Source organism: Schistocerca nitens, unplaced genomic scaffold (genome assembly GCF_023898315.1).
Source record: "Schistocerca nitens isolate TAMUIC-IGC-003100 unplaced genomic scaffold, iqSchNite1.1 HiC_scaffold_468, whole genome shotgun sequence".
NCBI classification, from domain to species: Eukaryota; Metazoa; Arthropoda; class Insecta; order Orthoptera; family Acrididae; genus Schistocerca; species Schistocerca nitens.
The window spans coordinates 8,476,043-8,539,547 of record NW_026046001.1 but is presented as its reverse complement, the minus strand read 5'-3'; the positions used below and the strand labels follow the sequence as shown (position 1 = coordinate 8,539,547).

Here is a 63,505-nt window from a genome sequence, read left to right as displayed (position 1 = left end):
GCAGCTGTTCCTGCGCAGCTGTTTCTGCGCCGCTGTTTCTGCGCCGCTGTTTCTGCGCAGCTGTTTCTGCGCAGCTGTTTCTGCGCAGCTGTTTCTTCGCATCTGTTCCTGCGCAGCTGTTTCTGCGCAGCTGTTTCTGCGCAGCTGTTTCTGCGCAGCTGTTTCTGCGCAGCTGTTTCTGCGCAGCTGTTTCTGCGCAGCTGTTTCTGCGCAGCTGTTTCTGCGCAGCTGTAACTGCGCAGATGTCTCTGCGCAGCTGTCTCTGCGCAGCTGTCTCTGCGCAGCTGTTTCTGCGGAGCTGTTTCTGCGCAGCTGTTTCTGCGCAGCTGTTTCTGCGCAGCTGTTTCTGCGCAGCTGTTTCTGCGCAGCTGTTTCTGCGCAGCTGTTTCTGCGCAGCTGTTTCTGCGTAGCTGTTTCTGCGCAGCTGTTCCTGCGCACCTGTTCCTGCGCACCTGTTCCTGCGCACCTGTTCCTGCGCAGCTGTTCCTGCGCAGCTGTTCCTGCGCAGCTGTTCCTGCGCACCTGCTCCTGCGCACCTGTTCCTGCGCAGCTGTTCCTGCGCACCTGTTCCTCCGCACCTGTTCCTGCGCACCTGTTCCTGCGCAGCTGTTCCTGCGCAGCTGTTCCTGCGCAGCTGTTCCTGCGCAGCTGTTCCTGCGCAGCTGTTCCTGCGCAGCTGTTCCTGCGCAGCTGCTCCTGCGCAGCTGTTTCTGCGCAGCTGTTCCTGCGCAGCTGTTTCTGCGCAGCTGTTTCTGCGCAGCTGTTTCTGCGCAGCTGTTTCTGCGCAGCTGTTTCTGCGCAGCTGTTTCTGCGCAGCTGTTTCTGCGCAGCTGTTCCTGCGCAGCTGTTTCTGCGCAGCTGTTTCTGCGCAGCTGTTCCTGCGCAGCTGTTTCTGCGCAGCTGTTTCTGCGCAGCTGTTCCTGCGCAGCTGTTCCTGCGCAGCTGTTTCTGCGCCGCTGTTTCTGCGCAGCTGTTTCTGCGAAGCTGTTTCTGCGCAGCTGTTTCTGCGCAGCTGTTTCTGCGCAGTTGTTTCTGCGCAGTTGTTTCTGCGCAGCTGTTCCTGCGCAGCTGTTTCTGCGCAGCTGTTCCTGCGCAGCTGTTTCTGCGCAGCTGTTCCTGCGCAGCTGTTCCTGCGCAGCTGTTCCTGCGCAGCTGTTCCTGCGCAGCTGTTCCTGCGCAGCTGTTCCTGCGCAGCTGTTTCTGCGCAGCTGTTTCTGCGCAGCAGTTTCTGCGCAGCAGTTTCTGCGCAGCAGTTTCTGCGCAGCTGTTCCTGCGCAGCTGTTCCTGCGCAGCTGTTCCTGCGCAGCTGTTCCTGCGCAGCTGTTTCTGCGCAGCTGTTCCTGCGCAGCTGTTCCTGCGCAGCTGTTCCTGCGCAGCTGTTCCTGCGCAGCTGTTCCTGCGCAGCTGTTTCTGCGCAGCTGTTTCTGCGCAGCTGTTTCAGCGCAGCTGTTCCTGCGCAGCTGTTTCTGCGCAGCTGTTTCTGCGCAGCTGTTTCTGCGCAGCTGTTTCTGCGCAGCTGTTTCTGCGCAGCTGTTTCTGCGCAGCTGTTCCTTCGCAGCTGTTTCTGCGCAGCTGTTTCTGCGCAGCAGTTTCTGCGCAGCAGTTTCTGCGCAGCTGTTCCTGCGCAGCTGTTCCTGCGCAGCTGTTCCTGCGCAGCTGTTCCTGCGCAGCTGTTTCTGCGCAGCTGTTTCTGCGCAGCTGTTTCTGCGCAGCTGTTCCTGCGCAGCTGTTTCTGCGCAGCTGTTTCTGCGCAGCTGTTCCTGCGCAGCTGTTCCTGCGCAGCTGTTCCTGCGCAGCTGTTCCTGCGCAGCTGTTCCTGCGCAGCTGTTCCTGCGCAGCTGTTCCTGCGCAGCTGTTTCTGCGCAGCTGTTTCTGCGCAGCTGTTCCTGCGCAGCTGTTTCTGCGCAGCTGTTCCTGCGCAGCTGTTCCTGCGCAACTGTTCCTGCGCAGCTGTACCTGCGCAGCTGTTCCTGCGCAGCTGTTCCTGCGCAGCTGTTCCTGCGCAGCTGTTCCTGCGCAGCTGTTCCTGCGCAGCTGTACCTGCGCAGCTGTTCCTGCGCAGCTGTTCCTGCGCAGCTGTTCCTGCGCAGCTGTTCCTGCGCAGCTGTTCCTGCGCAGCTGTTCCTGCGCAGCTGTTCCTGCGCAGCTGTTTCTGCGCAGCTGTTTCTGCGCAGCTGTTTCTGCGCAGCTGTTCCTGCGCAGCTGTTCCTGCGCAGCTGTTCCTGCGCAGCTGTTCCTGCGCAGCTGTTCCTGCGCAGCTGTTCCTGCGCAGCTGTTCCTGCGCAGCTGTATCTGCGCAGCTGTTTCTGCGCAGCTGTTTCAGCGCAGCTGTATCTGCGCAGCTGTATCTGCGCAGCTGTTTCTGCGCAGCTGTTTCTGCGCAGCTGCTTCTGCGCAGCTGCTTCTGCGCAGCTGCTTCTGCGCAGCTGCTTCTGCGCAGCTGTTTCTGCGCAGCTGTTCCTGCGCAGCTGTTTCTGCGCAGCTGTTTCTGCGCAGCTGTTCCTGCGCAGCTGTTTCTGCGCAGCTGTTTCTGCGCAGCTTTTTCTGCGCAGCTGTTCCTGCGCAGCTGTTTCTGCGCAGCTGTTTCTGCGCAGCTGTTCCTGCGCAGCTGTTTCTGCGAAGCTGTTTCTGCGCAGCTGTTTCTGCGCAGCTGTTTCTGCGCAGCTGTTCCTGCGCAGCTGTTCCTGCGCAGCTGTTCCTGCGCACCTGTTTTTGCGCAGCTGTTCCTGCGCAGCTGTTCCTGCGCAGCTGTTCCTGCGCAGCTGTTCCCGCGCACCTATTCTCGCGCAGCTGTTCTCGCGCAGCCGTTTCCGCGCAGCCGTTTCCGCGCAGCCGTTTCCGCGCAGCCGTTTCCGCATAGCCGCTTCCGCGCAGCCGCTTCTGCGCAGCCGTCTCCGCGCAGCTGTTTCTGATTTTCTGATGAGACTTCACTGCAACAGCATGGGTGACGAACTCCGTACGCGCGCGTGGTCTAGAGATCCTACCACGCGCGTACGGGATTCAACTTTACATGTTCAACTGCCCAAAAAACATTGAACATGGAGGTACGCTCCTGTAACCGGAGGCTATAGAGTGTTTCTGCGCCGCTGTTTCTGCGCCGCTGTTTCTGCGCAGCTGTTTCTGCGCAGCTGTTTCTGCGCAGCTGTTTCTGCGCAGCTGTTTCTGCGCAGCTGTTTCTGCGCAGCTGTTTCTGCGCAGCTTTTTCTGCGCAGCTGTTTCTGCGCAGCTGTTTCTGCGAACCTGTTTCTTCGCAGCTGTTTCTGCGCAGCTGTCTCTGCGCAGCTGTTTCTGCGCAGCTGTTTCTGCGCAGCTGTTTCTGCGCAGCTGTTTCTGCGCAGCTGTTTCTGCGCAGCTGTTTCTGCGCAGCTGTTTCTGCGCAGCTGTTTCTGCGCAGCTGTTTCTGCGTAGCTGTTCCTGCGCAGCTGTTTCTGCGCAGCTGTTTCTGCGCAGCTGTTTCTGCGCAGCTGTTTCTGCGCAGCTGTTTCTGCGCAGCTGTTCCTGCGCAGCTGTTCCTGCGCAGCTGTTTCTGCGCAGCTGTTTCTGCGCAGCTGTTTCTGCGCAGCTGTTCCTGCGCAGCTGTTTCTGCGCAGCTGTTTCTATGCAGCTGTTTCTGCGCAGCTGTTTCTGCGCAGCTGTAACTGCGCAGATGTCTCTGCGCAGCTGTCTCTGCGCAGCTGTCTCTGCGCAGCTGTTTCTGCGGAGCTGTTTCTGCGCAGCTGTTTCTGCGCAGCTGTTTCTGCGCAGCTGTTTCTGCGCAGCTGTTTCTGCGCAGCTGTTTCTGCGCAGCTGTTTCTGCGCAGCTGTTTCTGCGCAGCTGTTTCTGCGCAGCTGTTTCTGCGCACCTGTTCCTGCGCACCTGTTCCTGCGCACCTGTTCCTGCGCACCTGTTCCTGCGCAGCTGTTCCTGCGCAGCTGTTCCTGCGCAGCTGTTCCTGCGCACCTGCTCCTGCGCACCTGTTCCTGCGCAGCTGTTCCTGCGCACCTGTTCCTCCGCACCTGTTCCTGCGCACCTGTTCCTGCGCACCTGTTCCTGCGCAGCTGTTCCTGCGCAGCTGTTCCTGCGCAGCTGTTCCTGCGCAGCTGTTCATGCGCAGCTGCTCCTGCGCAGCTGTTTCTGCGCAGCTGTTCCTGCGCAGCTGTTTCTGCGCAGCTGTTTCTGCGCAGCTGTTTCTGCGCAGCTGTTTCTGCGCAGCTGTTTCTGCGCAGCTGTTTCTGCGCAGCTGTTTCTGCGCAGCTGTTCCTGCGCAGCTGTTTCTGCGCAGCTGTTTCTGCGCAGCTGTTTCTGCGAAGCTGTTTCTGCGCAGCTGTTTCTGCGCAGCTGTTTCTGCGCAGCTGTTTCTGCGCAGTTGTTTCTGCGCAGTTGTTTCTGCGCAGCTGTTCCTGCGCAGCTGTTTCTGCGCAGCTGTTCCTGCGCAGCTGTTTCTGCGCAGCTGTTCCAGCGCAGCTGTTCCTGCGCAGCTGTTCCTGCGCAGCTGTTCCTGCGCAGCTGTTCCTGCGCAGCTGTTCCTGCGCAGCTGTTCCTGCGCAGCTGTTCCTGCGCAGCTGTTTCTGCGCAGCTGTTTCTGCGCAGCAGTTTCTGCGCAGCAGTTTCTGCGCAGCTGTTCCTGCGCAGCTGTTCCTGCGCAGCTGTTCCTGCGCAGCTGTTCCTGCGCAGCTGTTCCCGCGCAGCTGTTTCTGCGCAGCTGTTTCTGCGCAGCTGTTTCTGCGCAGCTGTTTCTGCGCAGCTGTTCCTGCGCAGCTGTTCCTGCACAGCTGCTCCTGCGCAGCTGTTCCTGCGCAGCTGTTCCTGCGCAGCTGTTTCTGCGCAGCTGTTTCTGCGCAGCTGTTCCTGCGCAGCTGTTTCTGCGCAGCTGTTCCTGCGCAGCTGTTCCTGCGCAGCTGCTCCTGCGCAACTGTTCCTGCGCAGCTGTACCTGCGCAGCTGTTCCTGCGCAGCTGTTCCTGCGCAGCTGTTCCTGCGCAGCTGTTCCTGCGCAGCTGTTCCTGCGCAGCTGTTCCTGCGCAGCTGTTTCTGCGCAGCTGTTTCTGCGCAGCTGTTTCTGCGCAGCTGTTCCTGCGCAGCTGTTCCTGCGCAGCTGTTCCTGCGCAGCTGTTCCTGCGCAGCTGTTCCTGCGCAGCTGTTCCTGCGCAGCTGTTTCTGCGCAGCTGTTTCTGCGCAGCTGTTTCTGCGCAGCTGTTCCTGCGCAGCTGTTCCTGCGCAGCTGTTCCTGCGCAGCTGTTCCTGCGCAGCTGTTTCTGCGCAGCTGTTTCTGCGCAGCTGTTCCTGCGCAGCTGTTTCTGCGCAGCTGTTCCTGCGCAGCTGTTCCTGCGCAGCTGCTCCTGCGCAACTGTTCCTGCGCAGCTGTTCCTGCGCAGCTGTTCCTGCGCAGCTGTTCCTGCGCAGCTGTTCCTGCGCAGCTGTACCTGCGCAGCTGTTGCTGCGCAGCTGTTCCTGCGCAGCTGTTCCTGCGCAGCTGTTCCTGCGCAGCTGTTCCTGCGCAGCTGTTTCTGCGCAGCTGTTTCTGCGCAGCTGTTTCTGCGCAGCTGTTTCTGCGCAGCTGTTTCTGCGCAGCTGTTCCAGCGCAGCTGTTCCTGCGCAGCTGTTCCTGCGCAGCTGTTCCTGCGCAGCTGTTCCTGCGCAGCTGTTCCTGCGCAGCTGTTCCTGCGCAGCTGTTTCTGCGCAGCTGTTTCTGCGCAGCAGTTTCTGCGCAGCAGTTTCTGCGCAGCTGTTCCTGCGCAGCTGTTCCTGCGCAGCTGTTCCTGCGCAGCTGTTCCTGCGCAGCTGTTCCCGCGCAGCTGTTTCTGCGCAGCTGTTTCTGCGCAGCTGTTTCTGCGCAGCTGTTTCTGCGCAGCTGTTCCTGCGCAGCTGTTCCTGCACAGCTGCTCCTGCGCAGCTGTTCCTGCGCAGCTGTTCCTGCGCAGCTGTTTCTGCGCAGCTGTTTCTGCGCAGCTGTTCCTGCGCAGCTGTTTCTGCGCAGCTGTTCCTGCGCAGCTGTTCCTGCGCAGCTGCTCCTGCGCAACTGTTCCTGCGCAGCTGTACCTGCGCAGCTGTTCCTGCGCAGCTGTTCCTGCGCAGCTGTTCCTGCGCAGCTGTTCCTGCGCAGCTGTACCTGCGCAGCTGTTCCTGCGCAGCTGTTCCTGCGCAGCTGTTCCTGCGCAGCTGTTCCTGCGCAGCTGTTCCTGCGCAGCTGTTCCTGCGCAGCTGTTCCTGCGCAGCTGTTTCTGCGCAGCTGTTTCTGCGCAGCTGTTTCTGCGCAGCTGTTTCTGCGCAGCTGTTCCTGCGCAGCTGTTCCTGCGCAGCTGTTCCTGCGCAGCTGTTCCTGCGCAGCTGTTCCTGCGCAGCTGTTCCTGCGCAGCTGTTTCTGCGCAGCTGTTCCTGCGCAGCTGTTTCTGCGCAGCTGTTCCTGCGCAGCTGTTCCTGCGCAGCTGTTTCTGCGCAGCTGTTTCTGCGCAGCTGTTCCTGCGCAGCTGTTTCTGCGCAGCTGTTTCTGCGCAGCTGTTTCTGCGAAGCTGTTTCTGCGCAGCTGTTTCTGCGCAGCTGTTTCTGCGCAGCTGTTCCTGCGCAGCTGTTTCTGCGCAGCTGTTTCTGCGCAGCAGTTTCTGCGCAGCAGTTTCTGCGCAGCTGTTCCTGCGCAGCTGTTCCTGCGCAGCTGTTCCTGCGCAGCTGTTCCTGCGCAGCTGTTTCTGCGCAGCTGTTTCTGCGCAGCTGTTTCTGCGCAGCTGTTCCTGCGCAGCTGTTCCTGCGCAGCTGTTCCTGCGCAGCTGTTCCTGCGCAGCTGTTTCTGCGCAGCTGTTTCTGCGCAGCTGTTCCTGCACAGCTGTTTCTGCGCAGCTGTTCCTGCGCAGCTGTTCCTGCGCAGCTGCTCCTGCGCAACTGTTCCTGCGCAGCTGTTCCTGCGCAGCTGTTCCTGCGCAGCTGTTCCTGCGCAGCTGTTCCTGCGCAGCTGTACCTGCGCAGCTGTTCCTGCGCAGCTGTTCCTGCGCAGCTGTTCCTGCGCAGCTGTTCCTGCGCAGCTGTTCCTGCGCAGCTGTTTCTGCGCAGCTGTTTCTGCGCAGCTGTTTCTGCGCAGCTGTTTCTGCGCAGCTGTTTCTGCGCAGCTGTTCCTGCGCAGCTGTTCCTGCGCAGCTGTTCCTGCGCAGCTGTTCCTGCGCAGCTGTTCCTGTGCAGCTGTTCCTGCGCAGCTGTTTCTGCGCAGCTGTTCCTGCGCAGCTGTTCCTGCGCAGCTGTTCCTGCGCAGCTGTTCCTGCGCAGCTGTTCCTGCGCAGCTGTTCCTGCGCAGCTGTTCCTGCGCAGCTGTTTCTGCGCAGCTGTTCCTGCGCAGCTGTTTCTGCGCAGCTGTTTCAGCGCAGCTGTATCTGCGCAGCTGTATCTGCGCAGCTGTTTCTGCGCAGCTGTTTCTGCGCAGCTGCTTCTGCGCAGCTGCTTCTGCGCAGCTGCTTCTGCGCAGCTGTTTCTGCGCAGCTGTTCCTGCGCAGCTGTTCCTGCGCAGCTGTTCCTGCGCAGCTGTTCCTGCGCACCTGTTTTTGCGCACCTGTTCCTGCGCAGCTGTTCCTGCGCAGCTGTTCCTGCGCAGCTGTTCCCGCGCAGCTGTTCCCGCGCACCTGTTCTCGCGCAGCTGTTCTCGCGCAGCCGTTTCCGCGCAGCCGTTTCCGCGCAGCCGTTTCCGCGCAGCCGCTTCCGCGCAGCCGCTTCTGCGCAGCCGTCTCCGCGCAGCTGTTTCTGATTTTCTGATGAGACTTCACTGCAACAGCATGGGTGACGAACTCCGTACGCGCGCGTGGTCTAGAGATCCTACCACGCGCGTACGGGATTCAACTTTACATGTTCAACTGCCCAAAAAACATTGAACATGGAGGTACGCTCCTGTAACCGGAGGCTATAGAGTGTTTCTGCGCCGCTGTTTCTGCGCCGCTGTTTCTGCGCAGCTGTTTCTGCGCAGCTGTTTCTGCGCAGCTGTTTCTGCGCAGCTGTTTCTGCGCAGCTGTTTCTGCGCAGCTGTTTCTGCGCAGCTGTTTCTGCGCAGCTGTTTCTTCGCAGCTGTTTCTGCGCAGCTGTCTCTGCGCAGCTGTCTCTGCGCAGCTGTTTCTTCGCAGCTGTTTCTGCGCAGCTGTTTCTGCGCAGCTGTTTCTGCGCAGCTGTTTCTGCGCAGCTGTTTCTGCGCAGCTGTTTCTGCGTAGCTGTTCCTGCGCAGCTGTTTCTGCGAAGCTGTTTCTGCGCAGCTGTTTCTGCGCAGCTGTTTCTGCGCAGCTGTTTCTGCGCAGCTGTTCCTGCGCAGCTGTTCCTGCGCAGCTGTTTCTGCGCAGCTGTTTCTGCGCAGCTGTTTCTGCGCAGCTGTTCCTGCGCAGCTGTTTCTGCGCAGCTGTTTCTGCGCAGCTGTTCCTGCGCAGCTGTTCCTGCGCAGCTGTTTCTGCGCCGCTGTTTCTGCACCGCTGTTTCTGCGCAGCTGTTTCTGCGCAGCTGTTTCTTCGCATCTGTTTCTGCGCAGCTGTTTCTGCGCAGCTGTTTCTGCGCAGCTGTTTCTGCGCAGCTGTTTCTGCGCAGCTGTTTCTGCGCAGCTGTTTCTGCGCAGCTGTTTCTGCGCAGCTGTTTCTGCGCAGCTGTTTCTGCGCAGCTGTTTCTGCGCAGCTGTAACTGCGCAGATGTCTCTGCGCAGCTGTCTCTGCGCAGCTGTCTCTGCGCAGCTGTCTCTGCGGAGCTGTTTCTGCGCAGCTGTTTCTGCGCAGCTGTTTCTGCGCAGCTGTTTCTGGGCAGCTGTTTCTGCGCAGCTGTTTCTGCGCAGCTGTTTCTGCGCAGCTGTTTCTGCGCAGCTGTTTCTGCGCAGCTGTTCCTGCGCACCTGTTCCTGCGCACCTGTTCCTGCGCACCTGTTCCTGCGCAGCTGTTCCTGCGCAGCTGTTCCTGCGCAGCTGTTCCTGCGCACCTGCTCCTGCGCACCTGTTCCTGCGCAGCTGTTCCTGCGCACCTGTTCCTCCGCACCTGTTCCTGCGCACCTGTTCCTGCGCACCTGTTCCTGCGCAGCTGTTCCTGCGCAGCTGTTCCTGCGCAGCTGTTCCTGCGCAGCCGTTCCTGCGCAGCTGCTCCTGCGCAGCTGTTTCTGCGCAGCTGTTCCTGCGCAGCTGTTCCTGCGCAGCTGTTTCTGCGCAGCTGTTTCTGCGCAGCTGTTTCTGCGCAGCTGTTTCTGCGCAGCTGTTTCTGCGCAGCTGTTTCTGCGCAGCTGTTCCTGCGCAGCTGTTTCTGCGCAGCTGTTTCTGCGCAGCTGTTCCTGCGCAGCTGTTTCTGCGCAGCTGTTTCTGCGCAGCTGTTCCTGCGCAGCTGTTCCTGCGCAGCTGTTTCTGCGCAGCTGTTTCTGCGCAGCTGTTTCTGCGAAGCTGTTTCTGCGCAGCTGTTTCTGCGCAGCTGTTTCTGCGCAGCTGTTCCTGCGCAGCTGTTTCTGCGCAGTTGTTTCTGTGCAGTTGTTTCTGTGCAGCTGTTCCTGCGCAGCTGTTTCTGCGCAGCTGTTCCTGCGCAGCTGTTTCTGCGCAGCTGTTCCTGCGCAGCTGTTCCTGCGCAGCTGTTCCTGCGCAGCTGTTCCTGCGCAGCTGTTCCTGCGCAGCTGTTCCTGCGCAGCTGTTCCTGCGCAGCTGTTCCTGCGCAGCTGTTATTGCGCAGCTGTTTCTGCGCAGCAGTTTCTGCGCAGCAGTTTCTGCGCAGCTGTTCCTGCGCAGCTGTTCCTGCGCAGCTGTTCCTGCGCAGCTGTTCCTGCGCAGCTGTTTCTGCGCAGCTGTTTCTGCGCAGCTGTTCCTGCGCAGCTGTTCCTGCGCAGCTGTTCCTGCACAGCTGTTCCTGCGCAGCTGTTCCTGCGCAGCTGTTTCTGCGCAGCTGTTTCTGCGCAGCTGTTCCTGCGCAGCTGTTTCTGCGCAGCTGTTCCTGCGCAGCTGTTCCTGCGCAGCTGCTCCTGCGCAACTGTTCCTGCGCAGCTGTACCTGCGCAGCTGTTCCTGCGCAGCTGTTCCTGCGCAGCTGTTCCTGCGCAGCTGTACCTGCGCAGCTGTTCCTGCGCAGCTGTTCCTGCGCAGCTGTTCCTGCGCAGCTGTTCCTGCGCAGCTGTTCCTGCGCAGCTGTTTCTGCGCAGCTGTTTCTGCGAAGCTGTTTCTGCGCAGCTGTTTCTGCGCAGCTGTTCCTGCGCAGCTGTTCCTGCGCAGCTGTTCCTGCGCAGCTGTTTCTGCGCAGCTGTTCCTGCGCAGCTGTTCCTGCGCAGCTGTTCCTGTTCAGCTGTTCCTGCGCAGCTGTTCCTGCGCAGCTGTTCCTGCGCAGCTGTTCCTGCGCAGCTGTTCCTGCGCAGCTGTTCCTGCGCAGCTGTTTCTGCGCAGCTGTTTCTGCGCAGCTGTTTCTGCGCAGCTGCTTCTGCGCAGCTGCTTCTGCGCAGCTGCTTCTGCGCAGCTGCTTCTGCGCAGCTGCTTCTGCGCAGCTGTTTCTGCGCAGCTGTTTCTGCGCAGCTGTTTCTGCGCAGCTGTTTCTGCGCAGCCGTTTCTGCGCAGCCGTTTCTGCGCAGCCGTTTCTGCGCAGCCGTTTCTGCGCAGCCGTTTCTGCGCAGCCGTTTCTGCGCAGCCGTTTCTGCGCAGCCGTTTCTGCGCAGCCGTTTCTGCGCAGCCGTTTCTGCGCAGCCGTTTCTGCGCAGCCGTTTCTGCGCAGCCGTTCCTGCGCTGCTGTTTCTGCGCAGCTGTTTCTGCGAAGCTGTTTCTGCGCAGCTGTTTCTGCGCAGCTGTTCCTGCGCAGCTGTTTCTGCGCAGCTGTTCCTGCGCAGCTGTTCCTGCGCAGCTGTTCCTGCGCAGCTGTTCCTGCGCAGCTGTTCCTGCGCACCTGTTCCTGCGCACCTGTTTTTGCGCACCTGTTTTTGCGCACCTGTTCCTGCGCACCTGTTCCTGCGCAGCTGTTCCTGCGCAGCTGTTCCTGCGCAGCTGTTCCTGCGCAGCTGTTCCCGCGCACCTGTTCCCGCGCACCTGTTCTCGCGCAGCTGTTCTCGCGCAGCCGTTTCCGCGCAGCCGTTTCCGCGCAGCCGTTTCCGCGCAGCCGCTTCCGCGCAGCCGCTTCTGCGCAGCCGTCTCCGCGCAGCTGTTTCTGATTTTCTGATGAGACTTCACTGCAACAGCATGGGTGACGAACTCCGTACGCGCGCGTGGTCTAGAGATCCTACCACGCGCGTACGGGATTCAACTTTACATGTTCAACTGCCCAAAAAACATTGAACATGGAGGTACGCTCCTGTAACCAGAGGCTATAGAGTGTTTCTGCGCCGCTGTTTCTGCGCCGCTGTTTCTGCGCCGCTGTTTCTGCGCAGCTGTTTCTGCGCAGCTGTTTCTGCGCAGCTGTTTCTGCGCAGCTGTTTCTGCGCAGCTGTTTCTGCGCAGCTGTTTCTGCGCAGCTGTTTCTGCGCAGCTGTTTCTGCGCAGCTGTCTCTGCGCAGCTGTTTCTGCGCAGCTGTCTCTGCGCAGCTGTTTCTGCGCAGCTGTTTCTGCGCAGCTGTTTCTGCGCAGCTGTTTCTGCGCGGCTGTTTCTGCGCAGCTGTTTCTGCGTAGCTGTTCCTGCGCAGCTGTTTCTGCGCAGCTGTTTCTGCGCAGCTGTTTCTGCGCAGCTGTTTCTGCGCAGCTGTTCCTGCGCAGCTGTTCCTGCGCAGCTGTTTCTGCGCAGCTGTTTCTGCGCAGCTGTTTCTGCGCAGCTGTTCCTGCGCAGCTGTTCCTGCGCAGCTGTTTCTGCGCAGCTGTTTCTGCGCAGCTGTTCCTGCGCAGCTGTTTCTGCGCCGCTGTTTCTGCGCCGCTGTTTCTGCGCAGCTGTTTCTGCGCAGCTGTTTCTGCGCAGCTGTTTCTTCGCATCTGTTTCTGCGCAGCTGTTTCTGCGCAGCTGTTTCTGCGCAGCTGTTTCTGCGCAGCTGTTTCTGCGCAACTGTTTCTGCGCAGCTGTTTCTGCGCAGCTGTTTCTGCGCAGCTGTTTCTGCGCAGCTGTATCTGCGCAGCTGTCTCTGCGCAGCTGTCTCTGCGCAGCTGTTTCTGCGGAGCTGTTTCTGCGCAGCTGTTTCTGCGCAGCTGTTTCTGCGCAGCTGTTTCTGCGCAGCTGTTTCTGCGCAGCTGTTTCTGCGCAGCTGTTTCTGCGCAGCTGTTCCTGCGCAGCTGTTCCTGCGCACCTGTTCCTGCGCAGCTGTTCCTGCGCAGCTGTTCCTGCGCAGCTGTTCCTGCGCAGCTGTTCCTGCGCAGCTGTTCCTGCGCAGCTGTTCCTGCGCAGCTGTTCCTGCGCACCTGCTCCTGCGCACCTGTTCCTGCGCAGCTGTTCCTGCGCACCTGTTCCTCCGCACCTGTTCCTGCGCACCTGTTCCTGCGCACCTGTTCCTGTGCAGCTGTTCCTGCGCAGCTGTTCCTGTGCAGCTGTTCCTGTGCAGCTGTTCCTGCGCAGCTGCTCCTGCGCAGCTGTTTCTGCGCAGCTGTTTCTGCGCAGCTGTTTCTGCGCAGCTGTTTCTGCGCAGCTGTTTCTGCGCAGCTGTTTCTGCGCAGCTGTTTCTGCGCAGCTGTTTCTGCGCAGCTGTTTCTGCGCAGCTGTTTCTGCGCAGCTGTTTCTGCGCAGCTGTTTCTGCGCAGCTGTTTCTGCGCAGCTGTTTCTGCGCAGCTGTTTCTGCGCAGCTGTTCCTGCGCAGCTGTTTCTGCGCAGCTGTTTCTGCGCAGCTGTTTCTGCGCAGCTGTTTCTGCGAAGCTGTTTCTGCGCAGCTGTTTCTGCGCAGCTGTTTCTGCGCAGCTGTTCCTGCGCAGCTGTTCCTGCGCAGCTGTTTCTGCGCAGCTGTTCCTGCGCAGCTGTTCCTGCGCACCTGTTCCTGCGCAGCTGTTCCTGCGCAGCTGTTCCTGCGCAGCTGTTCCTGCGCAGCTGTTCCTGCGCAGCTGTTCCTGCGCAGCTGTTCCTGCGCAGCTGTTCCTGCGCACCTGCTCCTGCGCACCTGTTCCTGCGCAGCTGTTCCTGCGCACCTGTTCCTCCGCACCTGTTCCTGCGCACCTGTTCCTGCGCACCTGTTCCTGTGCAGCTGTTCCTGCGCAGCTGTTCCTGTGCAGCTGTTCCTGCGCAGCTGTTCCTGCGCAGCTGCTCCTGCGCAGCTGTTTCTGCGCAGCTGTTTCTGCGCAGCTGTTTCTGCGCAGCTGTTTCTGCGCAGCTGTTTCTGCGCAGCTGTTTCTGCGCAGCTGTTTCTGCGCAGCTGTTTCTGCGCAGCTGTTTCTGCGCAGCTGTTTCTGCGCAGCTGTTTCTGCGCAGCTGTTTCTGCGCAGCTGTTTCTGCGCAGCTGTTTCTGCGCAGCTGTTTCTGCGCAGCTGTTCCTGCGCAGCTGTTTCTGCGCAGCTGTTTCTGCGCAGCTGTTTCTGCGCAGCTGTTTCTGCGAAGCTGTTTCTGCGCAGCTGTTTCTGCGCAGCTGTTTCTGCGCAGCTGTTCCTGCGCAGCTGTTTCTGAACAGTTGTTTCTGCGCAGTTGTTTCTGCGCAGCTGTTCCTGCGCAGCTGTTTCTGCGCAGCTGTTCCTGCGCAGCTGTTTCTGCGCAGCTGTTCCTGCGCAGCTGTTCCTGCGCAGCTGTTCCTGCGCAGCTGTTCCTGCGCAGCTGTTCCTGCGCAGCTGTTCCTGCGCAGCTGTTCCTGCGCAGCTGTTTCTGCGCAGCAGTTTCTGCGCAGCAGTTTCTGCGCAGCAGTTTCTGCGCAGCAGTTTCTGCGCAGCTGTTCCTGCGCAGCTGTTCCTGCGCAGCTGTTCCTGCGCAGCTGTTTCTGCGCAGCTGTTTCTGCGCAGCTGTTTCTGCGCAGCTGTTTCTGCGCAGCTGTTTCTGCGCAGCTGTTTCTGCGCAGCTGTTTCTGCGCAGCTGTTTCTGCGCAGCTGTTTCTGCGCAGCTGTTTCTGCGCAGCTGTTTCTGCGCAGCTGTTCCTGCGCAGCTGTTTCTGCGCAGCTGTTTCTGCGCAGCTGTTTCTGCGCAGCTGTTTCTGCGAAGCTGTTTCTGCGCAGCTGTTTCTGCGCAGCTGTTTCTGCGCAGCTGTTCCTGCGCAGCTGTTTCTGAACAGTTGTTTCTGCGCAGTTGTTTCTGCGCAGCTGTTCCTGCGCAGCTGTTTCTGCGCAGCTGTTCCTGCGCAGCTGTTTCTGCGCAGCTGTTCCTGCGCAGCTGTTCCTGCGCAGCTGTTCCTGCGCAGCTGTTCCTGCGCAGCTGTTCCTGCGCAGCTGTTCCTGCGCAGCTGTTCCTGCGCAGCTGTTTCTGCGCAGCAGTTTCTGCGCAGCAGTTTCTGCGCAGCAGTTTCTGCGCAGCTGTTCCTGCGCAGCTGTTCCTGCGCAGCTGTTCCTGCGCAGCTGTTTCTGCGCAGCTGTTTCTGCGCAGCTGTTCCTGCGCAGCTGTTCCTGCGCAGCTGTTTCTGCGCAGCTGTTCCTGCGCAGCTGTTTCTGCGCAGCTGTTCCTGCGCAGCTGTTCCTGCGCAGCTGTTCCTGCGCAGCTGTTCCTGCGCAGCTGCTCCTGCGCAGCTGTACCTGCGCAGCTGTTCCTGCGCAGCTGTTCCTGCGCAGCTGTTCCTGCGCAGCTGTTTCTGCGCAGCTGTTCCTGCGCAGCTGTACCTGCGCAGCTGTTCCTGCGCAGCTGTTCCTGCGCAGCTGTTCCTGCGCAGCTGTTCCTGCGCAGCTGTTCCTGCGCAGCTGTTCCTGCGCAACTGTTCCTGCGCAGCTGTTCCTGCGCAGCTGTTCCTGCGCAGCTGTTCCTGCGCAGCTGTTTCTGCGCAGCTGTTCCTGCGCAGCTGTTCCTGCGCAGCCGTTCCTGCGCAGCCGTTTCTGCGCAGCCGTTTCTGCGCAGCCGCTTCTGCGCAGCCGCTTCTGCGCAGCCGCTTCTGCGCAGCCGCTTCTGCGCAGCCGCTTCTGCGCAGCCGCTTCTGCGCAGCCGCTTCTGCGCAGCCGCTTCTGCGCAGCCGCTTGTGCGCAGCCGCTTCTGCGCAGCCGCTTCTGCGCAGCCGCTTCTGCGCAGCCGCTTCTGCGCAGCCGTTTCTGCGCAGCCGTTTCTGCGCAGCCGTTTCTGCGCAGCCGCTTCTGCGCAGCCGCTTCTGCGCAGCCGCTTCTGCGCAGCCGCTTCTGCGCAGCCGCTTCTGCGCAGCCGCTTCTGCGCAGCCGCTTCTGCGCAGCCGCTTCTGCGCAGCCGCTTCTGCGCAGCCGCTTCTGCGCAGCCGCTTCTGCGCAGCCGCTTCTGCGCAGCCGCTTCTGCGCAGCTGTTCCTGCGCAGCCGCTTCTGCGCAGCTGTTTCTGATTTTCTGATGAGACTCCACTGCAACAGCATGGGTGACGAACTCCGTACGCGCGCGTGGTCTAGAGATCCTACCACGCGCGTACGGGATTCAACTTTACATGTTCAACTGCCCAAAAAACATTGAACATGGAGGTACGCTCCTGTAACCGGAGGCTATAGAGTGTTTCTGCGCCGCTGTTTCTGCGCCGCTGTTTCTGCGCAGCTGTTTCTGCGCAGCTGTTCCTGCGCAGCTGTTCCTGCGCAGCTGTTCCTGCGCAGCTGTTCCTGCGCAGCTGTTCCTGTGCAGCTGTTCCTGCGCAGCTGTTCCTGCGCAGCTGTTCCTGCGTAGCTGTTCCTGCGCAGCTGTTCCTGCGCAGCTGTTTCTGCGCAGCTGTTCCTGCGCAGCTGTTCCTGCGCAGCTGTTTCTGCGCAGCTGTTTCTGCGCAGCTGTTTCTGTGCAGCTGTTCCTGCGCAGCTGTTTCTGCGCAGCTGTTTCTGCGCAGCTGTTTCTGCGCAGCTGTTTCTGCGCAGCTGTTTCTGCGCAGCTGTATCTGCGCAGCTGTATCTGCGCAGCTGTTTCTGCGCAGCTGTTTCTGCGCAGCTGTATCTGCGCAGCTGTATCTGCGCAGCTGTTTCTGCGCAGCTGTTTCTGCGCAGCTGTTTCTGCGCAGCTGTTTCTGCGCACTGTTTCTGCGCAGCTGTTTCTGCGCAGCTGTTTCTGCGCAGCTGTTTCTGCGCAGCTGCTTCAGCGCAGCTGTTTCTGCGCAGCTGCTTCTGCGCAGCTGTTTCTGCGCAGCTGTTTCTGCGCAGCTGTTTCTGCGCAGCTGTTTCTGCGCAGCTGTTTCTGCGCAGCCGTTTCTGCGCAGCCGTTTCTGCGCAGCCGTTTCTGCGCAGCCGTTTCTGCGCAGCCGTTTCTGCGCAGCCGTTTCTGCGCAGCCGTTTCTGCGCAGCCGTTTCTGCGCAGCCGTTTCTGCGCAGCCGTTTCTGCGCAGCCGTTTCTGCGCAGCCGTTTCTGCGCAGCCGTTTCTGCGCATACGTTTCTGCGCAGCCGTTTCTGCGCAGCCGTTTCTCCGCAGCCGTTTCTGCGCAGCCGTTTCTGCGCAGCCGTATCTGCGCAGCTGTATCTGCGCAGCTGTATCTGCGCAGCTGTTTCTGCGCAGCTGTTTCTGCGCAGCTGCTTCTGCGCAGCTGCTTCTGCGCAGCTGCTTCTGCGCAGCTGCTTCTGCGCAGCTGATTCTGCGCAGCTGCTTCTGCGCAGCTGCTTCTGCGCAGCTGTTTCTGCGCAGTGGTTTCTGCGCAGCCGTTTCTGCGCAGCCGTTTCTGCGCAGCCGTTTCTGCGCAGCCGTTTCTGCGCAGCCGTTTCTGCGCAGCCGTTCCTGCGCAGCCGTTTCTGCGCAGCCGTTTCTGCGCAGCCGTTTCTGCGCAGCCGCTTCTGCGCAGCCGCTTCTGCGCAGCCGCTTCTGCGCAGCCGCTTCTGCGCAGCCGCTTCTGCGCAGCCGCTTCTGCGCAGCCGCTTCTGCGCAGCCGCTTCTGCGCAGCCGCTTCTGCGCAGCCGCTTCTGCGCAGCCGCTTCTGCGCAGCCGCTTCTGCGCAGCCGTTCCTGCGAAGCCGTTCCTGCGCAGCCGTTCCTGCGCAGCCGTTCCTGCGCAGCCGTTCCTGCGCAGCCGTTCCTGCGCAGCCGTTCCTGCGCAGCCGTTCCTGCGCAGACGTTCCTGCGCAGCCGTATCTGCGCAGACGTTTCTGCGCAGCCGTTTCTGCGCAGCCGTTTCTGCGCAGCCGTTTCTGCGCAGCCGTTTCTGCGCAGCCGCTTCTGCGCAGCCGCTTCTGCGCAGCCGCTTCTGCGCAGCCGCTTCTGCGCAGCCGCTTCTGCGCAGCCGCTTCTGCGCAGCCGCTTCTGCGCAGCCGCTTCTGCGCAGCCGCTTCTGCGCAGCCGCTTCTGCGCAGCCGTTTCTGCGCAGCCGTTTCTGCGCAGCCGTTTCTGCGCAGCCGTTACTGCGCAGCCGTTTCTGCGCAGCCGCTTCTGCGCAGCCGCTTCTGCGCAGCCGCTACTGCGCAGCCGCTACTGCGCAGCCGCTTCTGCGCAGCCGCTTCTGCGCAGCCGCTTCTGCGCAGCCGCTTCTGCGCAGCCGCTTCTGCGCAGCCGCTTCTGCGCAGCCGCTTCTGCGCAGCCGCTTCTGCGCAGCCGCTTCTGCGCAGCCGCTTCTGCGCAGCCGCTTCTGCGCAGCCGCTTCTGCGCAGCCGCTTCTGCGCAGCCGCTTATGCGCAGCTGTTCCTGCGCAGCCGTTCCTGCGCAGCCGTTTCTGCGAAGCCGTTTCTGCGCAGCCGCTTCTGCGCAGCTGTTTCTGATTTTCTGATGAGACTTCACTGCAACAGCATGGGTGACGAACTCCGTACGCGCGCGTGGTCTAGAGATCCTACCACGTGCGTACGGGATTTAACTTTACATGTTCAACTGCCCAAAAAACATTGAACATGGAGGTACGCTCCTGTAACCGGAGGCTATAGAGTGTTTCTGCGCCGCTGTTTCTGCGCCGCTGTTTCTGCGCCGCTGTTTCTGCGCAGCTGTTTCTGCAGCTGTTTCTGCGCAGCTGTTTCTGCGCAGCTGTTTCTGCGCAGCTGTTGCTGCGCAGCTGTTCCTGCGCAGCTGTTCCTGCGCAGCTGTTCCTGCGCAGCTGTTTCTGCGCAGCTGTTCCTGCGCAGCTGTTCCTGCGCAGCTGTTCCTGCGCAGCTGTTCCTGCGCAGCTGTTTCTGCGCAGCTGTTTCTGCGCACCTGTTTCTGCGCAGCTGTTCCTGCGCAGCTGTTCCTGCGCAGCTGTTTCTGCGCAGCTGTTTCTGCGCAGCTGTTCCTGCGCAGCTGTTTCTGTGCAGCTGTTTCTGCGCAGCTGTTTCTGCGCAGCTGTTTCTGCGCAGCTGTTTCTGCGCAGCTCTTTCTGCGCAGCTGTATCTGCGCAGCTGTTTCTGCGCAGCTGTATCTGCGCAGCTGTATCTGCGCAGCTGTATCTGCGCAGCTGTATCTGCGCAGCTGTTTCTGCGCAGCTGTTTCTGCGCAGCTGTTTCTGCGCCCTGTTTCTGCGCAGCTGTTTCTGCGCAGCTGTTTCTGCGCAGCTGTTTCTGCGCAGCTGCTTCTGCGCAGCTGCTTCTGCGCAGCTGTTTCTGCGCAGCTGTTTCTGCGCAGCTGTTTCTGCGCAGCTGTTTCTGCGCAGCTGTTTCTGCGCAGCCGTTTCTGCGCAGCCGTTTCTGCGCAGCCGTTTCTGCGCAGCCGTTTCTGCGCAGCCGTTTCTGCGCAGCCGTTTCTGCGCAGCCGTTTCTGCGCAGCCGTTTCTGCGCAGCCGTTTCTGCGCAGCCGTTTCTGCGCAGCCGTTTCTGCGCAGCCGTTTCTGCGCAGCCGTTTCTGCGCAGCCGTTTCTGCGCATACGTTTCTGCGCAGCCGTTTCTGCGCAGCCGTTTCTGCGCAGCCGTTTCTGCGCAGCCGTTTCTGCGCAGCCGTTTCTGCGCAGCCGCTTCTGCGCAGCCGCTTCTGCGCAGCCGCTTCTGCGCAGCCGCTTCTGCGCAGCCGTTTCCGCGCAGCCGCTTCCGCGCAGCCGCTTCCGCGCAGCCGCTTCTGCGCAGCCGCTTCTGCGCAGCCGCTTCTGCGCAGCCGCTTCTGCGCAGCCGCTTCTGCGCAGCCGCTTCTGCGCAGCCGCTTCTGCGCAGCTGTTTCTGCGCAGCTGTTTCTGCGCAGCTGCATCTGCGCAGCTGTTTCTGCGCAGCTGCTTCTGCGCAGCTGCTTCTGCGCAGCTGCTGCTGCGCAGCCGTTTCTGCGCAGCCGTTTCTGCGCAGCCGTTTCTGCGCAGCCGTTTCTGCGCAGCCGCTTCTGCGCAGCCGCTTCTGCGCAGCCGCTTCTGCGCAGCCGCTTCTGCGCAGCCGCTTCTGCGCAGCCGCTTCTGCGCAGCCGCTTCTGCGCAGCCGCTTCTGCGCAGCCGCTTCTGCGCAGCCGCTTCTGCGCCGCCGCTTCTGCGCAGCCGCTTCTGCGCAGCCGCTTCTGCGCAGCCGCTTCTGCGCAGCCGCTTCTGCGCAGCCGCTTGTGCGCAGCCGCTTCTGCGCAGCCGCTTCTGCGCAGCCGCTTCTGCGCAGCCGCTTCTGCGCAGCCGTTTCTGCGCAGCCGTATCTGCGCAGCCGTTTCTGCGCAGCCGTTTCTGCGCAGCCGTTTCTGCGCAGCCGTTTCTGCGCAGCCGTTTCTGCGCAGCCGTTTCTGCGCAGCCGCTTCTGCGCAGCCGCTTCTGCGCAGCCGCTTCTGCGCAGCCGCTTCTGCGCAGCCGCTTCTGCGCAGCCGCTTCTGCGCAGCCGCTTCTGCGCAGCCGCTTCTGCGCAGCCGTTTCTGCGCAGCCGTTTCTGCGCAGCCGCTTCTGCGCAGCCGCTTCTGCGCAGCCGCTTCTGCGCAGCCGCTTCTGCGCAGCCGCTTCTGCGCAGCCGCTTCTGCGCAGCCGCTTCTGCGCAGCTGTTCCTGCGCAGCCGCTTCTGCGCAGCTGTTTCTGATTTTCTGATGAGACTTCACTGCAACAGCATGGGTGACGAACTCCGTACGCGCGCGTGGTCTAGAGATCCTACCACGCGCGTACGGGATTCAACTTTACATGTTCAACTGCCCAAAAAACATTGAACATGGAGGTACGCTCCTGTAACCGGAGGCTATAGAGTGTTTCTGCGCCGCTGTTTCTGCGCCGCTGTTTCTGCGCAGCTGTTTCTGCGCAGCTGTTTCTGCGCAGCTGTTCCTGCGCAGCTGTTCCTGCGCAGCTGTTCCTGCGCAGCTGTTCCTGCGCAGCTGTTCCTGCGCAGCTGTTCCTGCGCAGCTGTTTCTGCGCAGCTGTTTCTGCGCAGCTGTTTCTGCGCAGCTGTTTCAGCGCAGCTGTATCTGCGCAGCTGTATCTGCGCAGCTGTTTCTGCGCAGCTGTTTCTGCGCAGCTGCTTCTGCGCAGCTGCTTCTGCGCAGCTGCTTCTGCGCAGCTGCTTCTGCGCAGCTGCTTCTGCGCAGCGGTTTCTGCGCAGCTGTTCCTGCGCAGCTGTTTCTGCGCAGCTGTTCCTGCGCAGCTGTTTCTGCGCAGCTGTTTCTGCGCAGCTTTTTCTGCGCAGCTGTTCCTGCGCAGCTGTTTCTGCGCAGCTGTTTCTGCGCAGCTGTTCCTGCGCAGCTGTTTCTGCGAAGCTGTTTCTGCGCAGCTGTTTCTGCGCAGCTGTTTCTGCGCAGCTGTTCCTGCGCAGCTGTTTCTGCGCAGCTGTTCCTGCGCAGCTGTTCCTGCGCAGCTGTTCCTGCGCAGCTGTTCCTGCGCAGCTGTTTCTGCGCAGCTGTTTCTGCGCAGCTGTTCCTGCGCAGCTGTTTCTGCGCAGCTGTTTCTGCGCAGCTGTTCCTGCGCAGCTGTTTCTGCGCAGCTGTTTCTGCGCAGCTGTTCCTGCGCAGCTGTTCCTGCGCAGCTGTTCCTGCGCAGCTGTTCCTGCGCAGCTGTTCCTGCGCTGCTGTTCCTGCGCAGCTGTTTCTGCGCAGCTGTTCCTGCGCAGCTGTTTCTGCGCAGCTGTTCCTGCGCAGCTGTTTCTGCGCAGCTGTTCCTGCGCAGCTGTTCCTGCGCAGCTGTTCCTGCGCAGCTGTACCTGCGCAGCTGTTCCTGCGCAGCTGTTCCTGCGCAGCTGTTCCTGCGCAGCTGTTCCTGCGCAGCTGTTCCTGCGCAGCTGTTCCTGCGCAGCTGTTCCTGCGCAGCTGTACCTGCGCAGCTGTTCCTGCGCAGCTGTTCCTGCGCAGCTGTTCCTGCGCAGCTGTTCCTGCGCAGCTGTTCCTGCGCAGCTGTTCCTGCGCAGCTGTTCCTGCGCAGCTGTTCCTGCGCAGCTGTTCCTGCGCAGCTGTTTCTGCGCAGCTGTTTCTGCGCAGCTGTTTCTGCGCAGCTGTATCTGCGCAGCTGTATCTGCGCAGCTGTTTCTGCGCAGCTGTTTCTGCGCAGCTGCTTCTGCGCAGCTGCTTCTGCGCAGCTGCTTCTGCGCAGCTGCTTCTGCGCAGCTGCTTCTGCGCAGCTGCTTCTGCGCAGCTGCTTCTGCGCAGCTGTTTCTGTGCAGCTGTTTCTGCGCAGCCGTTTCTGCGCAGCCTTTTCTGCGCAGCCGTTTCTGCGCAGCCGTTTCTGCGCAGCCGTTTCTGCGCAGCCGTTTCTGCGCAGCCGTTTCTGCGCAGCCGTTTCTGCGCAGCCGTTCCAGCGCAGCCGTTTCTGCGAAGCTGTTTCTGCGCAGCTGTTTCTGCGCAGCTGTTTCTGTGCAGCTGTTTCTGCGCAGCTGTTCCTGCGCAGCTGTTACTGCGCAGCTGTTCCTGCGCAGCTGTTCCTGCGCAGCTGTTCCTGCGCACCTGTTCCTGCGCACCTGTTTTTGCGCACCTGTTCCTGCGCAGCTGTTCCTGCGCAGCTGTTCCCGCGCAGCTGTTCCCGCGCAGCTGTTCCCGCGCACCTGTTCTCGCGCAGCTGTTCTCGCGCAGCCGTTTCCGCGCAGCCGTTTCCGCGCAGCCGTTTCCGCGCAGCCGCTTCCGCGCAGCCGCTTCTGCGCAGCCGTTTCTGCGCAGCCGTTTCTGCGCAGCCGTTTCTGCGCAGCCGTTTCTGCGCAGCCGTTTCTGCGCAGCCGTTTCTGCGCAGCCGTTTCTGCGCAGCCGTTCCTGCGCTGCTGTTTCTGCGCAGCTGTTTCGGCGAAGCTGTTTCTGCGCAGCTGTTTCTGCGCAGCTGTTTCTGCGCAGCTGTTTCTGCGCAGCTGTTTCTGCGCAGCTGTTCCTGCGCAGCTGTTCCTGCGCAGCTGTTTCTGCGCAGCTGTTCCTGCGCAGCTGTTCCTGCGCAGCTGTTCCTGCGCAGCTGTTCCTGCGCAGCTGTTCCTGCGCAGCTGTTCCTGCGCACCTGTTTTTGCGCACCTGTTTTTGCGCACCTGTTCCTGCGCAGCTGTTCCTGCGCAGCTGTTCCTGCGCAGCTGTTCCCGCGCACCTGTTCCCGCGCACCTGTTCTCGCGCAGCTGTTCTCGCGCAGCCGTTTCCGCGCAGCCGTTTCCGCGCAGCCGTTTCCGCGCAGCCGCTTCCGCGCAGCCGCTTCTGCGCAGCCGTCTCCGCGCAGCTGTTTCTGATTTTCTGATGAGACTTCACTGCAACAGCATGGGTGACGAACTCCGTACGCGCGCGTGGTCTAGAGATCCTACCACGCGCGTACGGGATTCAACTTTACATGTTCAACTGCCCAAAAAACATTGAACATGGAGGTACGCTCCTGTAACCAGAGGCTATAGAGTGTTTCTGCGCCGCTGTTTCTGCGCCGCTGTATCTGCGCAGCTGTTTCTGCGCAGCTGTTTCTGCGCAGCTGTTTCTGCGCAGCTGTTTCTGCGCAGCTGTTTCTGCGCAGCTGTTTCTGCGCAGCTGTTTCTGCGCAGCTGTCTCTGCGCAGCTGTTTCTGCGCAGCTGTCTCTGCGCAGCTGTTTCTGCGCAGCTGTTTCTGCGCAGCTGTTTCTGCGCAGCTGTTTCTGCGCAGCTGTTTCTGCGCAGCTGTTTCTGCGCAGCTGTTTCTGCGTAGCTGTTCCTGCGCAGCTGTTTCTGCGCAGCTGTTTCTGCGCAGCTGTTTCTGCGCAGCTGTTTCTGCGCAGCTGTTCCTGCGCAGCTGTTCCTGCGCAGCTGTTTCTGCGCAGCTGTTTCTGCGCAGCTGTTTCTATGCAGCTGTTCCTGCGCAGCTGTTCCTGCGCAGCTGTTTCTGCGCAGCTGTTTCTGCGCAGCTGTTCCTGCGCAGCTGTTTCTGCGCCGCTGTTTCTGCGCCGCTGTTTCTGCGCAGCTGTTTCTGCGCAGCTGTTTCTGCGCAGCTGTTTCTTCGCATCTGTTTCTGCGCAGCTGTTTCTGCGCAGCTGTTTCTGCGCAGCTGTTTCTGCGCAGCTGTTTCTGCGCAGCTGTTTCTGCGCAGCTGTTTCTGCGCTGCTGTTTCTGCGCAGCTGTTTCTGCGCAGCTGTCTCTGCGCAGCTGTCTCTGCGCAGCTGTTTCTGCGGAGCTGTTTCTGCGCAGCTGTTTCTGCGCAGCTGTTTCTGCGCAGCTGTTTCTGCGCAGCTGTTTCTGCGCAGCTGTTTCTGCGCAGCTGTTTCTGTGCAGCTGTTTCTGCGCAGCTTTTCCTGCGCACCTGTTCCTGCGCAGCTGTTCCTGCGCAGCTGTTCCTGCGCAGCTGTTCCTGCGCAGCTGTTCCTGCGCACCTGCTCCTGCGCACCTGTTCCTGCGCAGCTGTTCCTGCGCACCTGTTCCTCCGCACCTGTTCCTGCGCACCTGTTCCTGCGCACCTGTTCCTGCGCACCTGTTCCTGCGCAGCTGTTCCTGCGCAGCTGTTCCTGCGCAGCTGCTCCTGCGCAGCTGTTTCTGCGCAGCTGTTTCTGCGCAGCTGTTTCTGCGCAGCTGTTTCTGCGCAGCTGTTTCTGCGCAGCTGTTTCTGCGCAGCTGTTTCTGCGCAGCTGTTTCTGCGCAGCTGTTTCTGCGCAGCTGTTTCTGCGCAGCTGTTTCTGCGCAGCTGTTTCTGCGCAGCTGCTTCTGCGCAGCTGTTCCTGCGCAGCTGTTCCTGCGCAGCTGTTTCTGCGCAGCTGTTTCTGCGCAGCTGTTTCTGCGAAGCTGTTTCTGCGCAGCTGTTTCTGCGCAGCTGTTTCTGCGCAGCTGTTCCAGCGCAGCTGTTTCTGCGCAGTTGTTTCTGCGCAGTTGTTCCTGCGCAGCTGCTCCTGCGCAGCTGTACCTGCGCAGCTGTTCTTGCGCAGCTGTTCCTGCGCAGCTGTTCCTGCGCAGCTGTTTCTGCGCAGCTGTTTCTGCGCAGCTGTACCTGCGCAGCTGTTCCTGCGCAGCTGTTCCTGCGCAGCTGTTCCTGCGCAGCTGTTCCTGCGCAGCTGTTCCTGCGCAACTGTTCCTGCGCAGCTGTTCCTGCGCAGCTGTTCCTGCGCAGCTGTTCCTGCGCAGCTGTTTCTGCGCAGCTGTTCCTGCGCAGCTGTTCCTGCGCAGCTGTTCCTGCGCAGCTGTTTCTGCGCAGCCGTTTCTGCGCAGCCGCTTCTGCGCAGCCGCTTCTGCGCAGCCGCTTCTGCGCTGCCGCTTCTGCGCAGCCGCTTCTGCGCAGCCGCTTCTGCGCAGCCGCTTCTGCGCAGCCGCTTCTGCGCAGCCGCTTCTGCGCAGCCGCTTCTGCGCAGCCGCTTGTGCGCAGCCGCTTCTGCGCAGCCGCTTCTGCGCAGCCGCTTCTGCGCAGCCGCTTCTGCGCAGCCGTTTCTGCGCAGCCGTTTCTGCGCAGCCGTTTCTGCGCAGCCGTTTCTGCGCAGCCGTTTCTGCGCAGCCGTTTCTGCGCAGCCGCTTCTGCGCAGCCGCTTCTGCGCAGCCGCTTCTGCGCAGCCGCTTCTGCGCAGCCGCTTCTGCGCAGCCGCTTCTGCGCAGCCGCTTGTGCGCAGCCGCTTGTGCGCAGCCGCTTCTGCGCAGCCGCTTCTGCGCAGCCGCTTCTGCGCAGCTGTTCCTGCGCAGCCGCTTCTGCGCAGCTGTTTCTGATTTTCTGATGAGACTCCACTGCAACAGCATGGGTGACGAACTCCGTACGCGCGCGTGGTCTAGAGATCCTACCACGCGCGTACGGGATTCAACTTTACATGTTCAACTGCCCAAAAAACATTGAACATGGAGGTACGCTCCTGTAACCGGAGGCTATAGAGTGTTTCTGCGCCGCTGTTTCTGCGCCGCTGTTTCTGCGCAGCTGTTTCTGCGCAGCTGTTTCTGCGCAGCTGTTCCTGCGCAGCTGTTCCTGCGCAGCTGTTCCTGCGCAGCTGTTCCTGCGCAGCTGTTCCTGTGCAGCTGTTCCTGCGCAGCTGTTCCTGTGCAGCTGTTCCTGCGTAGCTGTTCCTGCGCAGCTGTTCCTGCGCAGCTGTTTCTGCGCAGCTGTTCCTGCGCAGCTGTTCCTGCGCAGCTGTTTCTGCGCAGCTGTTTCTGCGCAGCTGTTTCTGTGCAGCTGTTCCTGCGCAGCTGTTTCTGCGCAGCTGTTTCTGCGCAGCTGTTTCTGCGCAGCTGTTTCTGCGCAGCTGTTTCTGCGCAGCTGTATCTGCGCAGCTGTATCTGCGCAGCTGTTTCTGCGCAGCTGTTTCTGCGCAGCTGTATCTGCGCAGCTGTATCTGCGCAGCTGTATCTGCGCAGCTGTTTCTGCGCAGCTGTTTCTGCGCAGCTGTTTCTGCGCACTGTTTCTGCGCAGCTGTTTCTGCGCAGCTGTTTCTGCGCAGCTGTTTCTGCGCAGCTGCTTCTGCGCAGCTGTTTCTGCGCAGCTGCTTCTGCGCAGCTGCTTCTGCGCAGCTGTTTCTGCGCAGCTGTTTCTGCGCAGCTGTTTCTGCGCAGCCGTTTCTGCGCAGCCGTTTCTGCGCAGCCGTTTCTGCGCAGCCGTTTCTGCGCAGCCGTTTCTGCGCAGCCGTTTCTGCGCAGCCGTTTCTGCGCAGCCGTTTCTGCGCAGCCGTTTCTGCGCAGCCGTTTCTGCGCAGCCGTTTCTGCGCAGCCGTTTCTGCGCAGCCGTTTCTGCGCAGCCGTTTCTGCGCAGCCGTTTCTGCGCAGCCGTTTTTGCGCATACGTTTCTGCGCAGCCGTTTCTGCGCAGCCGTTTCTGCGCAGCCGTTACTGCGCAGCCGTTTCTGCGCAGCCGTTTCTGCGCAGCCGTTTCTGCGCAGCCGTTTCTGCGCAGCCGTTTCTGCGCAGCCGTTTCTGCGCAGCCGTATCTGCGCAGCCGTTTCTGCGCAGCCGCTTCTGCGCAGCCGCTTCTGCGCAGCCGCTTCTGCGCAGCCGCTTCTGCGCAGCCGCTTCTGCGCAGCCGCTTCTGCGCATTCGTTTCTGCGCAGCCGTTTCTGCGCAGCCGTTTCTGCGCAGCCGTATCAGCGCAGCCGTTTCTGCGCAGCCGTTTCTGCGCAGCCGTTTCTGCGCAGCCGTTTCTGCGCAGCCGTTTCTGCGCAGCCGTTTCTGCGCAGCTGTATCTGCGCAGCTGTATCTGCGCAGCTGTTTCTGCGCAGCTGTTTCTGCGCAGCTGCTTCTGCGCAGCTGCTTCTGCGCAGCTGCTTCTGCGCAGCTGATTCTGCGCAGCTGCTTCTGCGCAGCTGCTTCTGCGCAGCTGTTTCTGCGCAGTCGTTTCTGCGCAGCCGTTTCTGCGCAGCCGTTTCTGCGCAGCCGTTTCTGCGCAGCCGTTTCTGCGCAGCCGTTCCTGCGCAGCCGTTTCTGCGCAGCCGTTTCTGCGCAGCCGTTTCTGCGCAGCCGTTTCTGCGCAGCCGCTTCTGCGCAGCCGCTTCTGCGCAGCCGCTTCTGCGCAGCCGCTTCCGCGCAGCCGCTTCTGCGCAGCCGCTTCTGCGCAGCCGCTTCTGCGCAGCCGCTTCTGCGCAGCCGCTTCTGCGCAGCCGCTTCTGCGCAGCCGCTTCTGCGCAGCCGCTTCTGCGCAGCCGCTTCTGCGCAGCCGCTACTGCGCAGCCGCTTCTGCGCAGCCGCTTCTGCGCAGCCGCTTCTGCGCAGCCGCTGCTGCGCAGCCGTTCCTGCGAAGCCGTTCCTGCGCAGCCGTTCCTGCGCAGCCGTTCCTGCGCAGCCGTTCCTGCGCAGCCGTTCCTGCGCAGCCGTTCCTGCGCAGCCGTTCCTGCGCAGCCGTATCTGCGCAGCCGTTTCTGCGCAGCCGTTTCTGCGCAGCCGTTTCTGCGCAGCCGTTTCTGCGCAGCCGTTTCTGCGCAGCCGTTTCTGCGCAGCCGCTTCTGCGCAGCCGCTTCTGCGCAGCCGCTTCTGCGCAGCCGCTTCTGCGCAGCCGCTTCTGCGCAGCCGCTTCTGCGCAGCCGCTTCTGCGCAGCCGCTTCTGCGCAGCCGCTTCTGCGCAGCCGCTTCTGCGCAGCCGCTTCTGCGCAGCCGCTTCTGCGCAGCCGTTTCTGCGCAGCCGTTTCTGCGCAGCCGTTTCTGCGCAGCCGTTTCTGCGCAGCCGTTTCTGCGCAGCCGCTTCTGCGCAGCCGCTTCTGCGCAGCCGCTACTGCGCAGCCGCTACTGCGCAGCCGCTTCTGCGCAGCCGCTTCTGCGCAGCCGCTTCTGCGCAGCCGCTTCTGCGCAGCCGCTTCTGCGCAGCCGCTTCTGCGCAGCCGCTTCTGCGCAGCCGCTTCTGCGCAGCCGCTTCTGCGCAGCCGCTTCTGCGCAGCCGCTTATGCGCAGCCGCTTATGCGCAGCTGTTCCTGCGCAGCTGTTCCTGCGCAGCCGTTTCTGCGCAGCCGCTTCTGCGCAGCTGTTTCTGATTTTCTGATGAGACTTCACTGCAACAGCATGGGTGACGAACTCCGTACGCGCGCGTGGTCTAGAGATCCTACCACGTGCGTACGGGATTCAACTTTACATGTTCAACTGCCCAAAAAACATTGAACATGGAGGTACGCTCCTGTAACCGGAGGCTATAGAGTGTTTCTGCGCCGCTGTTTCTGCGCCGCTGTTTCTGCGCCGCTGTTTCTGCGCCGCTGTTTCTGCGCAGCTGTTTCTGCAGCTGTTTCTGCGCAGCTGTTTCTGCGCAGCTGTTTCTGCGCAGCTGTTGCTGCGCAGCTGTTCCTGCGCAGCTGTTCCTGCGCAGCTGTTCCTGCGCAGCTGTTTCTGCGCAGCTGTTCCTGCGCAGCTGTTCCTGCGCAGCTGTTCCTGCGCAGCTGTTCCTGCGCAGCTGTTTCTGCGCAGCTGTTTCTGCGCAGCTGTTTCTGCGCAGCTGTTCCTGCGCAGCTGTTTCTGCGCAGCTGTATCTGCGCAGCTGTTTCTGCGCAGCTGTATCTGCGCAGCTGTATCTGCGCAGCCGTATCTGCGCAGCCGTTTCTGCGCAGCCGTTTCTGCACAGCCGTTTCTGCGCAGCCGTTTCTGCGCAGCCGTTTCTGCGCAGCCGTTTCTGCGCAGCCGTTTCTGCGCAGCCGTTTCTGCGCATACGTTTCTGCGCAGCCGTTTCTGCGCAGCCGTTTCTGCGCAGCCGTTTCTGCGCAGCCGTTTCTGCGCAGCCGCTTCTGCGCAGCCGCTTCTGCGCAGCCGCTTCTGCGCAGCCGCTTCTGCGCAGCCGCTTCTGCGCAGCCGCTTCTGCGCAGCCGTTTCCGCGCAGCCGCTTCCGCGCAGCCGCTTCCGCGCAGCCGCTTCTGCGCAGCCGCTTCTGCGCAGCCGCTTCTGCGCAGCCGCTTCTGCGCAGCCGCTTCTGCGCAGCCGCTTCTGCGCAGCTGTTTCTGCGCAGCTGTTTCTGCGCAGCTGTTTCTGCGCAGCTGTTTCTGCGCAGCTGCATCTGCGCAGCTGTTTCTGCGCAGCTGCTTCTGCGCAGCTGCTTCTGCGCAGCTGCTGCTGCGCAGCCGTTTCTGCGCAGCCGTTTCTGCGCAGCCGTTTCTGCGCAGCCGCTTCTGCGCAGCCGCTTCTGCGCAGCCGCTTCTGCGCAGCCGCTTCTGCGCAGCCGCTTCTGCGCAGCCGCTTCTGCGCAGCCGCTTCTGCGCAGCCGCTTCTGCGCAGCCGCTTCTGCGCAGCCGCTTGTGCGCAGCCGCTTCTGCGCAGCCGCTTCTGCGCAGCCGCTTCTGCGCAGCCGCTTCTGCGCAGCCGTTTCTGCGCAGCCGTATCTGCGCAGCCGTTTCTGCGCAGCCGTTTCTGCGCAGCCGTTTCTGCGCAGCCGTTACTGCGCAGCCGTTTCTGCGCAGCCGTTTCTGCGCAGCCGCTTCTGCGCAGCCGCTTCTGCGCAGCCGCTTCTGCGCAGCCGCTTCTGCGCAGCCGCTTCTGCGCAGCCGCTTCTGCGCAGCCGCTTCTGCGCAGCCGCTTCTGCGCAGCCGTTTCTGCGCAGCCGTTTCTGCGCAGCCGCTTCTGCGCAGCCGCTTCTGCGCAGCCGCTTCTGCGCAGCCGCTTCTGCGCAGCCGCTTCTGCGCAGCCGCTTCTGCGCAGCCGCTTCTGCGCAGCTGTTCCTGCGCAGCCGCTTCTGCGCAGCTGTTTCTGATTTTCTGATGAGACTTCACTGCAACAGCATGGGTGACGAACTCCGTACGCGCGCGTGGTCTAGAGATCCTACCACGCGCGTACGGGATTCAACTTTACATGTTCAACTGCCCAAAAAACATTGAACATGGAGGTACGCTCCTGTAACCGGAGGCTATAGAGTGTTTCTGCGCCGCTGTTTCTGCGCCGCTGTTTCTGCGCAGCTGTTTCTGCGCAGCTGTTTCTGCGCAGCTGTTCCTGCGCAGCTGTTCCTGCGCAGCTGTTCCTGCGCAGCTGTTCCTGCGCAGCTGTTCCTGCGCAGCTGTTCCTGCGCAGCTGTTCCTGCGTAGCTGTTCCTGCGCAGCTGTTCCTGCGCAGCTGTTCCTGCGCAGCTGTTTCTGCGCAGCTGTTCCTGCGCAGCTGTTCCTGCGCAGCTGTTTCTGCGCAGCTGTTTCTGCGCAGCTGTTTCTGAGCAGCTGTTCCTGCGCAGCTGTTTCTGCGCAGCTGTTTCTGCGCAGCTGTTTCTGCGCAGCTGTTTCTGCGCAGCTGTTTCTGCGCAGCTGTTTCTGCGCAGCTGTATCTGCGCAGCTGTATCTGCGCAGCTGTTTCTGCGCAGCTGTTTCTGCGCAGCTGTATCTGCGCAGCTGTATCTGCGCAGCTGTATCTGCGCAGCTGTTTCTGCGCAGCTGTTTCTGCGCAGCTGTTTCTGCGCACTGTTTCTGCGCAGCTGTTTCTGCGCAGCTGTTTCTGCGCAGCTGTTTCTGCGCAGCCGTTTCTGCGCAGCCGTTTCTGCGCAGCCGTTTCTGCGCAGCCGTTTCTGCGCAGCCGTTTCTGCGCAGCCGTTTCTGCGCAGCCGTTTCTGCGCAGCCGTTTCTGCGCAGCGGTTTCTGCGCAGCCGTTTCTGCGCAGCCGTTTCTGCGCAGCCGTTTCTGCGCAGCCGTTTCTGCGCAGCCGTTTCTGCGCATACGTTTCTGCGCAGCCGTTTCTGCGCAGCCGTTTCTGCGCAGCCGTTTCTGCGCAGCCGTTTCTGCGCAGCCGTTTCTGCGCAGCCGTTTCTGCGCAGCCGTATCTGCGCAGCCGTTTCTGCGCAGCCGCTTCTGCGCAGCCGCTTCTGCGCAGCCGCTTCTGCGCAGCCGCTTCTGCGCAGCCGCTTCTGCGCAGCCGTTTCTGCGCAGCCGTTTCTGCGCAGCCGTTTCTGCGCAGCCGTATCAGCGCAGCCGTTTCTGCGCAGCCGTTTCTGCGCAGCCGTTTCTGCGCAGCTGTATCTGCGCAGCTGTATCTGCGCAGCTGCTTCTGCGCAGCTGTTTCTGCGCAGCTGCTTCTGCGCAGCTGCTTCTGCGCAGCTGCTTCTGCGCAGCTGATTCTGCGCAGCTGATTCTGCGCAGCTGCTTCTGCGCAGCCGCTTCTGCGCAGCCGTTTCTGCGCAGCCGTTTCTGCGCAGCCGTTTCTGCGCAGCCGTTTCTGCGCAGCCGTTTCTGCGCAGCCGTTTCTGCGCAGCCGTTTCTGCGCAGCCGTTTCTGCGCAGCCGTTTCTGCGCAGCCGTTTCTGCGCAGCCGTTTCTGCGCAGCCGTTTTTGCGCATACGTTTCTGCGCAGCCGTTTCTGCGCAGCCGTTTCTGCGCAGCCGTTACTGCGCAGCCGTTTCTGCGCAGCCGTTTCTGCGCAGCCGTTTCTGCGCAGCCGTTTCTGCGCAGCCGTTTCTGCGCAGCCGTTTCTGCGCAGCCGTATCTGCGCAGCCGTTTCTGCGCAGCCGCTTCTGCGCAGCCGCTTCTGCGCAGCCGCTTCTGCGCAGCCGCTTCTGCGCAGCCGCTTCTGCGCAGCCGCTTCTGCGCATTCGTTTCTGCGCAGCCGTTTCTGCGCAGCCGTTTCTGCGCAGCCGTTTCTGCGCAGCCGTTTCTGCGCAGCCGTTTCTGCGCAGCCGTTTCTGCGCAGCCGTATCAGCGCAGCCGTTTCTGCGCAGCCGTTTCTGCGCAGCCGTTTCTGCGCAGCCGTTTCTGCGCAGCCGTTTCTGCGCAGCCGTATCTGCGCAGCTGTATCTGCGCAGCTGTATCTGCGCAGCTGTTTCTGCGCAGCTGTTTCTGCGCAGCTGCTTCTGCGCAGCTGCTTCTGCGCAGCTGCTTCTGCGCAGCTGCTTCTGCGCAGCTGATTCTGCGCAGCTGCTTCTGCGCAGCTGTTTCTGCGCAGTCGTTTCTGCGCAGCCGTTTCTGCGCAGCCGTTTCTGCGCAGCCGTTTCTGCGCAGCCGTTTCTGCGCAGCCGTTTCTGCGCAGCCGTTCCTGCGCAGCCGTTTCTGCGCAGCCGTTTCTGCGCAGCCGTTTCTGCGCAGCCGCTTCTGCGCAGCCGCTTCTGCGCAGCCGCTTCTGCGCAGCCGCTTCTGCGCAGCCGCTTCTGCGCAGCCGCTTCTGCGCAGCCGCTTCTGCGCAGCCGCTTCTGCGCAGCCGCTTCTGCGCAGCCGCTTCTGCGCAGCCGCTACTAAGCAGCCGCTTCTGCGCAGCCGCTTCTGCGCAGCCGCTTCTGCGCAGCCGCTGCTGCGCAGCCGTTCCTGCGAAGCCGTTCCTGCGCAGCCGTTCCTGCGCAGCCGTTCCTGCGCAGCCGTTCCTGCGCAGCCGTTCCTGCGCAGCCGTTCCTGCGCAGCCGTTCCTGCGCAGCCGTTCCTGCGCAGCCGTATCTGCGCAGCCGTTTCTGCGCAGCCGTTTCTGCGCAGCCGTTTCTGCGCAGCCGGTTCTGCGCAGCCGCTTCTGCGCAGCCGCTTCTGCGCAGCCGCTTCTGCGCAGCCGCTTCTGCGCAGCCGCTTCTGCGCAGCCGCTTCTGCGCAGCCGCTTCTGCGCAGCCGCTTCTGCGCAGCCGCTTCTGCGCAGCCGCTTCTGCGCAGCCGCTTCTGCGCAGCCGCTTCTGCGCAGCCGTTTCTGCGCAGCGGTTTCTGCGCAGCCGTTTCTGCGCAGCCGTTTCTGCGCAGCCGTTTCTGCGCAGCCGCTTCTGCGCAGCCGCTTCTGCGCAGCCGCTACTGCGCAGCCGCTACTGCGCAGCCGCTACTGCGCAGCCGCTTCTGCGCAGCCGCTTCTGCGCAGCCGCTTCTGCGCAGCCGCTTCTGCGCAGCCGCTTCTGCGCAGCCGCTTCTGCGCAGCCGCTTCTGCGCAGCCGCTTCTGCGCAGCCGCTTCTGCGCAGCCGCTTCTGCGCAGCCGCTTCTGCGCAGCCGCTTATGCGCAGCCGCTTATGCGCAGCTGTTCCTGCGCAGCTGTTCCTGCGCAGCCGTTTCTGCGCAGCCGCTTCTGCGCAGCTGTTTCTGATTTTCTGATGAGACTTCACTGCAACAGCATGGGTGACGAACTCCGTACGCGCGCGTGGTCTAGAGATCCTACCACGTGCGTACGGGATTCAGCTTTACATGTTCAACTGCCCAAAAAACATTGAACATGGAGGTACGCTCCTGTAACCGGAGGCTATAGAGTGTTTCTGCGCCGCTGTATCTGCGCCGCTGTTTCTGCGCCGCTGTTTCTGCGCAGCTGTTTCTGCAGCTGTTTCTGCGCAGCTGTTTCTGCGCAGCTGTTTCTGCGCAGCTGTTGCTGCGCAGCTGTTCCTGCGCAGCTGTTCTTGCGCAGCTGTTTCTGCGCAGCTGTTCCTGCGCAGCTGTTCCTGCGCAGCTGTTCCTGCGCAGCTGTTCCTGCGCAGCTGTTTCTGCGCAGCTGTTTCTGCGCAGCTGTTTCTGCGCAGCTGTTCCTGCGCAGCTGTTCCTGCGCAGCTGTTTCTGCGCAGCTGTTTCTGCGCAGCTGTTCCTGCGCAGCTGTTTCTGCGCAGCTGTTTCTGCGCAGCTGTTTCTGCGCAGCTGTTTCTGCGCAGCTGTTTCTGCGCAGCTGTATCTGCGCAGCTGTTTCTGCGCAGCTGTATCTGCGCAGCTGTATCTGCGCAGCTGTATCTGCGCAGCTGTATCTGCGCAGCTGTTTCTGCGCAGCTGTTTCTGCGCAGCTGTTTCTGCGCCCTGTTTCTGCGCAGCTGTTTCTGCGCAGCTGTTTCTGCGCAGCTGCTTCTGCGCAGCTGCTTCTGCGCAGCTGTTTCTGCGCAGCTGTTTCTGCGCAGCTGTTTCTGCGCAGCTGTTTCTGCGCAGCTGTTTCTGCGCAGCTGTTTCTGCGCAGCCGTTTCTGCGCAGCCGTTTCTGCGCAGCCGTTTCTGCGCAGCCGTTTCTGCGCAGCCGTTTCTGCGCAGCCGTTTCTGCGCAGCCGTTTCTGCGCAGCCGTTTCTGCGCAGCCGTTTCTGCGCAGCCGTTTCTGCGCAGCCGTTTCTGCGCAGCCGTTTCTGCGCAGCCGTTTCTGCGCAGCCGTTTCTGCGCAGCCGTTTCTGCGCAGCCGTTTCTGCGCAGCCGTTTCTGCGCATACGTTTCTGCGCAGCCGTTTCTGGGCAGCCGTTTCTGCGCAGCCGTTTCTGCGCAGCCGTTTCTGCGCAGCCGCTTCTGCGCAGCCGCTTCTGCGCAGCCGCTTCTGCGCAGCCGCTTCTGCGCAGCCGCTTCTGCGCAGCCGTTTCCGCGCAGCCGCTTCCGCGCAGCCGCTTCCGCGCAGCCGCTTCCGCGCAGCCGCTTCTGCGCAGCCGCTTCTGCGCAGCCGCTTCTGCGCAGCCGCTTCTGCGCAGCCGTTTCTGCGCAGCTGTTTCTGCGCAGCTGTTTCTGCGCAGCTGCATCTGCGCAGCTGTTTCTGCGCAGCTGCTTCTGCGCAGCTGCTGCTGCGCAGCCGTTCCTGCGCAGCCGTTTCTGCGCAGCCGTTTCTGCGCAGCCGCTTCTGCGCAGCCGCTTCTGCGCAGCCGCTTCTGCGCAGCCGCTTCTGCGCAGCCGCTTCTGCGCAGCCGCTTCTGCGCAGCCGCTTCTGCGCAGCCGCTTCTGCGCAGCCGCTTCTGCGCAGCCGCTTCTGCGCAGTCGCTTCTGCGCAGCCGCTTCTGCGCAGCCGCTTCTGCGCAGCTGCTTGTGCGCAGCCGCTTCTGCGCAGCCGCTTCTGCGCAGCCGCTTCTGCGCAGCCGCTTCTGCGCAGCCGTTTCTGCGCAGCCGTATCTGCGCAGCCGTTTCTGCGCAGCCGTTTCTGCGCAGCCGTTTCTGCGCAGCCGTTACTGCGCAGCCGTTTCTGCGCAGCCGTTTCTGCGCAGCCGCTTCTGCGCAGCCGCTTCTGCGCAGCCGCTTCTGCGCAGCCGCTTCTGCGCAGCCGCTTCTGCGCAGCCGCTTCTGCGCAGCCGCTTCTGCGCAGCCGCTTCTGCGCAGCCGCTTCTGCGCAGCCGTTTCTGCGCAGCCGTTTCTGCGCAGCCGCTTCTGCGCAGCCGCTTCTGCGCAGCCGTTTCTGCGCAGCCGTTTCTGCGCAGCCGTTTCTGCGCAGCCGTTTCTGCGCAGCCGTTTCTGCGCAGCCGTTTCTGCGCATACGTTTCTGCGCAGCCGTTTCTGCGCAGCCGTTTCTGCGCAGCCGTTACTGCGCAGCCGTTTCTGCGCAGCCGTTTCTGCGCAGCCGTTTCTGCGCAGCCGTTTCTGCGCAGCCGTATCTGCGCAGCCGTTTCTGCGCAGCCGCTTCTGCGCAGCCGCTTCTGCGCAGCCGCTTCTGCGCAGCCGCTTCTGCGCAGCCGTTTCTGCGCAGCCGTTTCTGCGCAGCCGTTTCTGCGCAGCCGTATCTGCGCAGCCGTTTCTGCGCAGCCGTTTCTGCGCAGCCGTTTCTGCGCAGCCGTTTCTGCGCAGCCGTTTCTGCGCAGCTGCTTCTGCGCAGCTGCTTCTGCGCAGCTGCTTCTGCGCAGCTGCTTCTGCGCAGCTGATTCTGCGCAGCTGATTCTGCGCAGCTGCTTCTGCGCAGCCGCTTCTGCGCAGCCGTTTCTGCGCAGTCGTTTCTGCGCAGCCGTTTCTGCGCAGCCGTTTCTGCGCAGCCGTTTCTGCGCAGCCGTTTCTGCGCAGCCGTTTCTGCGCAGCCGTTTCTGCGCAGCCGTTTCTGCGCAGCCGTTCCTGCGCAGCCGTTTCTGCGCAGCCGCTTCTGCGCAGCCGCTTCTGCGCAGCCGCTTCTGCGCAGCCGCTTCTGCGCAGCCGCTTCTGCGCAGCCGCTTCTGCGCAGCCGCTTCTGCGCAGCCGCTTCTGCGCAGCCGCTTCTGCGCAGCCGCTTCTGCGCAGCCGCTTCTGCGCAGCCGCTTCTGCGCAGCCGCTTCTGCGCAGCCGCTTCTGCGCAGCCGCTTCTGCGCAGCCGCTTCTGCGCAGCCGCTTCTGCGCAGCCGCTTCTGCGCAGCCGCTTCTGCGCAGCCGCTTCTGCGCAGCCGCTTCTGCGCAGCCGCTTCTGCGCAGCCGCTTCTGCGCAGCCGTTCCTGCGAAGCCGTTCCTGCGCAGCCGTTCCTGCGCAGCCGTTCCTGCGCAGCCGTTCCTGCGCAGCCGTTCCTGCGCAGCCGTTCCTGCGCAGCCGTTCCTGCGCAGCCGTTCCTGCGCAGCCGTTTCTGCGCAGCCGTTTCTGCGCAGCCGTATCTGCGCATCCGTTTCTGCGCAGCCGTTTCTGCGCAGCCGCTTCTGCGCAGCCGCTTCTGCGCAGCCGCTTCTGCGCAGCCGCTTCTGCGCAGCCGCTTCTGCGCAGCCGCTTCTGCGCAGCCGCTTCTGCGCAGCCGCTTCTGCGCAGCCGCTTCTGCGCAGCCGCTTATGCGCAGCTGTTCCTGCGCAGCCGTTTCTGCGAAGCCGTTTCTGCGCAGCCGCTTCTGCGCAGCCGCTTCTGCGCAGCTGTTTCTGATTTTCTGATGAGATTTCACTGCAACAGCATGGGTGACGAACTCCGTACGCGCGCGTGGTCTAGAGATCCTACCACGTGCGTACGGGATTCAACTTTACATGTTCAACTGCCCAAAAAACATTGAACATGGAGGTACGCTCCTGTAACCGGAGGCTATAGAGTGTTTCTGCGCCGCTGTTTCTGCGCCGCTGTTTCTGCGCCGCTGTTTCTGCGCAGCTGTTTCTGCGCAGCTGTTTCTGCGCAGCTGTTTCTGCGCAGCTGTTTCTGCGCAGCTGTTGCTGCGCAGCTGTTCCTGCGCAGCTGTTCCTGCGCAGCTGTTTCTGCGCAGCTGTTCCTGCGCAGCTGTTCCTGCGCAGCTGTTCCTGCGCAGCTGTTCCTGCGCAGCTGTTTCTGCGCAGCTGTTTCTGCGCAGCTGTTTCTGCGCAGCTGTTTCTGCGCAGCTGTTCCTGCGCAGCTGTTCCTGCGCAGCTGTTTCTGCGCAGCTGTTTCTGCGCAGCTGTTCCTGCGCAGCTGTTTCTGCGCAGCTGTTTCTGCGCAGCTGTTTCTGCGCAGCTGTTTCTGCGCAGCTGTTTCTGCGCAGCTGTATCTGCGCAGCTGTTTCTGCGCAGCTGTATCTGCGCAGCTGTATCTGCGCAGCTGTATCTGCGCAGCTGTATCTGCGCAGCTGTTTCTGCGCAGCTGTTTCTGCGCACTGTTTCTGCGCAGCTGTTTCTGCGCAGCTGTTTCTGCGCAGCTGCTTCTGCGCAGCTGCTTCTGCGCAGCTGCTTCTGCGCAGCTGTTTCTGCGCAGCTGTTTCTGCGCAGCTGTTTCTGCGCAGCTGTTTCTGCGCAGCCGTTTCTGCGCAGCCGTTTCTGCGCAGCCGTTTCTGCGCTGCCGTTTCTGCGCAGCCGTTTCTGCGCAGCCGTTTCTGCGCAGCCGTTTCTGCGCAGCCGTTTCTGCGCAGCCGTTTCTGCGCAGCCGTTTCTGCGCAGCCGTTTCTGCGCATACGTTTCTGCGCAGCCGTTTCTGCGCAGCCGTTTCTGCGCAGCCGTTTCTGCGCAGCCGTTTCCGCGCAGCCGTTTCCGCGCAGCCGCTTCCGCGCAGCCGCTTCCGCGCAGCCGCTTCCGCGCAGCCGCTTCCGCGCAGCCGCTTCCGCGCAGCCGCTTCCGCGCAGCCGCTTCCGCGCAGCCGCTTCCGCGCAGCCGCTTCCGCGCAGCCGCTTCTGCGCAGCTGTTTCTAATTTTCTGATGAGACTTCACTGCAACAGCATGGGTGACGAACTCCGTACGCGCGCGTGGTCTAGAGATCCTACCACGCGCGTACGGGATTCAACTTTACATGTTCAACTGCCCAAAAAACATTGAACATGGAGGTACGCTCCTGTAACCGGAGGCTATAGAGTGTTTCTGCGCCGCTGTTTCTGCGCCGCTGTTTCTGCGCCGCTGTTTCTGCGCAGCTGTTTCTGCGCAGCTGTTTCTGCGCACCTGTTCCTGCGCACCTGTTCCTGCGCAGCTGTTCCTGCGCAGCTGTTCCTGCGCACCTGTTCCTGTGCAGCTGTTCCTGCGCAGCTGTTCCTGCGCAGCTGTTCCCGCGCACCTGTTCCCGCGCACCTGTTCCCGCGCACCTGTTCCCGCGCACCTGTTCCCGCGCAGCCGTTCCCTCGCAGCCGTTTCCGCGCAGCCGTTTCCGCGCAGCCGTTTCCGCGCAGCCGCTTCCGCGCAGCCGCTTCCGCGCAGCCGCTTCCGCGCAGCCGCTTCTGCGCAGCCGCTTCTGCGCAGCCGCTTCTGCGCAGCCGTCTCCGCGCAGCTGTTTCTGATTTTCTGATGAGACTTCACTGCAACAGCATGGGTGACGAACTCCGTACGCGCCCGTGGTCTAGAGATCCTACCACGCGCGTACGGGATTCAACTTTACATGTTCAACTGCCCAAAAAACATTGAACATGGAGGTACGCTCCTGTAACCGGAGGCTATAGAGTGTTTCTGCGCCGCTGTTTCTGCGCCGCTGTTTCTGCGCCGCTGTTTCTGCGCAGCTGTTTCTGCGCAGCTGTTTCTGCGCAGCTGTTTCTGCGCAGCTGTTTCTGCGCAGCTGTTTCTGCGCAGCTGTTTCTGCGCAGCTGTTTCTGCGCATCTGCTTATGCGCAGCTGTTTCTGCACAGCTGTTTCCGCGCAGCTGTTTCCGCGCAGCTGTTTCCGCGCAGCTGTTTCCGCGCAGCTGTTTCCGCGCAGCTGTTTCCGCGCAGCTGTTTCCGCGCAGCTGTTTCTGCGCAGCTGTTTCTGCGCAGCTGTTTCTGCGCAGCTGTTTCTGCGCAGCTGTTTCTGCGCAGCTGTTCCTGCGCAGCCGTTTCTGCGCAGCCGTTTCTGCGCGGCCGTTTCTGCGCAGCCGCTTCTGCGCAGCCGCTTCCGCGCAGCCGCTTCCGCGCAGCCGCTTCCGCGCAGCCGCTTCTGCGCAGCCGCTTCTGCGCAGCCGTTTCTGCGCAGCCGTATCTGCGCAGCCGTTTCTGCGCAGCCGTTTCTGCGCAGCCGTTTCTGCGCAGCCGTTACTGCGCAGCCGTTTCTGCGCAGCCGTTTCTGCGCAGTTGCTTCTGCGCAGCCGCTTCTGCGCAGCCGCTTCTGCGCAGCCGCTTCTGCGCAGCCGCTTCTGCGCAGCCGCTTCTGCGCAGCCGCTTCTGCGCAGCCGCTTCTGCGCAGCCGCTTCTGCGCAGCCGTTTCTGCGCAGCCGTTTCTGCGCAGCCGCTTCTGCGCAGCCGTTTCTGCGCAGCCGTTTCTGCGCAGCCGTTTCTGCGCAGCCGTTTCTGCGCAGCCGTTTCTGCGCAGCCGTTTCTGCGCAGCCGTTTCTGCGCAGCCGTTTCTGCGCATACGTTTCTGCGCAGCCGTTTCTGCGCAGCCGTTTCTGCGCAGCCGTTACTGCGCAGCCGTTTCTGCGCAGCCGTTTCTGCGCAGCCGTTTCTGCGCAGCCGTTTCTGCGCAGCCGTTTCTGCGCAGCCGTTTCTGCGCAGCCGTATCTGCGCAGCCGTTTCTGCGCAGCCGCTTCTGCGCAGCCGCTTCTGCGCAGCCGCTTCTGCGCAGCCGCTTCTGCGCAGCCGCTTCTGCGCAGCCGTTTCTGCGCAGCCGTTTCTGCGCAGCCGTATCAGCGCAGCCGTTTCTGCGCAGCCGTTTCTGCGCAGCCGTTTCTGCGCAGCCGTATCTGCGCAGCCGTATCTGCGCAGCCGTTTCTGCGCAGCCGTTTCTGCGCAGCCGTTTCTGCGCAGCTGCTTCTGCGCAGCTGCTTCTGCGCAGCTGCTTCTGCGCAGCTGATTCTGCGCAGCTGATTCTGCGCAGCCGCTTCTGCGCAGCCGCTTCTGCGCAGCCGTTTCTGCGCAGTCGTTTCTGCGCAGCCGTTTCTGCGCAGCCGTTTCTGCGCAGCCGTTTCTGCGCAGCCGTTTCTGCGCAGCCGTTTCTGCGCAGCCGTTTCTGCGCAGCCGTTTCTGCGCAGCCGTTTCTGCGCAGCCGTTCCTGCGCAGCCGTTTCTGCGCAGCCGTTTCTGCGCAGCCGCTTCTGCGCAGCCGCTTCTGCGCAGCCGCTTCTGCGCAGCCGCTTCTGCGCAGCCGCTTCTGCGCAGCCGCTTCTGCGCAGCCGCTTCTGCGCAGCCGCTTCTGCGCAGCCGCTTCTGCGCAGCCGCTTCTGCGCAGCCGCTTCTGCGCAGCCGCTTCTGCGCAGCCGCTTCTGCGCAGCCGCTTCTGCGCAGTCGCTTCTGCGCAGCCGCTTCTGCGCAGCCGCTTCTGCGCAGCCGCTTCTGCGCAGCCGCTTCTGCGCAGCCGCTTCTGCGCAGCCGCTTCTGCGCAGCCGCTTCTGCGCAGCCGTTCCTGCGAAGCCGTTCCTGCGCAGCCGTTCCTGCGCAGCCGTTCCTGCGCAGCCGTTCCTGCGCAGCAGTTCCTGCGCAGCCGTTCCTGCGCAGCCGTTCCTGCGCAGCCGTTTCTGCGCAGCCGTTTCTGCGCAGCCGTATCTGCGCATCCGTTTCTGCGCAGCCGTTTCTGCGCAGCCGTTTCTGCGCAGCCGTTTCTGCGCAGCCGCTTCTGCGCAGCCGCTTCTGCGCAGCCGCTTCTGCGCAGCCGCTTCTGCGCAGCCGCTTCTGCGCAGCCGCTTCTGCGCAGCCGCTTCTGCGCAGCCGCTTCTGCGCAGCCGCTTCTGCGCAGCCGCTTCTGCGCAGCCGCTTCTGCGCAGCCGCTTATGCGCAGCTGTTCCTGCGCAGCTGTTCCTGCGCAGCCGTTTCTGCGAAGCCGTTTCTGCGCAGCCGCTTCTGCGCAGCCGCTTCTGCGCAGCTGTTTCTGATTTTCTGATGAGATTTCACTGCAACAGCATGGGTGACGAACTCCGTACGCGCGCGTGGTCTAGAGATCCTACCACGTGCGTACGGGATTCAACTTTACATGTTCAACTGCCCAAAAAACATTGAACATGGAGGTACGCTCCTGTAACCGGAGGCTATAGAGTGTTTCTGCGCCGCTGTTTCTGCGCCGCTGTTTCTGCGCCGCTGTTTCTGCGCAGCTGTTTCTGCGCAGCTGTTTCTGCGCAGCTGTTTCTGCGCAGCTGTTTCTGCGCAGCTGTTGCTGCGCAGCTGTTCCTGCGCAGCTGTTCCTGCGCAGCTGTTCCTGTGCAGCTGTTTCTGCGCAGCTGTTCCTGCGCAGCTGTTCCTGCGCAGCTGTTCCTGCGCAGCTGTTCCTGCGCAGCTGTTCCTGCGCAGCTGTTTCTGCGCAGCTGTTTCTGCGCAGCTGTTTCTGCGCAGCTGTTCCTGCGCAGCTGTTCCTGCGCAGCTGTTTCTGCGCAGCTGTTTCTGCGCAGCTGTTCCTGCGCAGCTGTTCCTGCGCAGCTGTTTCTGCGCAGCTGTTTCTGCGCAGCTGTTTCTGCGCAGCTGTTTCTGCGCAGCTGTATCTGCGCAGCTGTTTCTGCGCAGCTGTATCTGCGCAGCTGTATCTGCGCAGCTGTATCTGCGCAGCTGTATCTGCGCAGCTGTTTCTGCGCAGCTGTTTCTGCGCAGCTGTTTCTGCGCACTGTTTCTGCGCAGCTGTTTCTGCGCAGCTGTTTCTGCGCAGCTGTTTCTGCGCAGCTGCTTCTGCGCAGCTGCTTCTGCGCAGCTGTTTCTGCGCAGCTGTTTCTGCGCAGCTGTTTCTGCGCAGCTGTTTCTGCGCAGCTGTTTCTGCGCAGCCGTTTCTGCGCAGCCGTTTCTGCGCTGCCGTTTCTGCGCAGCCGTTTCTGCGCAGCCGTTTCTGCGCAGCCGTTTCTGCGCAGCCGTTTCTGCGCAGCCGTTTCTGCGCAGCCGTTTCTGCGCAGCCGTTTCTGCGCAGCCGTTTCTGCGCATACGTTTCTGCGCAGCCGTTTCTGCGCAGCCGTTTCTGCGCAGCCGTTTCTGCGCAGCCGTTTCTGCGCAGCCGTTTCGGCGCAGCCGTTTCCGCGCAGCCGTTTCCGCGCAGCCGCTTCCGCGCAGCCGCTTCCGCGCAGCCGCTTCCGCGCAGCCGCTTCCGCGCAGCCGCTTCCGCGCAGCCGCTTCCGCGCAGCCGCTTCCGCGCAGCCGCTTCCGCGCAGCTGTTTCTGATTTTCTGATGAGACTTCACTGCAACAGCATGGGTGACGAACTCCGTACGCGCGCGTGGTCTAGAGATCCTACCACGCGCGTACGGGATTCAACTTTACATGTTCAACTGCCCAAAAAACATTGAACATGGAGGTACGCTCCTGTAACCGGAGGCTATAGAGTGTTTCTGCGCCGCTGTTTCTGCGCCGCTGTTTCTGCGCCGCTGTTTCTGCGCAGCTGTTTCTGCGCAGATGTTTCTGCGCACCTGTTCCTGCGCACCTGTTCCTGCGCAGCTGTTCCTGCGCAGCTGTTCCTGCGCACCTGTTCCTGCGCAGCTGTTCCTGCGCAGCTGTTCCTGCGCAGCTGTTCCCGCGCACCTGTTCCCGCGCACCTGTTCCCGCGCACCTGTTCCCGCGCACCTGTTCCCGCGCAGCCGTTCCCTCGCAGCCGTTTCCGCGCAGCCGTTTCCGCGCAGCCGCTTCCGCGCAGCCGCTTCCGCGCAGCCGCTTCCGCGCAGCCGCTTCTGCGCAGCCGCTTCTGCGCAGCCGCTTCTGCGCAGCCGTCTCCGCGCAGCTGTTTCTGATTTTCTGATGAGACTTCACTGCAACAGCATGGGTGACGAACTCCGTACGCGCCCGTGGTCTAGAGATCCTACCACGCGCGTACGGGATTCAACTTTACATGTTCAACTGCCCAAAAAACATTGAACATGGAGGTACGCTCCTGTAACCGGAGGCTATAGAGTGTTTCTGCGCCGCTGTTTGTGCGCCGCTGTTTCTGCGCAGCTGTTTCTGCGCAGCTGTTTCTGCGCATCTGTTTCTGCGCAGCTGTTTCTGCACAGCTGTTTCTGCGCAGCTGTTTCTGCGCAGCTGTTTCTGCGCAGCTGTTTCTGCGCAGCTGTTTCTGCGCAGCTGTTTCTGCGCAGCTGTTTCTGCGCAGCTGTTTCTGCGCAGCTGTCTCTGCGCAGCTGTCTCTGCGCAGCTGTCTCTGCGCAGCTGTCTCTGCGCAGCTGTCTCTGCGCAGCTGTTTCTGCGCAGCTGTTTCTGCGCAGCTGTTTCTGCGCAGCTGTTTCTGCGCATCTGTTTCTGCGCAGCTGTCTCTGCGCAGCTGTTTCTGCGCAGCTGCTTATGCCTAGCTGTTTCTGCGCAGCTGTTTCGGCGCAGCTGTTTCGGCGCAGCTGTTTCGGCGCAGCTGTTTCGGCGCAGCTGTTTCGGCGCAGCTGTTTCGGCGCAGCTGTTTCGGCGCAGCAGTTTCGGCGCAGCAGTTTCGGCGCAGCAGTTTCGGCGCAGCAGTTTCGGCGCAGCAGTTTCGGCGCAGCAGTTTCGGCGCAGCAGTTTCGGCGCAGCAGTTTCGGCGCAGCAGTTTCGGCGCAGCAGTTTCGGCGCAGCTGTTTCGGCGCAGCTGTTTCGGCGCAGCTGTTTCGGCGCAGCTGTTTCGGCGCAGCTGTTTCGGCGCAGCTGTTTATGCACAGCTGTTTATGCGCAGCTGTTTATGCGCAGCTGTTTATGCGCAGCTGTTTATGCGCAGCTGATTCTGCGCAGCTGTTTCTGCGCAGCTGTTTCTGCGCAGCCGTTCCTGCGCAGCCGTTCCTGCGCAGCCGCTTCTGCGCAGCCGCTTCTGCGCAGCTGTTTCTGATTTTCTGATGAGACTTCACTGCAACAGCATGGGTGACGAACTCCGTACGCGCGCGTGGTCTAGAGATCCTACCACGCGTGTACGGGATTCAACTTTACATGTTCAACTGCCCAAAAAACATTGAACATGGAGGTACGCTCCTGTAACCGGAGGCTATAGAGTGTTTCTGCGCCGCTGTTTCTGCGCCGCTGTTTCTGCGCCGCTGTTTCTGCGCCGCTGTTTCTGCGCCGCTGTTTCTGCGCAGCTGTTTCTGCGCAGCTGTTTCTGCGCAGCTGTTTCTGCGCAGCTGTTTCTGCGCAGCTGTTTCTGCGCAGCTGTTTCTGCGCAGCTGTTTCTGCGCATCTGCTTCTGCGCAGCTGTTTCTGCACAGCTGTTTCCGCGCAGCTGTTTCCGCGCAGCTGTTTCCGCGCAGCTGTTTCCGCGCAGCTGTTTCCGCGCAGCTGTTTCCGCGCAGCTGTTTCCGCGCAGCTGTTTCCGCGCAGCTGTTTCTGCGCAGCTGTTTCTGCGCAGCTGTTTCTGCGCAGCTGTTTCTGCGCAGCTGTTTCTGCGCAGCTGTTCCTGCGCAGCTGTTTCTGCGCAGCTGTTTCTGCGCAGCTGTTCCTGCGCAGCTGTTCCTGCGCAGCTGTTCCTGCGCAGCTGTTCCTGCGCAGCTGTTCCTGCGCAGCTGTTTCTGCGCAGCTGTTTCTGCGCAGCTGTTTCTGCGCAGCCGTATCTGCGCAGCTGTTCCTGCGCAGCTGTTCCTGCACAGCTGTTTCTGCGCAGCTGTTACTGCGCAGCCGTTTCTGCGCAGCCGCTTCTGCGCAGCCGCTTCTGCGCAGCCGCTTCTGCGCAGCCGCTTCTGCGCAGCCGCTTCTGCGCAGCTGTTTCTGATTTTCTGATGAGACTTCACTGCAACAGCATGGGTGACGAACTCCGTACGCGCGCGTGGTCTAGAGATCCTACCACGCGCGTACGGGATTCAACTTTACATGTTCAACTGCCCAAAAAACATTGAACATGGAGGTACGCTCCTGTAACCGGAGGCTATAGAGTGTTTCTGCGCCGCTGTTTCTGCGCCGCTGTTTCTGCGCCGCTGTTTCTGCGCAGCTGTTTCTGCGCAGCTGTTTCTGCGCAGCTGTTTCTGCGCAGCTGTTTCTGCGCAGCTGTTTCTGCGCAGCTGTTTCTGCGCAGCTGTTCCTGCGCAGCTGTTCCTGCGCAGCTGTTCCTGCGCAGCTGTTTCTGCGCAGCTGTTCCTGCGCAGCTGTTCCTGCGCAGCTGTTCCTGCGCAGCTCTTCCTGCGCAGCTGTTTCTGCGCAGCTGTTTCTGCGCAGCTGTTCCTGAGCAGCTGCTTCTGCGCAGCTGTTCCTGCGCAGCTGTTTCTGCGCAGCTGTTTCTGCGCAGCTGTTTCTGCGCAGCTGTTTCTGCGCAGCTGTTTCTGCGCAGGTGTTTCTGCGCAGCTGTATCTGCGCAGCTGTATCTGCGCAGCTGTTTCTGCGCAGCTGTTTCTGCGCAGCTGTATCTGCGCAGCTGTTTCTGCGCAGCTGTTTCTGCGCAGCTGTTTCTGCGCACTGTTTCTGCGCAGCTGTTTCTGCGCAGCTGTTTCTGCGCAGCTGTTTCTGCGCAGCTGCTTCTGCGCAGCTGTTTCTGCGCAGATGCTTCTGCGCAGCCGTTTCTGCGCAGACGTTTCTGCGCAGCCGCTTCTGCGCAGCCGCTTCTGCGCAGCCGCTTCTGCGCAGCCGCTTCTGCGCAGCCGCTTCTGCGCAGCCGTTTCTGCGCAGCCGTTTCTGCGCAGCCGTTTCTGCGCAGCCGTATCAGCGCAGCCGTTTCTGCGCAGCCGTTTCTGCGCAGCCGTTTCTGCGCAGCTGTATCTGCACAGCTGTATCTGCGCAGCTGTTTCTGCGCAGCTGTTTCTGCGCAGCTGTTTCTGCGCAGCTGCTTCTGCGCAGCTGCTTCTGCGCAGCTGCTTCTGCGCAGCCGTTTCTGCGCAGCCGTTTCTGCGCAGCCGTTTCTGCGCAGCCGTTTCTGCGCAGCCGTTTCTGCGCAGCCGTTTCTGCGCAGCCGTTTCTGCGCAGCCGTTTATGCGCAGCCGTTTATGCGCAGCCGTTTATGCGCAGCCGTTTATGCGCAGCCGTTTCTGCGCAGCCGTTTCTGCGCAGCCGTTTCTGCGCAGCCGTTCCTGCGCAGCCGTTCCTGCGCAGCCGTTTCTGCGCAGCCGTTTCTGCGCAGCCGTTTCTGCGCAGCCGTTTCTGCGCAGCCGTTTCTGCGCAGCCGCTTCTGCGCAGCCGCTTCTGCGCAGCCGCTTCTGCGCAGCCGCTTCTGCGCAGCCGCTTCTGCGCAGCCGCTTCTGCGCAGCCGCTTCTGCGCAGCCGCTTCTGCGCAGCCGCTTCTGCGCAGCCGCTTCTGCGCAGCCGCTTCTGCGCAGCCGCTTCTGCGCAGCCGCTTCTGCGCAGCCGCATCTGCGCAGCCGCTTCTGCGCAGCCGCTTCTGCGAAGCCGTTCCTGCGCAGCCGTTCCTGCGCAGCCGTTCCTGCGCAGCCGTTCCTGCGCAGCCGTTCCTGCGCAGCCGTTCCTGCGCAGCCGTTCCTGCGCAGCCGTTCCTGCGCAGCCGTTTCTGCGCAGCCGTTTCTGCGCAGCCGTTTCTGCGCAGCCGTATCTGCGCAGCCGTTTCTGCGCAGCCGTTTCTGCGCAGCCGTTTCTGCGCAGCCGTATCTGCGCAGCCGTTTCTGCGCAGCCGTTTCTGCGCAGCCGTTTCTGCGCAGCCGTTTCTGCGCAGCCGCTTCTGCGCAGCCGCTTCTGCGCAGCCGCTTCTGCGCAGCCGCTTCTGCGCAGCCGCTTCTGCGCAGCCGCTTCTGCGCAGCCGCTTCTGCGCAGCCGCTTCTGCGCAGCCGCTTCTGCGCAGCCGCTTCTGCGCAGCCGCTTCTGCGCAGCCGCTTCTGCGCAGCCGTTTCTGCGCAGCCGTTTCTGCGCAGCCGCTTCTGCGCAGCCGCTTCTGCGCAGCCGCTTCTGCGCAGCCGCTTCTGCGCAGCCGCTTCTGCGCAGCCGCTTCTGCGCAGCCGCTTCTGCGCAGCCGCTTCTGCGCAGCCGCTACTGCGCAGCCGCTACTGCGCAGCCGCTTCTGCGCAGCCGCTTCTGCGCAGCCGCTTCTGCGCAGCCGCTTCTGCGCAGCCGCTTCTGCGCAGCCGCTTCTGCGCAGCCGCTTCTGCGCAGCCGCTTCTGCGCAGCCGCTTCTGCGCAGCCGCTTCTGCGCAGCCGCTTCTGCGCAGCCGCTTCAGCGCCGCCGCTTCTGCGCAGCCGCTTATGCGCAGCCGCTTATGCGCAGCCGTTTCTGCGCAGCCGTTTCTGCGCAGCCGTTTCTGCGCAGCCGCTTCTGCGCAGCCGCTTCTGCGCAGCTGTTTCTGATTTTCTGATGAGACTTCACTGCAACAGCATGGGTGACGAACTCCGTACGCGCGCGTGGTCTAGAGATCCTACCACGCGCGTACGGGATTCAACTTTACATGTTCAACTGCCCAAAAAACATTGAACATGGAGGTACGCTCCTGTAACCGGAGGCTATAGAGTGTTTCTGCGCCGCTGTTTCTGCGCCGCTGTTTCTGCGCAGCTGTTTCTGCGCAGCTGTTTCTGCGCAGCTGTTTCTGCGCAGCTGTTTCTGCGCAGCTGTTTCTGCGCAGCTGTTCCTGCGCAGCTGTTCCTGCGCAGCTGTTCCCGCACAGCTGTTTCTGCGCAGCTGTTCCTGCGCAGCTGTTCCTGCGCAGTTGTTCCTGCGCAGCTGTTTCTGCGCAGCTGTTTCTGCGCAGCTGTTCCTGCGCAGCTGTTCCTGCGCAGCTGTTTCTGCGCAGCTGTTCCTGCGCAGCTGTTCCTGCGCAGCTGTTTCTGCGCAGCTGTTTCTGCGCAGCTGTTTCTGCGCAGCTGTTTCTGCGCAGCTGTTTCTGCGCAGCTGTTTCTGCGCAGCTGTATCTGCGCAGCTGTATCTGCGCAGCTGTATCTGTGCAGCTGTTTCTGCGCAGCTGTTTCTGCGCAGCTGTTTCTGCGCACTGTTTCTGCGCAGCTGTTTCTGCGCAGCTGTTTCTGCGCAGCTGTTTCTGCGCAGCTGTTTCTGCGCAGCTGTTTCTGCGCAGCTGTTTCTGCGCAGCTGTTTCTGCGCAGCTGTTTCTGCGCAGCTGTTTCTGCGCAGCTGTTTCTGCGCAGCCGTTTCTGCGCAGCCGTTTCTGCGCAGCCGTTTCTGCGCAGCCGTTTCTGCGCAGCCGTTTCTGCGCAGCCGTTTCTGCGCAGCCGTTTCTGCGCAGCCGTTTCTGCGCAGCCGTTTCTGCGCAGCCGTTTTTGCGCAGCCGTTTCTGCGCAGCCGTTTCTGCGCAGCCGTATCTGCGTAGCAGTTTCTGCGCAGCCGCTTCCGCGCAGCCGCTTCCGCGCAGCCGCTTCCGCGCAGCCGCTTCCGCGCAGCCGCTTCCGCGCAGCCGCTTCCGCGCAGCCGCTTCCGCGCAGCCGCTTCCGCGCAGCCGCTTCCGCGCAGCCGCTTCCGCGCAGCCGCTTCTGCGCAGCCGCTTCTGCGCAGCTGTTTCTGATTTTCTGATGAGACTTCACTGCAACAGCATGGGTGACGAACTCCGTTCGCGCGCGTGGTCTAGAGATCCTACCACGCGCGTACGGGATTCAACTTTACATGTTCAACTGCCCAAAAAACATTGAAAATGGAGGTACGCTCCTGTAACCGGAGGCTATAGAGTGTTTCTGCGCCGCTGTTTCTGCGCCGCTGTTTCTGCGCCGCTGTTTCTGCGCCGCTGTTTCTGCGCAGCTGTTTCTGCGCAGCTGTTTCTGCGCACCTGTTCCTGCGCACCTGTTCCTGCGCAGCTGTTCCTGCGCAGCTGTTCCTGCGCACCTGTTCCTGTGCAGCTGTTCCTGCGCAGCTGTTCCTGCGCAGCTGTTCCCGCGCAGCTGTTCCCGCGCACCTGTTCCCGCGCACCTGTTCCCGCGCACCTGTTCCCGCGCAGCCGTTCCCGCGCAGCCGTTTCCGTGCAGCCGTTTCCGCGCAGCCGTTTCCGCGCAGCCGTTTCCGCGCAGCCGCTTCCGCGCAGCCGCTTCCGCGCAGCCGCTTCCGCGCAGCCGCTTCCGCGCAGCCGCTTCCGCGCAGCCGCTTCTGCGCAACCGCTTCTGCGCAGCCGTCTCCGCGCAGCTGTTTCTGATTTTCTGATGAGACTTCACTGCAACAGCATGGGTGACGAACTCCGTACGCGCGCGTGGTCGAGAGATCCTACCACGCGCGTACGGGATTCAACTTTACATGTTCAACTGCCCAAAAAACATTGAACATGGAGGTACGCTCCTGTAACCGGAGGCTATAGAGTGTTTCTGCGCCGCTGTTTCTGCGCAGCTGTTTCTGCGCAGCTGTTTCTGCGCATCTGTTTCTGCGCAGCTGTTTCTGCGCAGCTGTTTCTGCGCAGCTGTTTCTCCGCAGCTGTTTCTGCGCAGCTGTTTCTGCGCAGCTGTTTCTGCGCAGCTGTTTCTGCGCAGCTGTTTCTGCGCAGCTGTTTCTGCGCAGCTGTTTCTGCGCAGCTGTCTCTGCGCAGCTGTCTCTGCGCAGCTGTCTCTGCGCAGCTGTTTCTGCGCAGCTGTTTCTGCGCAGCTGTTTCTGCACAGCTGTTTCTGCACAGCTGTTTCTGCGCAGCTGTTTCTGCGCATCTGTTTCTGCGCAGCTGTTTCTGCGCAGCTGTTTCTCCGCAGCTGCTTATGCCTAGCTGTTTCTGCGCAGCTGTTTCGGCGCAGCTGTTTCGGCGCAGCTGTTTCGGCGCAGCAGTTTCGGCGCAGCAGTTTCGGCGCAGCAGTTTCGGCGCGGCAGTTTCGGCGCGGCAGTTTCGGCGCGGCAGTTTCGGCGCGGCAGTTTCGGCGCGGCAGTTTCGGCGCGGCAGTTTCGGCGCGGCAGTTTCGGCGCGGCAGTTTCGGCGCGGCTGTTTCGGCGCGGCTGTTTCGGCGCGGCTGTTTCGGCGCGGCTGTTTCGGCGCGGCTGTTTCGGCGCGGCTGTTTCGGCGCGGCTGTTTCGGCGCGGCTGTTTCGGCGCGGCTGTTTCGGCGCGGCTGTTTCGGCGCGGCTGTTTCGGCGCGGCTGTTTCGGCGCGGCTGTTTCGGCGCGGCAGTTTCGGCGCGGCAGTTTCGGCGCGGCAGTTTCGGCGCGGCAGTTTCGGCGCGGCAGTTTCGGCGCGGCAGTTACGGCGCGGCAGTTTCGGCGCGGCAGTTTCGGCGCGGCAGTTTCGGCGCGGCAGTTTCGGCGCGGCTGTTTCGGCGCGGCTTTTTCGGCGCGGCTGTTTCGGCGCGGCTGTTTCGGCGCGGCTGTTTCGGCGCGGCTGTTTCGGCGCGGCTGTTTCGGCGCGGCTGTTTCGGCGCGGCTGTTTCGGCGCGGCTGTTTCGGCGCGGCTGTTTCGGCGCGGCTGTTTCGGCGCGGCTGTTTCGGCGCGGCTGTTTCGGCGCGGCTGTTTCGGCGCGGCTGTTTCGGCGCGGCTGTTTCGGCGCGGCTGTTTCGGCGCGGCTGTTTCGGCGCGGCTGTTTCGGCGCGGCTGTTTCGGCGCGGCTGTTTCGGCGCGGCTGTTTCGGCGCGGCTGTTTCGGCGCGGCTGTTTCGGCGCGGCTGTTTCGGCGCGGCTGTTCCTGCGCGGCAGTTCCTGCGCGGCTGTTCCTGCGCGGCTGTTCCTGCGCGGCTGTTCCTGCGCGGCTGTTCCTGCGCGGCTGTTCCTGCGCAGCTGGTCCTGCGCAGCTGTTCCTGCGCAGCTGTTTCTGCGCAGCTGTTGCTGCGCAGCTGTTCCTGCGCAGCTGTTCCTGCGCAGCTGTTTCTGCGCAGCTGTTCCTGCGCAGCTGTTCCTGCGCAGCTGTTTCTGCGCAGCTGTTTCTGCGCAGCTGTTTCTGCGCAGCTGTTTCTGCGCAGCTGTTTCTGCGCAGCTGTTTCTGCGCAGCTGTTTCTGCGCAGCTGTTCATGCGCAGCTGTTCATGCGCAGCTGTTCATGCGCAGCTGTTCATGCGCAGCTGTTTATGCGCAGCTGTTTATGCGCAGCTGTTTATGCGCAGCTGTTTCTGCGCAGCTGTTCCTGCGCAGCTGTTCCTGCGCAGCCGCTTCTGCGCAGCTGTTTCTGATTTTCTGATGAGACTTCACTGCAACAGCATGGGTGACGAACTCCGTACGCGCGCGTGGTCTAGAGATCCTACCACGCGCGTACGGGATTCAACTTTACATGTTCAACTGCCCAAAAAACATTGAACATGGAGGTACGCTCCTGTAACCGGAGGCTATAGAGTGTTTCTGCGCCGCTGTTTCTGCGCCGCTGTTTCTGCGCAGCTGTTTCTGCGCAGCTGTTTCTGCGCAGCTGTTTCTGCGCAGCTGTTTCTGCGCAGCTGTTTCTGCGCAGCTGTTTCTGCGCAGCTGTTTCTGCGCAGCTGTTTCTGCGCAGCTGTTTCTGCGCAGTTGTTTCTGCACAGCTGTTTCTGCGCAGCTGTTCATGCGCAGCTGTTCATGCGCAGCTGTTCATGCGCAGCTGTTTATGCGCAGCTGTTTATGCGCAGCTGTTTATGCGCAGCTGTTTATGCTCAGCTGTTTATACTCAGCTGTTTATGCGCAGCTGTTTATGCGCAGCTGTTTATGCGCAGCTGTTTATGCGCAGCTGTTTATGCGCAGCTGTTTCTGCGCAGCTGTTTCTGCGCAGCTGTTTCTGCGCAGCTGTTTCTGCGCAGCTGTTTCTGCGCAGCTGTTCCTGCGCAGCTGTTCCTGCGCAGCCGCTTCTGCGCAGCTGTTTCTGATTTTCTGATGAGACTTCACTGCAACAGCATGGGTGACGAACTCCGTACGCGCGCGTGGTCTAGAGATCCTACCACGCGCGTACGGGATTCAACTTTACATGTTCAACTGCCCAAAAAACATTGAACATGGAGGTACGCTCCTGTAACCGGAGGCTATAGAGTGTTTCTGCGCCGCTGTTTCTGCGCCGCTGTTTCTGCGCAGCTGTTTCTGCGCAGCTGTTTCTGCGCACCTGTTTCTGCGCAGCTGTTTCTGCGCAGCTGTTTCTGCGCAGCTGCTTCTGCGCAGCTGTTTCCGCGCAGCTGTTTCCGCGCAGCTGTTTCCGCGCAGCTGTTTCCGCGCAGCTGTTTCCGCGCAGCTGTTTCCGCGCAGCTGTTTCCGCGCAGCTGTTTCCGCGCAGCTGTTTCCGCGCAGCTGTTTCTGCGCAGCTGTTCCTGCGCAGCTGTTCCTGCGCAGCTGTTCCTGCGCAGCTGTTTCTGCGCAGCTGTTCCTGCGCAGCTGTTCCTGCGCAGCTGTTCCTGCGCAGCTGTTCCTGCGCAGCTGTTCCTGCGCAGCTGTTCCTGCGCAGCTGTTCCTGCGCAGCTGTTCCTGCGCAGCTGTTTCTGCGCAGCTGTTTCTGCGCAGCTGTTTCTGCACAGCTGTTCCTGCGCAGCTGTTTCTGCGCAGCTGTTTCTGCGCAGCTGATTCTGCGCAGCTGATTCTGCGCAGCTGTTTCTGCTCAGCTGTTTCTGCGCAGCTGTTTCTGCGCAGCTGTTCCTGCGCAGCTGTTTCTGCGCAGCTGTTTCTGCGCAGCTGTTTCTGCGCACTGTTTCTGCGCAGCTGTTTCTGCGCAGCTGTTTCTGCGCAGCTGTTTCTGCGCAGCTGCTTCTGCGCAGCTGCTTCTGCGCAGCTGTTTCTGCGCAGCTGTTTCTGCGCAGATGTTTCTGCGCAGCTGTTTCTGCGCAGCTGTTTCTGCGCAGCTGTTTCTGCGCAGCTGTTTCTGCGCAGCTGTTTCTGCGCAGCTGTTTCTGCGCAGCTGTTTCTGCGCAGCTGTTTCTGCGCAGCCGTTTCTGCGCAGCCGTTTCTGCGCAGCCGTTTCTGCGCAGCCGTTTCTGCGCAGCCGTTTCTGCGCAGCCGTTTCTGCGCAGCCGTTTCTGCGCAGCCGTTTCTGCGCAGCCGTTTCTGCGCAGCCGTTTCTGCGCAGCCGTTACTGCGCAGCCGTTTCTGCGCAGCCGTTTCTGCGCAGCCGTTTCTGCGCAGCCGTTTCTGCGCAGCCGTTTCTGCGCAGCCGTTTCTGCGCAGCCGTTTCTGCGCAGCCGTATCTGCGCAGCCGTTTCTGCGCAGCCGCTTCTGCGCAGCCGCTTCTGCGCAGCCGTTTCTGCGCAGCCGTTTCTGCGCAGCCGTTTCTGCGCAGCCGTTTCTGCGCAGCCGTTTCTGCGCAGCCGTTTCTGCGCAGCCGTTTCTGCGCAGCCGTTTCTGCGCAGCCGTTTCTGCGCAGCCGTTTCTGCGCAGCCGTTTCTGCGCAGCCGTTCATGCGCAGCCGTTCATGCGCAGCCGTTTATGCGCAGCCGTTTATGCGCAGCCGTTTATGCGCAGCCGTTTATGCGCAGCCGTTTCTGCGCAGCCGTTTATGCGCAGCCGTTTATGCGCAGCCGTTTATGCGCAGCCGTTTCTGCGCAGCCGTTTCTGCGCAGCTGTTTCTGCGCAGCTGTTTCTGCGCAGCTGTTCCTGCGCAGCTGTTCCTGCGCAGCCGCTTCTGCGCAGCTGTTTCTGATTTTCTGATGAGACTTCACTGCAACAGCATGGGTGACGAACTCCGTACGCGCGCGTGGTCTAGAGATCCTACCACACGCGTACGGGATTCAACTTTACATATTCAACTGCCCAAAAGACATTGAACATGGAGGTACGCTCCTGTAACCGGAGGCTATAGAGTGTTTCTGCGCCGCTGTTTCTGCGCCGCTGTTTCTGCGCAGCTGTTTCTGCGCAGCTGTTTCTGCGCAGCTGTTTCTGCGCAGCTGTTTCTGCGCAGCTGTTTCTGCGCAGCTGTTTCTGCGCAGCTGCTTCTGCGCAGCTGTTTCTGCGCAGCTGTTTCCGCGCAGCTGTTTCCGCGCAGCTGTTTCCGCGCAGCTGTTTCCGCGCAGCTGTTTCCGCGCAGCTGTTTCCGCGCAGCTGTTTCCGCGCAGCTGTTTCCGCGCAGCTGTTTCCGCGCAGCTGTTTCCGCGCAGCTGTTTCCGCGCAGCTGTTCCTGCGCAGCTGTTCCTGCGCAGCTGTTCCTGCGCAGCTGTTCCTGCGCAGCTGTTCCTGCGCAGCTGTTCCTGCGCAGCTGTTCCTGCGCAGCTGTTCCTGCGCAGCTGTTCCTGCGCAGCTGTTCCTGCGCAGCTGTTCCTGCGCAGCTGTTTCTGCGCAGCTGTTTCTGCGCAGCTGTTTCTGCGCAGCTGTTCCTGCGCAGCTGTTCCTGCGCAGCTGTTTCTGCGCAGCTGTTTCTGCGCAGCTGATTCTGCGCAGCTGATTCTGCGCAGCTGTTTCTGCGCAGCTGTTTCTGCGCAGCTGTTTCTGCGCAGCTGTTCCTGCGCAGCTGTTTCTGCGCAGCTGTTTCTGCGCAGCTGTTTCTGCGCACTGTTTCTGCGCAGCTGTTTCTGCGCAGCTGTTTCTGCGCAGCTGTTTCTGCGCAGCTGCTTCTGCGCAGCTGTTTCTGCGCAGCTGTTTCTGCGCAGCTGTTTCTGCGCAGCTGTTTCTGCGCAGCTGTTTCTGCGCAGCTGTTTCTGCGCAGCTGTTTCTGCGCAGCCGTTTCTGCGCAGCCGTTTCTGCGCAGCCGTTTCTGCGCAGCCGTTTCTGCGCAGCCGTTTCTGCGCAGCCGTTTCTGCGCAGCCGTTTCTGCGCAGCCGTTTCTGCGCAGCCGTTTCTGCGCAGCCGTTTCTGCGCAGCCGTTACTGCGCAGCCGTTTCTGCGCAGCCGTTTCTGCGCAGCCGTTTCTGCGCAGCCGTTTCTGCGCAGCCGTTTCTGCGCAGCCGTATCTGCGCAGCCGCTTCTGCGCAGCCGCTTCTGCGCAGCCGTTTCTGCGCAGCCGTTTCTGCGCAGCCGTTTCTGCGCAGCCGTTTCTGCGCAGCCGTTTCTGCGCAGCCGTTTCTGCGCAGCCGTATCTGCGCAGCCGTTTCTGCGCAGCCGCTTCTGCGCAGCCGCTTCTGCGCAGCCGTTTCTGCGCAGCCGTTTCTGCGCAGCCGTTTCTGCGCAGCCGTTTCTGCGCAGCCGTTTCTGCGCAGCCGTTTCTGTGCAGCCGTTTCTGCGCAGCCGTTTCTGCGCAGCCGTTTCTGCGCAGCCGTTCCTGCGCAGCCGTTCCTGCGCAGCCGTTTATGCGCAGCCGTTTATGCGCAGCCGTTTATGCGCAGCCGTTTATGCGCAGCCGTTTATGCGCAGCCGTTTATGCGCAGCCGTTTCTGCGCAGCCGTTTATGCGCAGCCGTTTATGCGCAGCCGTTTATGCGCAGCCGTTTATGCGCAGCCGTTTATGCGCAGCTGTTCCTGCGCAGCTGTTCCTGCGCAGCTGTTCCTGCGCAGCTGTTCCTGCGCAGCTGTTTCTGCGCAGCTGTTTCTGCGCAGCTGTTTCTGCGCAGCTGTTTCTGCGCAGCTGTACCTGCGCAGCTGTACCTGCGCAGCTGTTCCTGCGCAGCTGTTCCTGCGCAGCTGTTCCTGCGCAGCTGTTCCTGCGCAGCCGTTCCTGCGCAGCCGTTCCTGCGCAGCTGTTTCTGCGCAGCTGTTCCTGCGCAGCTGTTCCTGCGCAGCTGTTCCTGCGCAGCTGTTCCTGCGCAGCTGTTCCTGCGCAGCTGTTCCTGCGCAGCTGTTTCTGCGCAGCTGTTTCTGCGCAGCTGTTCCTGCGCAGCTGTTCCTGCGCAGCTGTTTCTGCGCAGCTGTTTCTGCGCAGCTGTTTCTGCGCAGCTGTTTCTGCGCAGCTGTTTCTGCGCAGCTGTTTCTGCGCAGCTGTTTCTGCGCAGCTGTTTCTGCGCAGCTGTTCCTGCGCAGCTGTTTCTGCGCAGCTGTTTCTGCGCAGCAGTTTCTGCGCAGCAGTTTCTGCGCAGCAGTTTCTGCGCAGCTGTTCCTGCGCAGCTGTTCCTGCGCAGCTGTTCCTGCGCAGCTGTTTCTGCGCAGCTGTTTCTGTGCAGCTGTTTCTGCGCAGCTGCTCCTGCGCAGCTGTTCCTGCGCAGCTGTTCCTGCGCAGCTGTTCCTGCGCAGCTGTTCCTGCGCAGCTGTTCCTGCGCAGCTGTTCCTGCGCAGCTGTTTCTGCGCAGCTGTTTCTGCGCAGCTGTTCCTGCGCAGCTGTTTCTGCGCAGCTGTTCCTGCGCAGCTGTTCCTGCGCAGCTGCTCCTGCGCAACTGTTCCTGCGCAGCTGTACCTGCGCAGCTGTTCCTGCGCAGCTGTTCCTGCGCAGCTGTTCCTGCGCAGCTGTTCCTGCGCAGCTGTTCCTGCGCAGCTGTACCTGCGCAGCTGTTCCTGCGCAGCTGTTCCTGCGCAGCTGTTCCTGCGCAGCTGTTCCTGCGCAGCTGTTCCTGCGCAGCTGTTCCTGCGCAGCTGTTCCTGCGCAGCTGTTTCTGCGCAGCTGTTTCTGCGCAGCTGTTTCTGCGCAGCTGTTCCTGCGCAGCTGTTCCTGCGCAGCTGTTCCTGCGCAGCTGTTCCTGCGCAGCTGTTCCTGCGCAGCTGTTCCTGCGCAGCTGTTCCTGCGCAGCTGTTTCTGCGCAGCTGTTCCTGCGCAGCTGTTCCTGCGCTGCTGTTCCTGCGCAGCTGTTCCTGCGCAGCTGTTCCTGCGCAGCTGTTCCTGCGCAGCTGTTCCTGCGCAGCTGTTCCTGCGCAGCTGTTTCTGCGCAGCTGTTTCTGCGCAGCTGTTTCTGCGCAGCTGTATCTGCGCAGCTGTATCTGCGCAGCTGTTTCTGCGCAGCTGTTTCTGCGCAGCTGCTTCTGCGCAGCTGCTTCTGCGCAGCTGCTTCTGCGCAGCTGCTTCTGCGCAGCTGCTTCTGCGCAGCTGTTTCTGCGCAGCTGTTCCTGAGCAGCTGTTTCTGCGCAGCTGTTTCTGCGCAGTTGTTCCTGCGCAGCTGTTTCTGCGCAGCTTTTTCTGCGCAGCTGTTCCTGCGCAGCTGTTTCTGCGCAGCTGTTTCTGCGCAGCTGTTCCTGCGCAGCTGTTTCTGCGAAGCTGTTTCTGCGCAGCTGTTTCTGCGCAGCTGTTTCTGCGCAGCTGTTTCTGCGCAGCTGTTTCTGCGCAGCTGTTCCTGCGCAGCTGTTTCTGCGCAGCTGTTCCTGCGCAGCTGTTCCTGCGCAGCTGCTCCTGCGCAGCTGTTTCTGCGCAGCTGTTTCTGCGCAGCTGTTTCTGCGCAGCTGTTCCTGCGCAGCTGTTTCTGCGCAGCTGTTTCTGCGCAGCTGTTCCTGCGCAGCTGTTCCTGCGCAGCTGTTCCTGCGCAGCTGTTCCTGCGCAGCTGTTCCTGCGCTGCTGTTCCTGCGCAGCTGTTCCTGCGCTGCTGTTCCTGCGCAGCTGTTTCTGCGCAGCTGTTCCTGCGCAGCTGTTTCTGCGCAGCTGTTCCTGCGCAGCTGTTTCTGCGCAGCTGTTCCTGCGCAGCTGTTCCTGCGCAGCTGTTCCTGCGCAGCTGTTCCTGCGCAGCTGTACCTGCGCAGCTGTTCCTGCGCAGCTGTTCCTGCGCAGCTGTTCCTGCGCAGCTGTTTCTGCGCAGCTGTTCCTGCGCAGCTGTTCCTGCGCAGCTGTACCTGCGCAGCTGTTCCTGCGCAGCTGTTCCTGCGCAGCTGTTCCTGCGCAGCTGTTCCTGCGCAGCTGTTCCTGCGCAGCTGTTCCTGCGCAGCTGTTCCTGCGCAGCTGTTCCTGCGCAGCTGTTCCTGCGCAGCTGTTCCTGCGCAGCTGTTTCTGCGCAGCTGTTTCTGCGCAGCTGTTTCTGCGCAGCTGTTTCTGCGCAGCTGTTTCTGCGCAGCTGTATCTGCGCAGCTGTATCTGCGCAGCTGTTTCTGCGCAGCTGCTTCTGCGCAGCTGCTTCTGCGCAGCTGCTTCTGCGCAGCTGCTTCTGCGCAGCTGCTTCTGCGCAGCCGTTTCTGCGCAGCCGTTTCTGCGCAGCCGTTTCTGCGCAGCCGTTTCTGCGCAGCCGTTTCTGCGCAGCCGTTTCTGCGCAGCCGTTTCTGCGCAGCCGTTTCAGCGCAGCCGTTTCTGCGCAGCCGTTCCAGCGCAGCTGTTTCTGCGAAGCTGTTTCTGCGCAGCTGTTTCTGCGCAGCTGTTTCTGCGCAGCTGTTCCTGCGCAGCTGTTCCTGCGCAGCTGTTCCTGCGCAGCTGTTCCTGTGCACCTGTTTTTGCGCACCTGTTCCTGCGCAGCTGTTCCTGCGCAGCTGTTCCCGCGCAGCTGTTCCCGCGCACCTGTTCTCGCGCAGCTGTTCTCGCGCAGCCGTTTCCGCGCAGCCGTTTCCGCGCAGCCGTTTCCGCGCAGCCGCTTCCGCGCAGCCGCTTCTGCGCAGCCGTCTCCGCGCAGCTGTTTCTAATTTTCTGATGAGACTTCACTGCAACAGCATGGGTGACGAACTCCGTACGCGCGCGTGGTCTAGAGATCCTACCACGCGCGTACGGGATTCAACTTTACATGTTCAACTGCCCAAAAAACATTGAACATGGAGGTACGCTCCTGTAACCGGAGGCTATAGAGTGTTTCTGCGCCGCTGTTTCTGCGCCGCTGTTTCTGCGCAGCTGTTTCTGCGCAGCTGTTTCTGCGCAGCTGTTTCTGCGCAGCTGTTTCTGCGCAGCTGTTTCTGCGCAGCTGTTTCTGCGCAGCTGTTTCTGCGCAGCTGTTTCTTCGCAGCTGTTTCTGCGCAGCTGTCTCTGTGCAGCTGTTTCTGCGCAGCTGTTTCTGCGCAGCTGTTTCTGCGCAGCTGTTTCTGCGCAGCTGTTTCTGCGCAGCTGTTTCTGCGCAGCTGTTTCTGCGCAGCTGTTTCTGCGTAGCTGTTCCTGCGCAGCTGTTTCTGCGAAGCTGTTTCTGCGCAGCTGTTTCTGCGCAGCTGTTTCTGCGCAGCTGTTTCTGCGCAGCTGTTCCTGCGCAGCTGTTCCTGCGCAGCTGTTTCTGCGCAGCTGTTTCTGCGCAGCTGTTTCTGCGCAGCTGTTCCTGCGCAGCTGTTTCTGCGCAGCTGTTTCTGCGCAGCTGTTCCTGCGCAGCTGTTCCTGCGCAGCTGTTTCTGCGCCGCTGTTTCTGCGCCGCTGTTTCTGCGCAGCTGCTTCTGCGCAGCTGTTTCTTCGCATCTGTTTCTGCGCAGCTGTTTCTGCGCAGCTGTTTCTGCGCAGCTGTTTCTGCGCAGCTGTTTCTGCGCAGCTGTTTCTGCGCAGCTGTTTCTGCGCAGCTGTTTCTGCGCAGCTGTTTCTGCGCAGCTGTTCCTGCGCACCTGTTCCTGCGCACCTGTTCCTGCGCACCTGTTCCTGCGCAGCTGTTCCTGCGCAGCTGTTCCTGCGCAGCTGTTCCTGCGCACCTGCTCCTGCGCAGCTGTTTCTGCGCACCTGTTCCTCCGCACCTGTTCCTGCGCACCTGTTCCTGCGCACCTGTTCCTGCGCAGCTGTTCCTGCGCAGCTGTTCCTGCGCAGCTGTTCCTGCGCAGCTGTTCCTGCGCAGCTGCTCCTGCGCAGCTGCTCCTGCGCAGCTGTTTCTGCGCAGCTGTTCCTGCGCAGCTGTTTCTGCGCAGCTGTTTCTGCGCAGCTGTTTCTGCGCAGCTGTTTCTGCGCAGCTGTTTCTGCGCAGCTGTTTCTGCGCAGCTGTTCCTGCGCAGCTGTTTCTGCGCAGCTGTTTCTGCGCAGCTGTTCCTGCGCAGCTGTTTCTGCGCAGCTGTTTCTGCGCAGCTGTTCCTGCGCAGCTGTTCCTGCGCAGCTGTTTCTGCGCAGCTGTTTCTGCGCAGCTGTTTCTGCGAAGCTGTTTCTGCGCAGCTGTTTCTGCGCAGCTGTTTCTGCGCAGCTGTTCCTGCGCAGCTGTTTCTGCGCAGTTGTTTCTGTGCAGTTGTTTCTGCGCAGCTGTTCCTGCGCAGCTGTTTCTGCGCAGCTGTTCCTGCGCAGCTGTTTCTGCGCAGCTGTTCCTGCGCAGCTGTTCCTGCGCAGCTGTTCCTGCGCAGCTGTTCCTGCGCAGCTGTTCCTGCGCAGCTGTTCCTGCGCAGCTGTTCCTGCGCAGCTGTTTCTGCGCAGCTGTTTCTGCGCAGCAGTTTCTGCGCAGCAGTTTCTGCGCAGCTGTTCCTGCGCAGCTGTTCCTGCGCAGCTGTTCCTGCGCAGCTGTTCCTGCGCAGCTGTTTCTGCGCAGCTGTTTCTGCGCAGCTGTTTCTGCGCAGCTGTTCCTGCGCAGCTGTTCCTGCGCAGCTGTTCCTGCGCAGCTGTTCCTGCGCAGCTGTTCCTGCGCAGCTGTTTCTGCGCAGCTGTTTCTGCGCAGCTGTTCCTGCGCAGCTGTTTCTGCGCAGCTGTTCCTGCGCAGCTGTTCCTGCGCAGCTGCTCCTGCGCAGCTGTACCTGCGCAGCTGTTCCTGCGCAGCTGTTCCTGCGCAGCTGTTCCTGCGCAGCTGTTCCTGCGCAGCTGTTCCTGCGCAGCTGTACCTGCGCAGCTGTTCCTGCGCAGCTGTTCCTGCGCAGCTGTTCCTGCGCAGCTGTTCCTGCGCAGCTGTTCCTGCGCAGCTGTTCCTGCGCAGCTGTTCCTGCGCAGCTGTTTCTGCGCAGCTGTTTCTGCGCAGCTGTTTCTGCGCAGCTGTTCCTGCGCAGCTGTTCCTGCGCAGCTGTTCCTGCGCAGCTGTTCCTGCGCAGCTGTTCCTGCGCAGCTGTTTCTGCGCAGCTGTTCCTGCGCAGCTGTTCCTGCGCAGCTGTTCCTGCGCAGCTGTTCCTGCGCAGCTGTTCCTGCGCAGCTGTTTCTGCGCAGCTGTTTCTGCGCAGCTGTTTCTGCGCAGCTGTATCTGCGCAGCTGTTTCTGCGCAGCTGTTTCTGCGCAGCTGTTTCTGCGCAGCTGCTTCTGCGCAGCTGCTTCTGCGCAGCTGCTTCTGCGCAGCTGCTTCTGCGCAGCTGCTTCTGCGCAGCTGTTTCTGCGCAGCTGTTTCTGCGCAGCTGTTTCTGCGCAGCCGTTTCTGCGCAGCCGTTTCTGCGCAGCCGTTTCTGCGCAGCCGTTTCTGCGCAGCCGTTTCTGCGCAGCCGTTTCTGCGCAGCCGTTTCTGCGCAGCCGTTTCTGCGCAGCCGTTTCTGCGCAGCCGTTCCTGCGCTGCCGTTTCTGCGCAGCCGTTTCTGCGAAGCCGTTTCTGCGCAGCTGTTTCTGCGCAGCTGTTTCTGCGCAGCTGTTTCTGCGCAGCTGTTCCTGCGCAGCTGTTCCTGCGCAGCTGTTTCTGCGCAGCTGTTCCTGCGCAGCTGTTCCTGCGCAGCTGTTCCTGCGCAGCTGTTCCTGCGCAGCTGTTCCTGCGCACCTGTTTTTGCGCACCTGTTCCTGCGCAGCTGTTCCTGCGCAGCTGTTCCTGCGCAGCTGTTCCTGCGCAGCTGTTCCCGCGCACCTGTTCCCGCGCACCTGTTCTCGCGCAGCTGTTCTCGCGCAGCCGTTTCCGCGCAGCCGTTTCCGCGCAGCCGCTTCCGCGCAGCCGCTTCTGCGCAGCCGTCTCCGCGCAGCTGTTTCTGATTTTCTGATGAGACTTCACTGCAACAGCATGGGTGACGAACTCCGTACGCGCGCGTGGTCTAGAGATCCTACCACGCGCGTACGGGATTCAACTTTACATGTTCAACTGCCCAAAAAACATTGAACATGGAGGTACGCTCCTGTAACCAGAGGCTATAGAGTGTTTCTGCGCCGCTGTTTCTGCGCCGCTGTTTCTGCGCCGCTGTTTCTGCGCAGCTGTTTCTGCGCAGCTGTTTCTGCGCAGCTGTTTCTGCGCAGCTGTTTCTGCGCAGCTGTTTCTGCGCAGCTGTTTCTGCGCAGCTGTTTCTGCGCAGCTGTTTCTGCGCAGCTGTTTCTGCGCAGCTGTCTCTGCGCAGCTGTTTCTGCGCAGCTGTTTCTGCGCAGCTGTTTCTGCGCAGCTGTTTCTGCGCAGCTGTTTCTGCACAGCTGTTTCTGCGCAGCTGTTCCTGCGCAGCTGTTCCTGCGCAGCTGTTTCTGCGCAGCTGTTTCTGCGCAGCTGTTTCTGCGCAGCTGTTCCTGCGCAGCTGTTCCTGCGCAGCTGTTTCTGCGCAGCTGTTTCTGCGCAGCTGTTTCTGCGCAGCTGTTCCTGCGCAGCTGTTCCTGCGCAGCTGTTTCTGCGCAGCTGTTTCTGCGCAGCTGTTCCTGCGCAGCTGTTTCTGCGCCGCTGTTTCTGCGCCGCTGTTTCTGCGCAGGTGTTTCTGCGCAGCTGTTTCTGCGCAGCTGTTTCTTCGCATCTGTTTCTGCGCAGCTGTTTCTGCGCAGCTGTTTCTGCGCAGCTGTTTCTGCGCAGCTGTTTCTGCGCAGCTGTTTCTGCGCAGCTGTTTCTGCGCAGCTGTTTCTGCGCAGCTGTTTCTGCGCAGCTGTTTCTGCGCAGCTGTATCTGCGCAGCTGTCTCTGCGCAGCTGTCTCTGCGCAGCTGTTTCTGCGGAGCTGTTTCTGCGCAGCTGTTTCTGCGCAGCTGTTTCTGCGCAGCTGTTTCTGCGCAGCTGTTTCTGCGCAGCTGTTTCTGCGCAGCTGTTTCTGCGCAGCTGTTTCTGCGCAGCTGTTCCTGCGCAGCTGTTCCTGCGCACCTGTTCCTGCGCAGCTGTTCCTGCGCAGCTGTTCCTGCGCAGCTGTTCCTGCGCAGCTGTTCCTGCGCAGCTGTTCCTGCGCAGCTGTTCCTGCGCAGCTGTTCCTGCGCACCTGCTCCTGCGCACCTGTTCCTGCGCAGCTGTTCCTGCGCACCTGTTCCTCCGCACCTGTTCCTGCGCACCTGTTCCTGCGCACCTGTTCCTGCGCACCTGTTCCTGCGCAGCTGTTCCTGCGCAGCTGTTCCTGCGCAGCTGTTCCTGCGCAGCTGTTTCTGCGCAGCTGTTTCTGCGCAGCTGTTTCTGCGCAGCTGTTTCTGCGCAGCTGTTTCTGCGCAGCTGTTTCTGCGCAGCTGTTTCTGCGCAGCTGTTTCTGCGCAGCTGTTTCTGCGCAGCTGTTTCTGCGCAGCTGTTTCTGCGCAGCTGTTCCTGCGCAGCTGTTTCTGCGCAGCTGTTTCTGCGCAGCTGTTTCTGCGCAGCTGTTCCTGCGCAGCTGTTCCTGCGCAGCTGTTTCTGCGCAGCTGTTTCTGCGCAGCTGTTTCTGCGAAGCTGTTTCTGCGCAGCTGTTTCTGCGCAGCTGTTTCTGCGCAGCTGTTCCTGCGCAGCTGTTTCTGCGCAGTTGTTTCTGCGCAGTTGTTTCTGCGCAGCTGTTCCTGCGCAGCTGTTTCTGCGCAGCTGTTCCTGCGCAGCTGTTTCTGCGCAGCTGTTCCTGCGCAGCTGTTCCTGCGCAGCTGTTCCTGCGCAGCTGTTCCTGCGCAGCTGTTCCTGCGCAGCTGTTCCTGCGCAGCTGTTCCTGCACAGCTGTTCCTGCGCAGCTGTTTCTGCGCAGCTGTTCCTGCGCAGCTGTTCCTGCGCAGCTGTTTCTGCGCAGCTGTTTCTGCGCAGCTGTTTCTGTGCAGCTGTTCCTGCGCAGCTGTTTCTGCGCAGCTGTTTCTGCGCAGCTGTTTCTGCGCAGCCGTTTCTGCGCAGCCGTTTCTGCGCAGCCGTTTCTGCGCAGCCGTTTCTGCGCAGCCGTTTCTGCGCAGCCGTTTCTGCGCAGCCGTTTCTGCGCAGCCGTTTCTGCGCAGCCGTTTCTGCGCAGCCGTTTCTGCGCAGCCGTTTCTGCGCAGCCGTTCCTGCGCAGCCGTTCCTGCGCAGCCGTTTCTGCGCAGCCGTTTCTGCGCAGCCGTTTCTGCGCAGCCGTTTCTGCGCAGCCGTTTCTGCGCAGCCGCTTCTGCGCAGCCGCTTCTGCGCAGCCGCTTCTGCGCAGCCGCTTCTGCGCAGCCGCTTCTGCGCAGCCGCTTCTGCGCAGCCGCTTCTGCGCAGCCGTTTCTGCGCAGCCGCTTCTGCGCAGCCGCATCTGCGCAGCCGCTTCTGCGCAGCCGCTTCTGCGAAGCCGTTCCTGCGCAGCCGTTCCTGCGCAGCCGTTCCTGCGCAGCCGTTCCTGCGCAGCCGTTCCTGCGCAGCCGTTCCTGCGTAGCCGTTCCTGCGCAGCCGTTTCTGCGCAGCCGTTTCTGCGCAGCCGTTTCTGCGCAGCCGTTTCTGCGCAGCCGTTTCTGCGCAGCCGTATCTGCGCAGCCGTTTCTGCGCAGCCGTTTCTGCGCAGCCGTTTCTGCGCAGCCGTATCTGCGCAGCCGTTTCTGCGCAGCCGTTTCTGCGCAGCCGTTTCTGCGCAGCCGCTTCTGCGCAGCCGCTTCTGCGCAGCCGCTTCTGCGCAGCCGCTTCTGCGCAGCCGCTTCTGCGCAGCCGCTTCTGCGCAGCCGCTTCTGCGCAGCCGCTTCTGCGCAGCCGCTTCTGCGCAGCCGCTTCTGCGCAGCCGCTTCTGCGCAGCCGCTTCTGCGCAGCCGTTTCTGCGCAGCCGTTTCTGCGCAGCCGTTTCTGCGCAGCCGTTTCTGCGCAGCCGCTTCTGCGCAGCCGCTTCTGCGCAGCCGCTTCTGCGCAGCCGCTTCTGCGCAGTCGCTTCTGCGCAGCCGCTTCTGCGCAGCCGCTTCTGCGCAGCCGCTTCTGCGCAGCCGCTACTGCGCAGCCGCTACTGCGCAGCCGCTTCTGCGCAGCCGCTTCTGCGCAGCC

General features: G+C 62.0%; 3 protein-coding genes across 3 annotated transcripts; all 3 read right to left on the bottom strand.

Moving 5' to 3' along the window:
- Positions 1–24,802: 24,802 nt before the first annotated feature.
- Positions 24,803–25,789, bottom strand: LOC126232358 (axoneme-associated protein mst101(1)-like). Its single transcript, XM_049942634.1, has one exon. It carries the CDS (start codon positions 25,787–25,789, stop codon positions 24,803–24,805), a length of 987 nt encoding a protein of 328 aa, XP_049798591.1.
- A 299-nt stretch (positions 25,790–26,088) lies between these two features.
- Positions 26,089–30,718, bottom strand: LOC126232357 (trichohyalin-like). Its single transcript, XM_049942633.1, has 3 exons — positions 29,258–30,718; positions 27,602–29,149; positions 26,089–27,363 (listed from the first exon to the last, which is right to left on the bottom strand). The coding sequence occupies exons 1-3, from the start codon at positions 30,716–30,718 to the stop codon at positions 26,089–26,091; spliced, it is 4,284 nt and encodes a 1,427-aa protein (XP_049798590.1).
- Positions 30,719–31,073: 355 nt separating this feature from the next.
- On the bottom strand, positions 31,074–38,688 carry LOC126232356 (axoneme-associated protein mst101(2)-like). Its single transcript, XM_049942632.1, has 6 exons — positions 37,745–38,688; positions 37,169–37,636; positions 35,950–37,074; positions 32,506–35,791; positions 32,154–32,390; positions 31,074–32,054 (listed from the first exon to the last, which is right to left on the bottom strand). Exons 1-6 carry the CDS (start codon positions 38,686–38,688, stop codon positions 31,074–31,076), a joined length of 7,041 nt encoding a protein of 2,346 aa, XP_049798589.1.
- Positions 38,689–63,505: the final 24,817 nt, after the last annotated feature.

Bases quoted from the DNA above. Each gene is read 5' to 3' on its own strand.
- LOC126232358 (XM_049942634.1), bottom strand. From the start codon at position 25,789: ATGCGCAAAAACGGCTGCGCAGAAACGGCTGCGCAGAAACGGCTGCGC.
- LOC126232357 (XM_049942633.1), bottom strand. From the start codon at position 30,718: ATGCGCAAAAACGGCTGCGCAGAAACGGCTGCGCAGAAACGGCTGCGC. The intron at 29,150-29,257 runs GTAAAGTTGAAT...AATCAGAAACAG, and splicing joins TTTTTTGGGCAGTTGAACAT to CTGCGCAGAAGCGGCTGCGC. The intron at 27,364-27,601 runs GTACCTCCATGT...GCGGCTGCGCAG, and splicing joins TAGCCTCCGGTTACAGGAGC to AAGCGGCTGCGCAGAAGCGG.
- LOC126232356 (XM_049942632.1), bottom strand. From the start codon at position 38,688: ATGCGCAGAAACGGCTGCGCAGAAACGGCTGCGCAGAAACGGCTGCGC. The intron at 37,075-37,168 runs GTAAAGTTGAAT...AAGTCTCATCAG, and splicing joins TTTTTTGGGCAGTTGAACAT to AAAATTAGAAACAGCTGCGC. The intron at 32,055-32,153 runs GTAGCGGCTGCG...ACGGCTGCGCAG, and splicing joins TGCGCAGTAGCGGCTGCGCA to AAACCGCTGCGCAGAAACGG.